The sequence below is a fragment of the Nicotiana sylvestris genome, chromosome 6 (assembly GCF_000393655.2).
Source record: "Nicotiana sylvestris chromosome 6, ASM39365v2, whole genome shotgun sequence".
Lineage (NCBI taxonomy): Eukaryota > Viridiplantae > Streptophyta > Magnoliopsida > Solanales > Solanaceae > Nicotiana > Nicotiana sylvestris.
Genome location: NC_091062.1, coordinates 198,582,019 through 198,645,798, shown reverse-complemented (window position 1 = coordinate 198,645,798; position 63,780 = coordinate 198,582,019). Strand labels below are relative to the sequence as shown.

At 38.3% G+C, this 63,780-nt stretch overlaps 1 pseudogene; it reads left to right on the top strand.

Annotated features, from left to right (window-relative positions):
* Window positions 1-37,606: 37,606 nt before the first annotated feature.
* On the top strand, window positions 37,607-49,489 carry LOC104223167 (WAT1-related protein At3g18200-like; annotated as a pseudogene).
* Window positions 49,490-63,780: the final 14,291 nt, after the last annotated feature.

Sequence of the window (63,780 nt, the reverse complement as noted above, 5' to 3'; positions counted from 1 at the left end):
TGGCATTGATGCCAGAACTGCATGCCACAAGGGATATTATCAAACTGGGGCAGAAAATTTTCCTTCCATTTAGAAAATTTTCTGGAAGTCAGGTACCCCCAGCTGATAACATTTTACCCCCCAACAGGTAAGTAAATCAAGGGAGATAGTCTTTGAAGGAAGAAGCTATGCAAAAACAAAATAAAAACAAAAAAAGGGGAATAATAATAATAAAAAAAAAAAAAGAATAATAATAAAAAATGGGGAAGGTAGAAAATGAAAATTCATCCCAATCCCCAGCAAGTATTCGAGGTAAGACATTTTCAAGTCTTAAAGATATTTTGGGTTCATCCGCCCTCAAATAGGATATGTCGGGTTCATCCGCCCTCAAATAGGATCTGTTGGGTTAATCCGCCCTCAAATAGGATCTGTCGGGTTCATCCGCCCTCAAATAGGATCTGTCGGGTTCATCCGCCCTCAAATAGGATATGTTGGGTTCATCCGCCCTCAAATAGGATCTGTCGGGTTCATCCGCCCTCAAATAGGATATGTCGGGTTCATCCGCCCTCAAATTAGGATCTGTCGGGTTCATCCGCCCTCAAATAGGATCTGTTGGGTTCATCCGCCCTCAAATAGGATCTGTCGGGTTCATCCGCCCTCAAATAGGATCTGTCGGGTTCATCCGCCCTCAAATAGGATATGTCGGGTTCATCCGCCCTCAAATAGGATATGTTGGGTTCATCCGCCCTCAAATAGGATCTGTCGGGTTCATCCGCCCTCAAATAGGATCTGTCGGGTTAATCCGCCCTCAAATAGGATCTGTCGGGTTCATCCGCCCTCAAATAGGATCAGTCGGGTTCATCCGCCCTCAAATAGGATCTGTTGGGTTCATCCGCCCTCAAATAGGATCTGTTGGGTTCATCCGCCCTCAAATAGGATCTGTCGGGTTCATCCGCCCTCAAATAGGATCTGTCGGGTTCATCCGCCCTCAAATAGGATCTGTTGGGTTCATCCGCCCTCAAATAGGATCTGTTGGGTTCATCCGCCCTCAAATAGGATATGTTGGGTTCATCCGCCCTCAAATAGGATATGTTGGTTTCAGTCTTTACTTTTAAGTGTTGAAATTGGGAGCCCGCCCAGATAACAGAGGCATAAATTCAGTCTTTTTATTTTTAAGTGTTGAAATTGGGAGCCCGCCCAGATAATAGAGGCATACATTCAGTCTTTTATTTTAAGTGTTGAAATTGGGAGCCCGCCCAGATAACAGAGGCATACATTCAGTCTTTTTATTTCAAGTGTTGAAATTGGGAGCCCGCCCAGATAATAGAGGCATACATTCCACGTCTTACCCATAGGAGATGCATTTCCTCCTAAGTTTTAGTTTTACCCATAGGAGATGCATTTCCTCCTAGGTTTGTTTCAGTTTCACCCATAGGAGATGCATTTCCTCCTAAGTTCAGTTTTACCATAGGAGACGCACTTCCTAAGTTCAGTTCTACCCATAGGAGACGCACTTCCTAAAGTTTATATGTTTCACCATAGGAGACGCACTTCCTAAGTTTCAGTTTTACCAATAGGAGACGCACTTCCTAAGATATGTTTCACCATAGGAGACGCACTTCCTAAAGTTCAGTTTCACCATAGGAGACGCACTTCCTAAAGCAAGTTTCACCAATAGGAGACGCACTTCCTAAGCAAGTTTCATCAATAGGAGACGCACTTCCTAAGTCAGTTTCACCATAGGAGACGCACTTCCTAAAGTTCAGTTTCACCATAGGAGACGCACTTCCTAAAGCAAGTTTCACCAATAGGAGACGCACTTCCTAAGCGAGTTTCACCATAGGAGACGCACTTCCTAAGTTCATTTCACCCATAGGAGACGCACTTCCTAAGTTCAGTTCTACCAATAGGAGACGCACTTCCTAAGTTTATTGCACCCAATAGGAGACGCACGTCCTAAAGCAAGTTTCACCAATAGGAGACGCACTTCCTAAGCGAGTTTCACCAATAGGAGACGCACTTCCTAAAGTTTAGTTTCACCCAGTAGGAGACGCACTTCCTAAGAACAGTTATCCCCAATAGGAGACGCACTTCCTAAGTTTATTGTACCCACAGGAGACGCACTTCCTCAAAGTTAAGTTTACCCATAGGAGATGCATTTCCTCCTAAGTTGTTTTTGAAGGAAAAAAAAAAAGAATGACCTAGTCTGATGAACCTTCTCCTAGGATCAAAATCTTAGTCCGATGAATTTTTCTCCTAAGATAGAGACCTAGTCTGACGAACCTTCTCCTAGGATCAAAATCTTAGTCTGATGAATCTTTCTCCTAAGATAACCAAAAACAAAAAATGACCTAGTCTGACGAACCTTCTCCTAGGATCAAAATCTTAGTCTGATGAATCTTTCTCCTAAGATAACCAAAAACAAAAAATGACCTAGTCTGACGAACCTTCTCCTAGGATCAAAATCTTAGTCTGATGAATCTTTCTCCTAAGATAACAAAAAAAAATGACCTAGTCTGATGAACCTTCTCCTAGGATCAAAATCTTAGTCCGATGAATTTTTCTCCTAAGATAGAGACCTAGTCTGACGAACCTTCTCCTAGGATCAAAATCTTAGTCTGATGAATCTTTCTCCTAAGATAACCAAAAAACAAAAATGACCTAGTCTGATGAACCTTCTCCTAGGATCAAAATCTTAGTCTGACGAATTTTTCTCCTAAGATAGAGACCTAGTCTGACGAACCTTCTCCTAGGATCAAAATCTTAGTCCGATGAATCTTTCTCCTAAGATGCTAAAAAAAACATTTTGAAAAAAGAGTCAAGTGTTGAAGTTGGGAGCCCGCCCATAGAACAGAGGAATACATTTCAGTCCTTACATTTCAAGCATTGAAGTTAGGCGCCCACCTGTATAACAAGGGAATACATCCTAATCTAGTGTTTAGTTCACTCTCAGCACTGCATCAGTAGTATCAGTGGGCTACGATTTTGCTAACGACTCACAAACCTTCCCAGTACAAACTGGGTTAGGAAATTTTGTTTGTTTTGTTTGTCAGGGGCCTGCCTGTAGAGCAGAAGATTGTTATATGTCAAAGATTGAAGAAGTTAGGGGTCCGCCTGTAGAACAGCGGGATCGTTCAAAGTCAAGCCGTAACCCATTGGAAGGCAGAAGGCTACAACAAAAATCCCCAGCACTCAATCCAAGATAGAAGCAACAAGAAGCTCGCCCCAAGAATGCGAGTCAACAGTCTGAGAGGGTCAACAAAAGCTAGTCACAAAAACAAAAAAAAAAAAAAGAAAGAGAAAAAGAGAAAAATGAATGAATCCGAAGCACGGATGTGGAGAACAAGTGTGATCTGCTCAAGAACTAGCGCCTACAACTAGCAAGTATCAAGGTTCAAATCCAAAGTCTGTATGAAGCACCATTCAAGACTCAAGACCAAGTTTCAGAAGACTTAAAGATAGGAATCCTTGTAACTAGTAGCTGATAGGCTTAGTTAGTCTTTTTCAGTTTTCATTTTTGTTGTAATGACAGGACCGCGGACCGGAACCTCAACGGAACGGCACCTCGATCGGCTCTTCACCTCGGTACACTTCACTATCTCTCTCATCCCGAACTACACGTGGCCTGATTCCTGTATAACCAAGGATATGTAGGCAGCTCAGATACCAGGGCTCGGTCACATTCCCTCCCTTTCCTTAAGTGTAGTCCGTCCAAGTAATGGTCGGGTCAAAAACACGTCTAGTCGTTCTTTGTCGGAAAACTCTTCGTGTTTCCAGTCAAAGAGGGGCAGCTGTAAGCACGTGATTTTTGACCCTCCCCGAGAATTTTCACATTTTTAGCGTGAATATGTGAAATTGGGTCTAGTATAGCTATTTTAACTATTTTACCTTATTTTGTTGCAAAAAGAAAAAATCACAAAATATATATATAAATTTTAGTTTATGTATCCCTCATAAACTTGAAAAAAAATTCAAAAATTGCACTTTATTTTGGTACTTTATATAAATTCCAAAATTAACAAAAAATATATATATAATTCTATTAATGTTTTGAAGTCATTTTAATACAAAAAATATTATTTCATATTTTTTTCTTTATTAAAAAAAACGAAAATTACAAAAATAGTTTTATTAATATGTTATAGTTATTTTAACTTTGAAAAATACAAAAAATATTACTTCATATTTTATCTTAATATTTACGAAAATTACAAAAAAATAGTTTTATTAATATTTTTGTAGCTATTTTAAAATCTTGAAAAATATTTAAAAATATATAGTTTTGTTTAAATACTAGTCTTATTTTTGGTAGTTATTTTGCTTACATAGGACTAGTTAAGCAACGTGTTCCTATTTCTCGGGTCCGGGCAAAAGAATAATATTCGGGTTCAAACTACCCGGTTTTAGGCCTAATTTTCGGACCTAGCCCATAATAAACCGTGTCCAGGACACGTGGGGAACCCACCACGCGTGGGGGACATATGCCTCGAACCCCACCACGCGTGGGGCTCATTTTTTATGGGCATTGTATTACAAATACACGGACAAAACATGAAAGGAAGGACGGACTTTTGGAAATTTGGAGATATACTACTGTTCATGCTTCTTCTTCAAGAAGAAGAAGAAGCAAATACCCAGCTGAGTCCCCGTCAACCTGCTGCCCCTTGCATTGGCGGACTCCCCCATCGTCAAAAACCCACGAGACCCTCCTCCTCGCAGCGTCCAAACACACAGACCTCCCCGTCAAAAATACTACTGTCCCCTCCAACGCCATCGCCACCATCTCTTCCGCCACCACCACGTCCCCTCCAATGCCATCAGCGTCCAAACACCATCTCCCTACTGTCCAAACCACCATAATCCAGCCATCGCCACCACCATTGTCGCCGCTAACAGCCCCCTCCACCTCCAGCTCCACCTCCGTCACCTCCACCCATAACCACCATAACCAACGACCAAACACCACCCCGTCACCTCCACCCATAACCACCATAACCAACGACCAAACACCACCCCGTCGCAACCCAGCAACACGACCAACGACAACAACCCCTCCAGTCGAACCCCAGGCCTCCTCCTCACCCCAGTCACGAACCAGCAGTAACGCCATTAGCGTTAGTATGCTCAGTTGCCGCCGTTTCTTCGTTATCGTCGCGCACACCGTCTGAGGTCGTCGTCGGGTTGTGCTCGTGGCTTCCGGTCTGATATCGTTGAGTTCGACATCGAGGTTCCGTCATTGGAGAGGTTTCCGATAGCTGTCGAGACAGTTTGGTTGTTGTTCTTGCTTCAAACAGGTGCATATACATTTCCAAACTTGTTATATTTGCTTAAATGGAATGAAATGATATGGATTTCCTATGCACTGTTTGTGTATCGGATTTGCTGAATGTCTCTTCCTTTGTTTCGTTATTTTAAGTAGCTATTCCGCAATTTGCTTCTTCATATTAAGATTATTGTTATCTACATGCTTGTCTTAAGAGTTGTTTCTACGTATAGTAGTAATGTTAAAATCATAAGAGTAATTTTAATCCCACTGAAAAATATTCGTTTCATCAAATAAGTTGTGTCTCTAGTCACGGGCGCATTGATTGTGGCGTGGCCCGAGATGCATTTCCATGACGTTGCAAATTCCTTTAAAAAATAAGAATGAGATGAGCCTCGCCGAATAAAAATACAAATTGCGGGGCCCTCAGTAAATACTTGTTTTAAATTACTTAGAATTCAGGAGGGCCGCTTAGTGAATTTCGTGGCCTTCCCAAAATAATAACGCGATAGTCTCTTTAGGCGCGTGTTTAATAATTTACTTTCTTAAGCTCGGGTGCGCATTTCATGCGACCCAAATCCAAATCTCAAAACATCAAATAAAATGCGTTCCGGATTGTGGGTGCATTTCATGTGACGCAGTCCAAAGACGTGTTTTAAGCGATGTTCACATTCTTGTAAATACAATAATAATAAAGCGGTTAAAAGTTAAAATTGGCACATTGGTTCATAATTGTATTTTAAAATCAGATAAATAAGCCGAATATAACAGTTGAGCGACCGTGCTAGAACCACGGAACTCGGGAATGCCTAACACCTTCTCCCGGGTTAACAGAATTCCTTATCTAGATTTCTGGTACGCAGACTGTAATATAGAGTCATTCTTTTCCTCGATTCGGGATTAAAATTGGTGACTTGGGACACCCTAAATCTCCCAAGTGGCGACTCTGAAATAATTAAACCAATCCCGTTTCGATTGTCCTTTAATTGGAAAAACTCCCCTGCCCCCCGGGCGCGGAAAAAGGAGGTGCGACACTCACAGATCATCCCAATCAACGACCCATTATTGTGAGCGGGCAATGGATTGTTGGTCACATTTGGGACCTCCTCGTCCCTTAATACTATCTTTCCTTGTTCTATTAAGTTCTCTACCGCCCTTCTTAAAGTCCAACAATCATTGGTATCATGCCCTTCTGCTCCCGAATGATAAGCACACCTGACACTAGCTTTGTAAGCAGGTGATGCTGGATTGTGCCTTGTCTGAGGGACTGGTTGCAGGAAACCCATCTGGACTAGTTTTGGGAATAGGGTAGAATACTATTCACCAATGGGTGTGAAAGTTTGTCTTCTAGGTGGTTCTTGAGGACGGAAGTTATTTTGGGGTAGTTGTGGATTATAGTGGTTTCGGTAAGGAGGCTAATTTCTGGGAGGTGGAGCTTGGCTCCAATTGGTTTGTTGTGGTGGACGGACATAAGGCTGAGTATTCATGACTGAGTATGGCTTAGGAGTATAGGACAAATCTTGGTGAGGGTAATAGTGTTGCGGGGTCCTATCTGAGAAAAGGGGTCCGGGAGTATAGTTTCTCCTTGTACCCGACGCTGTTATGAACGTTTCTTCCCTTTTCTTTCCCTTTGCTATTCCTCTAGACCCACCCTGAATGGCTTGGGATGTAGCTCTGATAGCAGATTGGCTTAGAATTCGACCCGTTTTTAGCCCATTTTCTACCATTTCTCCGATCTTAATTGCTTCTGCGAAAGGTTTCCCCATGGCCGACATCATGTTTTGGAAGTAATCTGATTCTTGAGCTTGGAGGAAAGTAGTGACCATTTCTATTTCATCCATGGGAGGTTTTACTCTTGATGCTTGCTCGCGCCATTTAATAGCGTATTCTCTGAAGCTTGCTGAGGGTTTCTTTTTCAAGTTTAACAAAGAATTCCTGTCTGGCGCGATGTCAATATTATACTGAAACTGCCTTACAAAATCTCTGGCAAGATCGTCCCAAATGTGCCATCGAGATATGTCCTGATCCATATACCATTCTGAGGCTATGCCCATCAAGCTTTCTCCGAAGTATGTCATCAACAATTCTTCTTTGCCGCCATCCCCGCGCAATTGGTTGCAATACTTTTTGAGGTGAGCAATGGGATCGCCATGCCCATCATATTTCTCAAACTTTGGTGTTTTGAACCCTACGGGCAGGTGTACGTGAGGGAACATACACAGATCAGTATAGGAGACACTCTTCTGCCCGCTTAAACCTTGCATATTTTTTAAACTCTGCTCGGGGCTCCTCATTCTTCTTGCCATTTCATCTTGTTCAAGAGCTTTGGGATTTCGGTCTTGCCCAGGCGTAAACTCGTATTGAGGCTGCTGAGGGTGAGTGCTGGTGGTAAACCGAGTTGGTTCCAGCGAGAAGGATAGTGCTTGAAATGTGAATAAGGAAGAGTCAAAATTAGGCCTGTGTATAGCGGGTTGTGCCGCGATTGGACAAGGCGGTGCAGTGAATATGTTTGTAGCCACATCTGTCGTTGACATCCGGGGATAAGAATCAGAGGGTGATCTAGCGGAGTGGGCTGAAATGGTAGGGTACTCGAATGGGGTAGTTGGATAACTTATGGGGACGTTGGAAGTCCCACTTGTCCTAGAGAATAGCTCGGGGAATCCAGGGATTAAACTCGGCGGCTCTTTTCTATTGTTCCAGTCATCCAACATTTCCAACATGCGAAGCCGTAAGATTCTTTTTTCTTCAGCAGTTGCTGATTCGGAAGTTGGGATGGCCGAGATTGAACTCTCTTCGGAGACAGGAATTGTTGGCAAAGGAATTTCTGAAGACATCTCTACACTTCCCTTTGATCTCGTGAAGTAAGTGTGAATACTTCCTCTCGACTTAGTGACGGGCAGTTGAACACTTCCTTTCGACCTCGTAAAGTATGAATGTGAGGCCAGACCTCCACGAAACCAAACCACCTTTCTAAAAACCTAGACTTAGCAGCAAGCAAACAGTTAGTTTGAAACAAATAATAGACAGGTAATCTCACGTTGGGGTGTGATGCACCTATATAGTTAAGTGAGTTTCTACATGTTTGCATCGATGACATGCGTCATTCCGGCTTCTCTTTATGCTCCCCTTTATTTATTTATTTTTTTATTATATTTTTTTTCTTTTTTTTTAATTTGAAGTTAAAAACGTTACCGGATCCGATGAGGATTGCCTACGTATCACGACGCCGCGTGAATCAGATCATTACGTAGTTCAAGACAAACAAGTGTAAAAATAAAGAAACATTTTTTTTTATTATTACTAAAACAATTTATTACAAACCAACATTTTTTGAAAAAGGGAGAATAACAGACTTGAAATAAATACAAACTCAACAACTACTGATACACCCTGATGCGAAAAGACAGACAAAAGACGCCAAGACGGAAAATACAGACTCGACCTATAAATACATTAAAGTTTTAAGAATTGGTGCCTGCGGGGCATCGTTTGGCCTCGCCGCGGGCTTAGGTGCGAGGTCCCTTTCAAGTTGTTCCAGCTCATACATGGTTTGCTTGACATAAATCATCACTGCCGAGAAAAAGGTAATGCGGGTCATATCTTCACATCGTAGACACCTCCTAATGATGGCATGGGCAATGGTCTTAATCCTATCCCTGGTTTGCCTCTTTTCTATGAGTAGGCGCTTTATTTGATCATTACGGGCCTTCAAAACCCGAGAATCTTGGAGATGTTGATTCTGCCACTGTTTAATTTCTACTTCCATTTGGGTCAGTAAATCATAGCAATGTCTATTTTCAACTTCAAAGATTCGGGCTTGCTCAACCGCTCTGTCCTCAAGAGTGGCCACCTTTCTCTTCAAATTGACAATGCTTTGCTTGTGATCCCTTTTCAACTGCTGCAGGTACCGGTTGCGCTCTTCTGTTCTTTTTGCCCAGTGTGTCTCGAGTCCTGCTATGGTATTCTCAAGATTCTCCGACTCACTCCGGCACTCACCAATTTCCATTTTTAAACATTTTATCAGTCGCTCATCCGACCAGCTCCTTTGTTGGTTATCAGCAGCTATCCTTATCTGCTGGATTTGGGCCCTAAGCGTCTCGTTTTCCTGGGTCAACCTGTTCTTTTCTCCCAGATCAGTAGCAACTTGCACGTTGTGCTCAAATTTTAGACCTTCAATTTGTTGTTTCAGCTTTCTGATTTCAAACCGATAGTCTTTTCTTTTGCTAACCAATCCCATTGCTCCTGTGATGACTCGGCAAAATTCAGGATATGGGGTCTTTTAGCCGGCCTTTTGTGCTCAAGTTCTCTTCTGTACCACACAAGGTACCCTAGTGCTACTTCACATTTGGCCCGATCCTGCACGCATGTATCTGCTTTTAAACATTGGCATTCATTCCAGATCTGGCGGACTTTTGCTTCAGGAAATTGTCCGTCAAGGCTAATCTCAATTGCTTGAGCACTAAGATCTTCCTCGTGTGGCACTATTTGGCATCTCCCGAGTTGTCTCAAAACTCGATAGGGCGCGTAAGGCTGAATGCTCTTAAGTCCCATCAATAGAAAGTGGGTCCCAGCGGTCGGCATATATATGACCTCATCAACAGGCAACCATCCCAGTGTCCATTGTATTTGGCTGGCGGTGAGGATTCGAAAGAATGACAGCCATGCCGTAACTCCTTCGGGTAGACTGACCTCCTTGATTCTCATGTAAAACTCTTCTATGCAAGTCTTCTTCGAGGAACCATAACTCAAAAGCTTGGAACGGCGGCAGAGATGTTCAGTCATCCATATTTGTAGCAGCAAATTACACCCCTCGAAAAAATTCCCTCTGGCCTTGCAGGCTGTGAGAGCTCGAAAGATATCAGATACTACCATAGGCGCGAGAGTGCTTTCATTCTGAGTGAGCAAAGTACTGACGACCCCGGATATTTTCAGATCAATGTTTCCGTCTTTCTTCGGAAACACCAAAAGGCCCAAAAATGTTATCATGAAAGCCACTCGTCTATGCTCATCCCACTTCTGACGGTTACCATTGCTGCATAGCTTGTTAGCCGGATTGTTGAATCCTCCTACATGACCATATATGTCGTATATGAAGCGCGGACTACAGAAACCTGCGGCCAAATCTGGGTTATGGACCGTCCTGGGTATCTTTAATGAATCTAGAAACCGATGCACAGTGACAGCTCTTGGGGCAACCAGGTATTTTTGCCTTAATGGAACTTCAGCATTTCCGATGTACCCGGCTATTTCCTCCAGAGTCGGGGAGTTCAAAATCGGAGAAGTGGAAGACATTATGTGTCGGGTCCCAGTAGGTGACCAAAGCTCTTATGATATCTCCCCGAGGCTGGATTTCCAATAAACCCGTGAGACCTTTCAGATATTTCTTGACCTCATCTTGTTCTTCAACACCTAGATCATCCCACCATAGCCGCAACTTGACAGGGACTTTAGTCATTATCGAAAAGTGTTCAATTTGCATTGTGCTCATCCTGCACATTTATTAAAGTGATTTAAGCAAAAATTATTTGACTCAAAAATGATTTGACTATATTTTAGAAAGAAAGATCCGATTTTTCGAACACGGCCTTTCAGCACTTCGGGGATTAAGATTTTAAGGCTGTGATGGTCAACCGATCCAAACTCTAAAGGATGATCGAAAGTGGCCGTTTACACAAAGTCAGCCTCCCATCGTCCCTTTCGAGAACATTCGGCTACATTTGACAAAAGTGACATCACCCGACTCATTTATGATGAAATTAAAATTCTGACATTTTGGCTATTTCTGAAAAAGGGGAGGTTGGACCCGATGAGGGTTGCCTACGTATCTCACACCCTGTGAGAATCAAACCGGCGTAGTTCGGGCAAATGTGAATAGAGTAAGTAAACTAACTCCCTTTTTTTTCTTTTTGGAAAAAGAATAAAAGGGTTTTTTTTGGATTTTTGTTTCTTTTGGGGTTTTCTAAAAAAATGCTTTAAAAGAAGAAAAGGATATATTTTTTAGATTTTTGAATTTGACTCTATTTTTATTTTTGAAAGAAAAACTTCTAAAAATTCCCTTTCTTTTGATTGGAACTTTGAGAATTTTAGAAGTAAAAAAAAAGAAAATATTTTTGTTTGAATTTTCATTTGTTTTCTCTTTTCTAAATAAGAAAGAAAATATTTTCTTTGGATTTTGGTTGTCGCCTCTTAATTTTCGAAAGAGGCATTTTTAAGAAAATATTTTGGATTTTCGAGTTTTTTTTTCTTTGTTTTTAAATTTACAAAAGTACTTCTAAAGAAAAATAAAAATATTTTTTGATTTTAATTTTTTAATTCTATGACATTTACGAAAGAAAGACTTTTAAAGAAGGAAAGTCTTTAAAAGAATGAATATATATATATATATATATATATATATATATTGATTCTCTTTTTTTTCTGTTTTTTTTTTGATTTTTTGGGAAAAATACTTCAAAATAAAGGAAACCCGTATTTTAGATTTTTGATTTTTATTAATTTTTTCTTTTTTTTTTGTATGAAAGATATTAGAAAGGAGGAAACCATTTTTTTTTTGAGTTTTAAAACTACTTTTTTTTTCAATAAGTATTTTCAGAAACCGGTCAACATGCAAGTCTGCAGCAAATAAATGTGCAAAACAAACAGGATGCAGCAGGATGGTCTTTTTTTTCATTTCAGGTTGCTTGTCCTAGACAAACTCAACCCCTGTGTTGAGTCCCCTATGTCAAATGCAACATGATGCAAATAAGCGTTCCTACTAGGGATCCGGCATGAGGTTTTGTTATACTAGGTTTATCCTGGGTATTTGTTCTAGACTATGTACCCGAGCGGACAACTCGAGTCGAGGAGGGGGCTACGTACCGGGGACCCGCGAGATCGTCCGGCTTTGTAACTTGTCCGACCTCTTTCTTATTTCAAGGTATGACACTAACAGAATAGGGAGTCTCGACCAGCAAGCACATCCCCGAAGATGAGAAGAAGAGAGTTTCGGCACAGTTTATATACAGTTCAGTTAATATCAAAGCGGTAAAAGGCAACATTTAGCACGTTATGCCCAAACATGTAATAAAGATCAGATAATAAAGCCGAATATAACAAATATTCTAAGCTCGAATTCTTGAACCCTGAACCAGAGATTTTGGGTTCGTATCCCCAGCAGAGTCGCCAGAGCTGTCACACCTCCTTTTTGCGCGCCTACCCCGAAGGATGCGTGAGGGATTTTTTCCATTTTAAGTGACAATATTCGAAATGAGATTATTTATTTAATTCAGAGTCGTCACTTGGGAAAAGTTTGGCTTTTGGTGTCCCAAGTCACCGGTTTATCTTGAATCCCAATTCGAGGAAAATATTCGACTTTCCAAATGAAGTCTGCGAACCAGAAATTCTAAGTAAGGAATTTTGTTGATCCGACGGAAGGTGTTAGGCACCCCCGAATCCGGTGGTTCTAGCACAGTCGCTTAAATTGTTATAATGGCTAAATATCTGATTTTAATACATGTTATAACTTGTGTGCTTTTATTAGGTTTAAACCGCTTTTATTATTTATTTATTATGGAATTGCAACGTCGTGAAAATGTATTTCGAACCGCGTCGCAATCAATGCGCCCGTGGTTGTTAATATATTCCGACTCCGTTGAGATTTGGATTTGGGTCACATAAATGCGCACCCGAATTTAAGCATGTAATTTAATTAAAAGCGCGTCTAAAGAGTCTAACGCGTTATTATCTTTGGGGAAAGCCGTGAAGTTCGCTAAATGGACACTCCCGAAATCTAAGTAATTATTAACATCTATTGAGGGCCCCGTAGTTTGTGCGTCTTTGTTTGGCGAGGCTCGCCTCATTTATTTTAAAAAAACAAAGGGCAAGCCTAAAAGCAGCTATGATTTTTTTTTGTGTGTGTTTTGTCTCTAAGAAAAAAAAAAGAAAATATCCTAATTAAAATGTTTCCGGTCTAATACGGGCCAAGCAATAGTTTTGAAATAACCGTGCCATTGGGCTCAAAAGTAAGCCCAAAGAATATGAATTGAAACAACGATCCATTAATGAAAACCGTTCGAGCGCGGGCCTTAAAATTTGCCCAAAACGAGAAAGGTATTTAATAGGCCCACTTCAAAGCTTTTAATTAGCTACTGATCCTTGATTCTTACTAAATAGATTTCAAAAATAAAAGGAATGACGACATGCTCAGTTATTTCAATGTTATTTCAATATGCACTTGATAATTGAACGCAGGGAATAATGATGTGTATTTATTTATTCCTACTGGAGATTGATTACTCAGCACAGGCTAAACTAGTTTGATACTAGCTCGAACTAAACTTACTAGTCTAATACTTAACTTGGGCTTGACGTATGATAACATAATCAATTGCTTCACGCTGTTCTGACTGCCTGCTAATTTATTACGAACCATACAATCGTTTAACGACAAATTACAAAAGAGGATCTAATACTTAACAATCCAATAATTCACATGATCTAACTAAACTCGAAATCCATTTTTTAGTTCAAATACAATCTCATGCAGTTCATTCGAATACACCCAGGAACCTGCTAAGATCATGCATTACACTATCAATGTGAAAACTAAACCCAAGTTAATTGTTAACTTAACCCAAAATTAGCCAAAACAAACAAAATCGGTCTAGCAGTTCAATATAGTTCTTGACAACATAAGTAATCTAAATGGGGTATTAAACTACAATAATTCCTAATAGGTTCAGATTAACAAAAATTCCTTGTCATTGACTTTCTGGATCATTTATACACTTGAACCAAGATGCCACATTAAAATGGAGATAAGAGTGTACCTGGATGTTGTAACACAACGAACAAGAAAGAAAAAGAAAATCAGCTGGCAGCAACAGCAGTAAACAACAATCAGCAACAACAGCAGTAACAACCAAACAGAATACACCCCAGTGAATAAACCAGAAATAACTCAATGAAACAATACTCAATATCCAAACAAAATAGACTCAGGAGGCTCAGTTGAGACCCGAAAATACCAATGTTAATCACAGGCAGAAATAGGTGAATCTGAAACAACAGTTTCTGATTTTTGGACACTCAAAGAAAGAAGCCTAAGTTTCAATAGAACAATAGCAGTTAATGCTGATTTCAAACAGAAAAAAAAAGTGAAGAAAAGTAGAATTTTTCAGCTTCAATGGAGCAACAGAGGTTTTTCTTTTTGTTTATTGTCTACCTAGGATTGAAGTCCAGAAATGAGCTCTCTCTTTTAGTTTCAAGATAGGCTCCCTTAGGTTCTAAAAAACTCTCCCTCTTGTCCGAAATCAGTCCCCTTTAAAGACTAGAGCTGGCCCTCCTTTATTCAAACATTTCAGCCTGTTTTTATTCCATCCTCATGTGCATTTCTACCTTTTTATTATTGAACCCATGTTGTTCCTGATTTCCCACCAGTAAAGTCACTAAGCCAACTCAAGTAGTACCCTTTTTCACTAGTTAATTCAAAAAGAATCTGTCAGTCTTTAATTAGTCATTTCTATTTAAAATTAAGCCCCATGCTCTTTCTGATTTTCAGCCACTAAAGGCACTTAATCATATCATCAATTCCACTATTGATCCCTATTTTATTCATTAGTTTATATTAGTATTAAACTGACAGACCATTAAAACTGGACAATTTGCGGGTTTCTAACAACCCGACCTGTTAAAACTAATTGACGACATTTATCCAATCGACTATACAAATTACAACATATAAGTCAACAGCTAACAATCAGAATCGAACAGTACACATAGGTGATTCAAGTTGTACTGACAAAATAACGAATTACCCTGGAAACTAATTAATCGATCAAACTTATTCCAATCGATTATATAGTTTAAACACACACACCTATCAATGAACAGACGACAATTCCGACCAAATAAAAGGTCTGATTTGGAGAAGAAAAAGAAGTTGGAAATAAAATCATTCTAAACAACAAACGAACAACAAAATAAACAAAAAAAAAACAGATCAAACGGAAAAGGGAAAAAGAATACCTCGAGTAATCTAGATGACCCAGGTCTGAACTCAGACTCGACCTTTTTGAGGTCGAATGGACCTTAATCAAGTGTTCTCAACGGAGAACAATTCGACTAAGGTCTATTAGAACCTCAAACCTCTGCCAATTTGGACAAATTCCTGGTTTTTGAATTTCTAGGGTTCTTGGGGCTCAGATTAGGGGTTCGAGCTGTTCTGGTTCGATTCGAACCAAACAAGGTTTGGTTTGGTCACGAGGGAGGTCAGGGGAGTAACTGGTGTGCATTTGGGATCGGTTGGTATAAGTTTAGGTTTGGCTCGAATCTTCAAATGAAAATTCGAGACGATGGGGGAAGATTTGAGACAATGGAGTAACATATTTGGAACGGGGGTGGTCAGATGGTTTAGGGGTGTTAATCTGGTGACCGGCGGTGTCGATGCCGCCGGGTTTCAGGCGATGGAGTAAGGTGGCGGCGCTAGGGTTCCGAGGTTGTTTGGTTTGCCTCTTTCAGAGACGAAGGGGGGGTGTTTGGGAATGAAATGGGTAAAAGGGGTTTGGGGATTTTTGGGTATATTAAACGCGACAATTAATTTGAGTCATCAGATCGAATGATCTTAACGGCTCGGATTAATTGGTGAAGGACGAGACGGGGTTGTTTGGTGCAGAAACGGGGTCGTTTGGTTTTAATGAGGGGCTGGGTCGACCCGGGTAAGCAAGTCGGGTTATAGGGTGAGATCGTGGACCGTTGGATGAGGATGGATGCACGGTCGAGATTCGCCGATCTCGAAACGACGTCGTCTGAGGCGTCTTTTGAGAGCTGATGGTTTGGACCGGGTATAGGTCATGTTTGGGCCTGATTTTGGCCCAAAAGTGAATGGCCCAGTTCAAATTCCTTTTTCTATTTTTTGTTCTTTTCCTTTTTAATTCCTAGTTTAAATTCCGAATTTACAAAAAATTATAAAATTAAAATTATATCACACAGACATTAATTGATTCTTAGCAATAATTAATACACAATATCATATATTAATTAAACAAAATCAACCATTAAACGATAAAAATGACAAAATTACCAAAAAAATAATAATATTTTTTGTGATTTTCATTCATTTAAAAACCAAATACAATTTAATTAATTCCTAATAGTAGAATAAGATCCTAAATTTACACGCAACATATTTTTGTATTTTTAATTAATAAAATAAACAATCAAAGACAAAAACTACAAATAACTATAAAAAAATGTCACGCAAATTCTCAAAATTATACACAAAGACAATTTGTTTTATTTTTTTCTATTTCTTTTGGAGTAATTGTCGTGGAAACAAAAATCTCGTGCTCACAGGTATAGTACCGCATTTTATATAGAAAAGCACGGTATAATACCGTGCTTTACCTATTAAAATAAAAGGTCATCCTTCTTCCCCACGACAGAAACAGAACGAGACCTCCATTTTTAAAAACAAAAAACAGCGGTCCCCCCTTTTTTTCTCCAAAAAATATTCAAGCGGACCCCACCCGTCACACAAAAAGTTAAGATTGTAGGTCCCGCATACAACCCAAGCCTTCTATTGTTGTGGTTTCCTCATTTCGGGATCAAAATTTCAATTTTGCGACTTTTCTAAAAACATAAATCGAGGTATTCTGATTTAGTTTATGTCGAAACTCGTATAATAATGCATATTAGTTTTCTTGAATGTGTTTCCATGTTGTTTTGTATTTTGTTTGCTATTAAATTAATATGTTATTTTTATCCGGATTAAATTATTAATGTTTAAAAAAATAGTTAAAAGTTGAGAAATAATTTTTCATGTTAATAAAAATGTTCATAAATTTCTTTTACTGTTTTATATGTAATTTGGTGAATGTTATATTATTAAAATATGTTTGTTATTTTTATTTAGTTTAGATTATTTATTTGCTTAAAGACTAGTGCTCTTATAGCGTAGTAAAATATAGAGCCTTATAGCGTAGTAAATATAGAGCCTTTTAGCGTAGTAAAATATAGAGCCTTTTAGCGTAATAAAGTTAAGCCTTTTAGCGTAGAATCTCTGTAGTTTAAGTATCTACTAACTACAAATTCTATACAAAAGTTAATTTTTTAAACAAACACAAAGAATTATGAAAAATATTGAAATTGACATACATAAGAATTCAGGTATATACTCTGTCCAATTAAAAATTAATTATTTAATTTATAAAACAAACAAAATTAAAAAAATATTGAAATTGACACACATAAGAATTCAGGATAGTTTGATGCTACTGGGCCTCAAATATCGAGCCTGAAACCCATAGATATATACGCTGTCCAATTAAAAATTAATTATTTAATTTATAAAACAAACAAAATTCTAAAAATATTGAAATTGACACACATAATAATTTAGGATAACTTAGTGCTACTGGGCCTCAAATATCGAGCCTAGAACTCATAGATATATACGCTGTCCAATTAAAAATTAATTATTTAATTTATAAAACAAACAAAATTTTAAAAATATTGAAATTAACACACACAAGAATTCAGGATAGCTTGGTGCTATTGGGCCTCAAATGTCGAGTCTGGAACCAATACATATATACGATGTCCAATTAAAAATTAATTATTTAATTTATAAAACAAACAAAATTTTAAAAATATTAAAATTGACACACATAAGAATTCAGGATAGCTTGGTGCTACTAAGCCTCAAATATCGAGCCTGGAACCCATAGATATATACGATGTCCAATTAAAAACTAATTATTTAATTTATAAAACAAACAAAATTCTAAAAATATTGAGATTGACACACATAAGAATTCAAGATAGTTTGGTGCTACAAAGCCTCAAGTATCGAGCCTGAAACCCATAGATATATACGATGTCCCATTAAAAATTAATTATTTAATTATAAAACAAACAAAATTCTAAAAATATTGAAATTGACACACATAAGAATTTAGGATAGCTTGGTGTTACTAGGACTCAAATATCGAGCTCAGCTCATAGATATATAGTTTATCCAATTAAAAATTTAAATAATAATTATTATAACACAAACACACAATTAATATTGTTTAATTTACAGTAGACGACAGGACGTGTCGTATGTGCATCCTGGACCTTTCTCGGATGAGATATTAGTGTTACAGGGCGATCATAGGTCCGCCTACGTAGGGAGGGAGAGCTAGTGGAGCAGACTGTCCGCGCCAGAAGAGTGGACGACGTGTGGGACATTATGAGGGGCAGAGATTTCCATCCTCGTGTAGTCCAGCTCCTGCGTGATAGGGGCTTCCATAGGATTTTTCAGATTGGGTGGTTGCAGCTCGATTGGTCTCTGATCACGACCTTGATAGAGCGATGGCGACCGGAGACGCACACTTTCCATCTGCCTATTGGCGAGGCCACCATCACGCTTCAGGATATTCAGGTTTTCCATGAGATGTCTGCTGATGGACTGGCCGTTGCACTACCTTAGTATATGAGATCTATGTCGAGTGTCCAGTATTTGTACTTGCTGCAGCAGTTCACTGGTTTAAAGATTGCGGTCGCTCTTGTTTGTTGTGATTTTGTTTGATAGTGTTTGTATTGATTAAAATAACTTGTATAAATCAACAATATTGACCAGTATGATAAGACACCATAGTCTTCTGAAAATCCCAAAATTAAGGCGATATTGATTATAATTAATCCGTAACGTACGATTTGATTAATTAGCTAACTTTTAACTTATGATAGTTTGCGATGCTAGAGAAAAAAAGATTTTATTGGCTTAATGACAAATTAAACTCATTAACTTTATTACAATCTTTAATCTCATGATAGTATATAGCAATGACTATATCTTTTCCCTTTTTATTTTTCAGGTAGATTAGTAACTTCTTTGTCGTGAAACATATTATTTTGATGTGAATTTTAATTTCTAGTTAAATTTAACGATTGCTGCAGCAGTTAACTGGTTCACGGACGGCAATGCACAAAATCATCAATTGTTGGTTTAAATGGCCGGAACACATAGTTGAAAATATATTCCGGTCTTCCCGGACTCAGCTCATGCCTCCATTCAACAACAGTCCCTAGGTTAAACTGTTTCAGTGCGGCCATGTAGCTGGGTAAAGATGAAAATGACTTATCCCAGTCACCATAAATAATTTCAAAAGTACGTTTGCGCCCGAGATATGCCTTTTTTTTGTTATAGTACACCCATATTCCTGATGGACGGTTGTAATACACACTTTGATGTTGAACCTAATGGACACTTCCAAGTATGGAATCAAGACAAGAGAATCAAGTCTACATCCAAGTTGAAGTGATTCTCATTGAATGTGTCCATTTCATATATGTGGGTGCTAATATATTTACTCGCTTTTCACAACCCTGATTTTTTCTTGCTCGTACGCAACATTCAGTGACAACCCATAAAGTCTCTACGGCATACAACCTTGTATACTTCTGGAGTTGACTCCCTTACCGTCATCTCACGGCACTCTCTTATGCTGTAGATTTTTACAACCCTGATTAGGCAAGCATTATCAAAAAAATACATGTTATTTGCCATCACCGTTGGTCTAGACTCATCCCACATTGCTTACCGAAATTCGTCAGCATCCCTTGTGAGGGCATCCACATTCGGCATACTTGGAAAATTATCAAGGTAGGAAATTTCCTCGCTGCTCATTCGCCGGTGGTGATAAGTTTAAATCAAGGCAAACTCTTTCATCAGGAATTTGTCCGGCAAAAATTACTCCAGAATAACTACCCGATGGCTGGGGGTTATCCCTGCTTTGCGCAATCTCATTATTGCTAACGTCTTCAGCCTTGGCGTACATTTCCAATAATTTTATTACAATAACTTCCATGTATTCATCCGGAATCCGCAAAAAATCTCTAAGAGTTTCATCATCTTCAATGTTAAACTCATAATAATAAGCAAACCCCTGCGGAGTCACAGAATACAGAAATCTACCGGTTACTTTAACGTTCACCGAACGTTTCCTCACACTCATTTTTTATGTAACAATGATACCAATTTATCGTACTCCATTGTAAGCGGCAATTTAACATGACACTGTGGAGATGAACTATACCTCACAAAGTTATTCTCCATTACAACCTCACCACCACCACCACCACCACCCCCAATATAATGAAACCCTTATTTTTGGCTCTTCAGACATTATAAAAAATGCTTGATAACAAGAAGAAAAGTTTGAACGGAAGTTTGAAGATAAGTTTTGAATGGATTTTCATAAAATTCTAACGCCTTTAAATAAGGCAAGTCTTAGCTGCATGACACTTATTGGTGGACCCAAAAAGAAGTAAAATGTGGTATTATACCGCGTTTTTCAATGTAAAACGTTGGATAATACCGCGCTTTATATATTTGAATTATTGTTAATTGGTGGGCCCAAAAACAAGTAAAACGCGGTATTATACCGTGCTTTTCTATGTATAACGCGGTACTATACCGCGCTTTACTTTAACGGCTAAAGCTCAGTTAAAGTATATATAGAAAAATAACTTTTTTTACACTATAAAAACGTGTTTTGAGTCCAAAATATTGGCATGTTTCGGACTCTTGGTCCTCTAACCTATTTTACTCTCTCTGATATTGTCAGATAGCGGGAACCAATAGTCAAAATGAATTGTGAGGTATAAATTTCCACTCACTCAATCTGGAGCAACCGCATGTTTGTCTCCTTGACCACCATTCATAGGTATTAAATCTCAACAAGGACAAATGCATCCTATTTCCAGTTTTCTTTCTTCTTTTGCCCATATATAAACGTCTGTAATCCTAGAATATCAAGCGGACAGCTAAACGTATCATAATTCGGTACGCAAAGAAACATTCGAGGTAGGACAATGTGTCTTCAATAAATAAATAAAAATTCCAATTAAAAATGTCACCTCAATGGTATTTGGTTGCAGCAGAAGACGGTTGACAGTTGACAGGATATGCATTAGTGTACAGTGATCATTTTAAATTATATAGTACTCCTAGTAAAATTATTGACCCATGTTTAATTAGTACTTAACAAATACTTCGGAATATGGTCGACGAGGCCTTGCTAAAGAGGTATCAATGTCCTAAATATTAAGTTCTAATATCTTTTGAAGTAAGAAACTCTAGTATTTATAATGTCTATAAATCTCTTTAGAGACTTGATTTTTATAGTGAAATATTGTTATATAAGGATGCTGTTATAGAGAGGTCTGACTTTGGTTACTCATAAAATGTGGTACTTTCTCTAAAAATTGTTTCCCAGGGCATCCGGACAAGTCTTAAATTGAATCATTATCAAATAAATAAGGTGGAAAATTAGGTCCTTTTTTTAATAAGGTAAATATAATCATATCATACCCATATTTTCCTCTCCTCTTCATTCAACAAAATAAAAAATAAATAAATGAATATTTGTACACTTTTATCTCCATCATAAATATTTGATCGGATGCAAATTATAAATTTCGATCCCCTGATTGCGACGTTAGATTATAACCACTTTATCTTCAGAAAAATCTTCGGTGAGTAGTTGTCTACGTCGTTGCGGCAACTGTGGAGTATAAATTATTGATAACATTAGTCTTAAAATAAATTAATTTGAAGAAAAATAAGAATAAGGGCGTGTAATAACGCCATGCATGTATTGGTAGAATAATGCATATGACATAAAATGGAAACTTACCTTATTAATCCCAGTGAGAGCAAGACAAACCTGACTCTTACCATGCATGTAAAAAATAAGAATCAGATGTAGATTACAACTTTTATTTGGAGTATTTTTTTTGTTACTTCAGATAAGATTTTGTTCAAGAACTACGTGTTTTTAACTTATACTCCCTCTGGTCCATAATAAGAGACCTTTTAGCCTCTGACATACCACTTAAGAAAATACTAATACCTAAAGAAAAAAAAATGTATTCACTAAATTACTCTTAATTAAAATTTGCATATTGTTACCTTGACATATTTGGATGTGTAAATGAGGACAAGATTTGAAAAAATAAAATTAATTCCTCCATGATAATGTAAAAGGACACTATTTTGAACCAAAATAAAAAGACCAAAATGTAATTATAGACATGAGTGTCATGACCCACCACATCATTATGTCACGTAGGTGCTATTTGGTACATATTAATGTCATGTGGAAGCTTATACATGAAATAGACTAGCACGTGTGGAAGATTCTAAGGAAATATGGAGATTTTTCATGGAAGACCTTAGAACCCTATGGAATTGCTAGGAAAGTCTTTAGAAGATTCTAGCTATGTAGAATATTCTAGAGAAGGGACTTACTTGTAAATAATAAGGGCCTTGTGTAATACTAATCAATATTTTCACACTAGCCCCTAAGAGACTAGTATATAAAGGGGGCCACTCATTTGTAATTCACCAAGTAAAACAATCAAGTTCTCTCTAATACAAAAGCTTCCTTAGGCAATTCTCCTATGTTCTAGCATTCTTTTAGCAATCTTAAGTGTAGTAAGGCTGATTTGGCATAGCAAAAACGTGAGCAAATTATGCAAGATCGTAAGCGAGTTATTAAGTGTCACTCGTGCGCTTAATTGAAAACTAAGAACGTGACACAGAGGGATTATAACATTAACAATGCCTATCATACGGAAAAAAGAAAAAAAGCAACGTGGCCCACCATTAGCAATGAAAGAGCAAACAATAAAATTTGAAGTGTTCGCAAAAGTCATCCAGCCAAAATTATGGAACTGAGCAAGGTGATGGTAGAGGTGGGGCCATCTTTAGTAGGACCCAGGCATGAAGGTCCTGTGTTGAAATTTCTTCCTAAGCTTTTTATTCGTGACTTTCAGGGATATACGCATTCTTTTTTCTTTCTCATATTATTTCTAGTTTATAACGTCTGTCTTGCCTCACTTATTCGCATCATTCTCATGTTTTTCCCGCAATCCACTACACAACGAACACGTGTGAGTGGTGTATTGGGAAAAAATTAAGTTTACATAATTAAGTAATTGGAAGATGACGTGCCATAACACGTAGATTGGTCAAAAAGTTATGATTGACAAAGAGGCACGAGTTGCAACAGATACGAGCAGATACTCAAAAGATTCAACGCTCGTACATGTTTAAGTCCAAAAATCAAAGGAGATGAATTTGACAGTTCACGGGAGTACAGATACAGTATTTAATGAGCCTTAAATACTAAAAACGTTAGAGAATTTGTATTAAATACAATGATTATGTAACGTAGCATTTAATTTCTTTAATTGTCTATAATGACCTTATTATGACAAATGCAAAACGCATATCTCCAAAGTAGCTATAAAAGTGAGAGAATGGATCAATTGTAAGAAAACAAATATTATCTGAATATACCGATTTACTTGTTTTTTCTTCTGATTCTATTGCTAGCCAAATTACTTTCTTTCATATATACTTTTGATTATCAGTAACCCGAGTTCTTCTAAATTAAAGCTTTGACCGAAATCTCATTTTTTGGTTAAACAAATTGGTTCCGTTACCGAAAATCTGATAATTTACCCTCTTTTAGCTTAAATTTCCTTGGTGTATCAACCATGTCGAACAACAATAATAGCATTCAAGGAAACCAAGGAAACCAACAACTTCAGGGAAATCCACAGGATAATCAAACCCCGGTCCCTTCTCCACGAGGCTCTCCTCGGCGGTCTCGTGAAGGCTCTCCTAATGGATCTCATACAAATGGAAACGCTCAATTTGAAACTGTTGAAGCTATCGATGAAGCTTTGCAGAAAATAATTGTTGCATAGGTCAGTAAAGCTCTTGAGGCTTTTGTTAGCCAGTTACCTGCTGCAACACCCACACCCACCCCAAACAACAACACTTTGGAGGACCCTCGTTCCGGGCTTGTCAACTCAGGTAGCGGTGGAACCCCCAGCGAATCACAGGAGGGAGAACCAGGTAACCTAGTCAATTCTGATTTACAAAGTTTAGTACTAACATTGCAGAAACAGCTCAAGGAGCAAAGTGACCGCATAGTGCAAATACCCGGGGTGCCGCCCGTAATCAAAGGGATAGATACGGATAAATACTCGCAACAACCCTGGAAGCCAAGTGCTGCTCCCATCCCGATTCCAAAGAAATTCAAAATGCCTAATATTCCAAAATACGATGGAACAACAGACCCACGAGACCATGTGACTGCATTCACAACAGGCGTAAAAGGCAACGACTTGACCAAGCAGGAGATTGAATCAATATTAATCAAAAAATTCGATGAAACACTCACCAAGGGTGCATTAACATGGTATTACCTTTTACCCGAAAATCATATAAATTCTTTTGCTGAGCTTGCAGATTATTTTATTAAAGCACACTCGAGAGCTCAAAAAGTCGGAAAAAAAATGGAAGATAGTTTCAAGATCAAGCAAGGGGACTCAGAATTGCTTAGGGAGTTTGTGGACAGATTCCAACGTGAAAGAATGGCATTACCACGTGTACCTGATAATTGGGCAGTTATAGCTTTCACAAGTAATTTGAATGAAAAGAGTTCAGAAACTACGAGTCGACTCAAGGAAAGTCTTCATGAATTCCCAGCTACAATATGGAATGATGTTTACAACAAGTATAGCACGAAGCTAAGGATAGAAGAAGATACTGTTCCACGATTCCAAAAATAAGAAAAAGTAAGTTCGAGATGGGCAGAAACCGAAAAAAGGTTCGGTAAAAACAGGTACGAGCCATACATGGGACCTGCGGGAAAAGATTCACGGTCAAAACAGGACAATCAAAGATATGATCACAGATCAAGGAATAGAGAGTCAGGCTCTTCATCAAGATTTAGGAATAACCGAAGTACCCATGAGTCAAGAGATGATGATAGAAATTTGAAGGCGAGATTTGGCAGTTACAATTTCAATGTGAGCACTTCCGAGCTCGTAGTTATTTTGAGAAGCATGGGTGACAAGGTACGGTGGCCAAAAGAGATGATATCGAATCCAAATAGGTGCAACCCTGATCAGTGGTGTGAGTTTCATAATGACCACGGGCATAAAACAGCAGACTGTAGATTTTTACAAAGTGAAGTTGATCATTTATTAAAATAAGGGTATCTCACCGAGTTATTCAGTGATAAAGGTAAGCAAGCTTACCTGAAGAATAGGCAAGAACCCCCTAAACCATCTTCTCCAAAAAGGACCGTCAACGTTATAAGCAGGGGTGAAGACATCAATGGCGTAGCGTACACTGCAGCTAATAAAATTTCCAAAGTCACAAATACCCAAGGGAAACGGGTGTGACATGTATTAGAGGAAGACAACATTACATTTGATGATACTGATGCGGATGGCGTATTATCTCCTCATAACGATGCCCTGGTAATATCTTTAATTGTACATGATACTAATATGAAACGAGTTTTGACTGATCTAGGCAGTTCCCTGAACATTATTTTGCTAAGAGTATTACGTGAGATGCAAGCTAAGGATAAATTAATACCAAAGGCGCATACTTTATCTGGATTTGACAATTCTAGTGTTGTGACGAAAGGAGAGGTAACACTCACCACATTCACAGAAGGAGTTGTCAAAGATACAAAGTTTCAAGTAGTAGATATGGAGATGGCTTACAATATGATCCCTGGGAGACCTTGGATCCATGAAATGGATAATTCCTTCAAGTTTGCATCAAGTCATTAAATTTCCATCACCATGGGGAATATGTCAAATCCGTGGGGATCAACTTACATCCCGGAGCATCAATTCTGTAGTAGATTCAAGCGCGGAAAAAGAAGAAAAATAGCAATCACAGAAGACAGTTAAAGGCACCTCAGCACAAACCTCAACTGAACAAGGGCGGATAGATGTGGATTCAAGGCCTAATACAATTCAAGAACCAGAAGAAAACGAAAATATCAAAACAACAATTGAAGAACTGGAGGCTGTGATGTTATTTGAACAATGGCCTGATAAGAACTACGTAGGGGCTAATCTAAGCCAAGGCATGAGAAGTAAGTTAATTGAATTTTTAAAAACTAACGTGGACTGTTTTGCTTGGTCCCACTCTGACATGACAGTAATACCACCGGAGGTAATGACTCACAAATTGAATGAAGACCCAACGTACTCTCCTGTCAAACAAAAGAAAAGAAAGCAAGGAGCTTTCAAAAATCAGGTGATTCAAGAAGAGGTTCAAAAATTGCTAAAGATTGGATCCATCCGTGAGGTAAAGTATCCTAATTGGTTAGCCAATACTGTTGTAGTTCCAAAGAAGAATGGTAAGTGGCGAGTTTGTGTGGATTACACATACCTTAATAAAGATTGTCCTAAAGATTCTTTTCCACCACCACATATAGATCAGCTAATTGATGCTACTGCAGGGCATGAACTATTAAGTTTTTAAGATGCATATTCAGGGTACAATCAGATCAAAATGGATCCGGTAGATAAGGAAAAAACTTCATTCATAACAGACAGGGGGACTTACTGTTATAAAGCAATGCATTTTGGTCTAAAAAATGTTGGTGCAACATATCAAAGGCTGGTTACTAAAATATTTCAAGAACATCTAGGAAAACCATGGAGGTTTATATAGACGATATGATCGTTAAAACTCAGCATTCGAAAGAACATATATCACACTTGTCTGATACATTTCAGATTTTACGCAAATTTAATATGAAATTAAATCCGGAGAAATGTGAATTTGGTGTCATGTCAGGTAAGTTTTGGGTTTTCTTATTTCTAATTGTGGTATTGAAGTGAATCCCGCACAGATTAAGGCCATTGAAGAAATTCCTGATATGCTTTCAAGCAAAAAAGAAGTGTAGAGGTTGACAGGAAGAATTGCAGCCTTGGGACGATTCATTTCTAAATCATCAGAAAAGTGCTTTAAATTCTTTTCAGCTCTTAAAAAGCAAGATCACTTCGAATGGAACGAGGAATGTAAGCAGGCACTCAAAAATTTGAAGACATACTTATCAAATCCACCATTGCTCGCAAAACCAAAGGCTGGGGAAAGACTGCTCATCTACCTTGCTGTCTCAGAAGTAGCAGTAAGTGTTGTTTTAGTTCGTGAGGACCAAGGTAAACAATCTATGATCTATTATGTTAGCAAATCTTTGTTAGATGTGGAGACACGGTACCTTCAATTGGAAAAGCTTGCACTTGCATTAATCATGGCATCTAGAAAATTAAGGCCTTATTTTCAATGTCATCCTATTGTTGTAGTAACTGCTTATCCATTACGCAATATATTACATAAGCATGAATTGTCAGGTAGGTTAGCTAAATGGGCTATAGAATTAAGTGAATATGATATCACCTACCAACCTAGAACTGCTATAAAATCTCAAGTGTTAGCTGATTTCGTGGCTGATTTTAGACAAGGGATGCAATTAGATACAGAAAAAGAGTTGTAGGTGTTCAACGGAGCTAACCCAGGAACTTGGACCTTGTTTACTGATGGTTCATCTAACGTAAAGGGTGCTGGTTTAGGGATTGTTTTGGTACCATCTACAGGTGAAGCCATTCGACAAGCCATAAAATGTCATTCTATAACTAACAATGAGACAGAGTATGAAGTTGTGATTGCAGGTTTAGAACTGGCACATGAACTTGGCATAAATCAGATTATAATCAAAAGCGATTCGCAGCTCGTAGTTAATCAAATGTTGGGGACTTATACGGCTAGGGAAGCAAGGATGAAGCAATACTTAGAGAAGGTACGGGATTTGATAAAGCAATTTCAAACCTGGAAAGTAACACAAATACCAAGGGATGAAAATGTTGAAGCCGACGCTCTAGCTAATCTTGCGTCTGCGGCAGACGTGGCAAGCAATGAAAATGCTTCAGTTATTCATTTGTTTCATTCAGGCGACATCGATAAGAATGAAGTAAATTTCAATAACTTAACTTGGGATTGGAGGAACAAAATTGTTGCTTTTTTGCAGTATGGTACCGTCCCTGAAGATAAGAAAAAAGCTCATGCGCTTCGAAAAAAGGTTGCTCGGTATTGCTTAAAGCAAGGAAATCTTTACCAAAAATTGTTCGGTGGTCCCTTAGCAAGATGCCTCAGACCTTCTCAGACGGAATACGTAATGAGAGAAATACACTAGGGACATTGTGGGAATCACGCAGGAGGAAGGTCATTGGTAAGAACCTTAATCAGGGCAGGTTATTATTGGCCCAAAATGGAAGAAGAAGCGGAAAGTTTCGTGGCTAAATGTGATAAATGCCAAAGGTACGGTAGTAATATGCATAGGCCCACAGAGTTATTACATCCGGTCATAGCACCGTGGCCATTTATGAAATGGGGGATGGATATCGTGGGTCCACTATCGTAAGCAAAAGGACAGGTAAAATTTTTGCTCGTACTCACTGATTATTTTACTAAATAGGTAGAGGCAGGAGCATTTAAACAGGTGCGAGAAAAGGAAGTTAGAGATTTCATTTGGTGGAATATCATATGCCGATTTGGTGTGCCAAAGGAAGTCGTGTGTGATAATGGTCCTCAGTTTATAGGCAATCAAATCACAGAATTCTTTCAAAGTTGGCAGATTAAAAGGATTACATCTACACCTTATCATCTGGTGGGTAATGGGCAAGATGAGTCAACAAACAAAGTCATTATCAATAATTTAAAGAAGCATTTAGAGGAGTCCAAAGGTAATTGGCCAGAAGTGTTACCTGGTGTTTTATGGGCATATCGGACAACAACAAAAACAAGTACAGGAGAAATACCATTTTTATTGGTTTATGGAGCTGAAGCTTTAATTCCAGTTTAGATAGGAAAGCCAAGTACACGATTCACACAGGCGACAAAAGAATTTAATGACAAGGAAATGCGTGTAAATCTTGATTTACTTGAAGTAAGAAGAGAATATGCACTAATAAGAATGGAAGCATAGAAGCAGGTCATAGAACGATACTACAATCGAAAAGCACGCCTCAAATTCTTCAAAATTGGAGACTTCGTGCTCAAAAAGGTTTTTCAATCTACGAAGGCAGCTAACTCCGGAAATTAAGTCCAACATGGGAAGGACCCTATAGAATTCATGATATTGCAGGTAAAGGAGCATACGAGTTGGAAACAATGGATGACAAGATACTTTCGTCACATTGAAATGTTGTTCATCTAAAGAGATATTATTTCTGAGGAATACCCACGGTCGGGTATCCATATTTTAAAATTTAATATTTCAATTGTTAAAATTTTACTAACGATTTTAGATGATAGGCAAAACGCTAACCCGTACTAAATGATGAGACACGACCTGCAAGGCACGTGAAATAAATTAAACTTCCTGGCCTAGGGTTACAATTATTCTGATAGAAATTCAAACGAGTTACACAGTCTTCATCTATAATCATACCTCCGAGTCCTGTATGTTTTTCCTTTACAGGTAAAGGACCAAGTGAGAAGAACAATTAAGTGCTCGAGGCTTTATACTTCAACGCTCAAACACTTGGGGGTCTACATAATATACACGGGCATGTGTATAAGGAAGGCAAAGAGGATCAAGCCCTGAAAAGTTCACTCATTGAATGAAGTACAAGAGCAAAGTCACGAGCTAAGGCCAAAGAAAAACCTTACCATAGTTAGGGTAAAGGCTATGTACTGAAACGGGTTATAGATAAAAACCTCGTGTTTATTTTTTCTTTTTTAAATCTGTTACAAGAAAAACAGTTACGAGAAAGTTATAGATGTAATTCAAATACGTGTAAAGTGTTATTCAAAACTAGACAAAGTTCAAATAAAGACTTGTCAAGGTTATTTCAAAGAAACATGTGTATTCATATTTCTTTTATCGTATGTTAACACCATTATGAAGTTGAGACGTCTTCTTCATTAAGTGTCGAATATAAAAGGGCTCTCTTTTATAAAATTCATGATCAATGTAAATACTCATGAAGTTAATAGAAGCATTTTTAAAGAATAAAAATGCAAATTATTCTATAAGTCCTTAGAAATAAAGGCAAGAATAAACTAAATGGAAGTTCAAGATAGTAACGAGAAAACTTCTTAATATTAAAAAGCTTAAGACTAAGCACGAACTTAGTCATAAACTGCGAATTGTTTATACAAATTGCCCAATGAAAGGACCGGGGACTTGAATTTCCAAAACAGACCCTCAAATGAGACCAAGGGTTTTTACCACAATTTTCCCAAAAAACAAAACATCACAAAGATATTCAAATAACTTAAACATATTACGAAGAAGATGTTGGAACTGAAGTAGGTGCATCAACAACAGTGTGCTCGACTTGGTTTATAGAGGCGGGCTCAACTGGGCTTGAAGGAGTTGGAATACCCGTATCAACTTCAACATTCACGGAATTTTCGACCACAGGAGAAGGAAAATCTTGCGTTTGCTGAGCCTTCTCAATAGTTTCATTGATTTTAGCTAACTCAGATTCCAAGTTAAAAGTCTCTTGGCTAGCTTCAACTAGGGTATCACGGCGAGAATTCAAAAATGCTAAACTCGCTTCAATGGCAGATTTATCCTCAAGGATTTCGTAATCCCTTTCCCAGTCAGCAATTTCATTCTTTATTTTCTCATTTTTAGCCAAGGCAGAAGTGTAAGAAGTTTGAAGAGAGGCATGGGAACTTTCCAAGGCACAAACCTTATCAAAGGAAGCTCAGAGGTCTTCTTGTGCTTGAGTCAAATTCTGCATGAGCTCTCCAGCATAAGCCTCTTTCTCACCCAAGAGAGCCCTTAACTCTCTAATCTCTTCATTTGCCTTGGACAGCTGCTCGGAGAAAGAGTTTTCAAGATGAGCCTTTTCTTTATCCGCTTGACTTGAGGAAGCCTTTTCAACTGCCAATTCTGAAGTCAAGGCCCGTACATGCTGCTCCAAGATACTCTTACTTTCTTCTAAGTACTCCACATCAATCTGAAGGCTTTTATATTGTTCCTTCTAATTGCATGCCTCTAATTGAGAATCACTCACCAATTGCTCTGAGAGGGCAACCTTTTTCATCATCTCCGTGCCAATAAGATTGGCCTATAAAAAAAGAAGGAAAATGAGAATCTCAAAGATAGAAAAAAATTTAAAGCACAGCAAAGGGAAAAAGAGAAGGGGAATACCTTTAAAGAAGCATGCACAATATCATTCATCAAAGTCAAGGAGCTATGGCTCTCTAGCTTGGCTCTTTCAATTGGTCCAATTAAGGGCTTTAGCCATACATCTGCTTGGCCCGATTTTCTTAAAAGATTTCTCTCAGTGGGGACTTCAATGATCACTTGCCTCATAGCACCACTCCTACTTGAGGAGCCAACTTCAGCACGATGAATGATTGGGGGAGGAATTGTTGAAGGAGGAATAATGAAAGTAGTAAAGACAGTCTAGGGAGGAACGGAAACAGCCGATATTGGAAAAGAATGAGTCATAGATACATGTGTAGAAAAAGAAGCTAGAGGTGCTTCATCCAAAACTGGGCTTAAGCCTTCACCACCAAATTCGCTGATAAAAAGCTACTCAACAGAGTCATGAGCAGCAGTGGGAGCAACATCATTGTCAAGATCACTACTGGGGCTTCAATAGACTCGGTAAGGGAAATAGAACGGCGGGGGGATGCTTCTTCTTCATCATTAGAAATGATGCATCTTCGAGCCCGTGGCCTTGTTATCAAAGAGCCCCGTCTTCCTCTTCTTCAGATACTTGGTCATTAACGACTTTTCTTTTCGATGAAGAACCCAAGATTATTTCTTGGGCCTTTTCCAAAGAGATATGAGAAGTCATGACCGCCTTAGTAGTAATTCCTCGAATAGCAAATCCTGATAGAAAGAAAGGATTGAAATTAGTTCAGAGAAATAAAAAAATATATGTAAGATAAAAGCTCTTACCATGGGTTTTTACTTTCCAACCAAATCGTTGGGAAATGGTCTTCCAAGATCTACCATCCATTGACGCAATCTTCAATAGCTTTTCTACCCAATCACAGAAATTAAGAACATCTTTTACAACTCCCATGGTTGCTGAAAAAGAAAGGCAAATTTAGAAAAATCAACAAAATTGAAGAAAAAGGTACGAGAAAGTTATAAGACTCACGTGCAAAATTTCACTTCTCAGGGAAGGGAATGTTCTCATCGCCCACTAAACCAACAGTGGGGGCAGCAACAAACCTGGCATACCAGCCACGGTCTTTGTCATCTTCAGGGCTAACTAGAACTCTTTTGCTCCTGGCTACTAGTGTAAAAACACCATTGCGAAAGAGTCTAGGGGAGTAAAGGTGAATCAGATGCGGGAAAGTAAAAGGCACACTGGATGTGTTGGTCAAATGCCTCAAATAGGCGACAACCCTCCATATTATTGGACCAATTTGACCTAAGCAAACATCAAAGAAACGGCAGAACTCAAGAATAACAGGATCAATAACAGGTTTGAATCCTAAAGTGAACGGGTACATATAGACAAATGAAAATCCGGTTAAGTAGGAGGTAATTCTTTGATTCGAATTGGGAATAATGATAGGATAGTCATGATCCCAATGGCAGTCTCTACGAACTAAAGAAATCAAACCTTCAGTAATTTGAGTGGGATAGATATCAGCACGGTCTAAAGAAGATACTTGATTTCTAAGAGATTCTCTGTCATTGAAAAAAGATAATTCGGCAGGAACTATTTCTTCTACTAAAGGTTCACGAAGAGGTTCAGAAGGTTCTTTACCCCTAGAAGAAGATCTTTGTGAAAGAGAACCCCTAGTTCTAGAAGAGAGGCCAGAACTAGGCGAAGGAAAAGAAGAACCATGCAAGGATGAAGATCCCAAATTACGAAGCCTACCTCCTCTTCTGCTCCTACTGGGGACATCAGGGAAGTTATCAACTATGGGGATCCTTCTAGGGTTAGGGTGTGATGAAGACATGACAGTACGAGGAAGAAACGAACAAAGATTCAAGAACTGAATATTTTGAAAACTTTATGTGATAAAGACAAAGAAGAAAATTATATTTATACTACGAAGCAACCGTCAAAGGAAAAAGAGCACTGATGGAAAAGTCATTATGAGAACTGACTCTTCGTGATTAGTGAAGCTGTGAAAAAGCCTTAAAAAGTGATGTAACATCGTAGATCCAGTAGAAGGGTGCCACGTGTGAAGAGCATTAAATGGAAGTAACAAATGAGGTGTTGATTTTATTATAGCATTAATGGTGACAAAAATTTCCGTTTTAATGAATTCCACTTCTCAAATATTCAATTGATGAATAAATGGCAAGTGGGGGGACTATCTGTATTGGGAAAAAATTGAGTTTACATAATTAAGTGATTGGAAGATGACGTGTCATGACACGTAGATTGGTCAAAAAGTTATGATTGGCAAAGGGGCACGAGTTGCAACAGATATGAGCAGATACTCAAAAGATTCAATGCATGTACATGTTTAAGTCCAAAAATCAAAGAGGATGAATCTGACAGTTCGCGGGAGTATAGAAACAGTATTTAATGAGCCTTAAATACTAAAAACGTTAGAGAATTTGTATTAAATACAATGATTATGTAACGTAGCATTTAATGTCTTTAATTGCCTATAAGGCCTTATTATGACAAATGCAAAACACATATCTCCAAAGTAGTTATAAAAGGGAGAGAATTGATCAATTGTAAGAAAAAAAATATTATCTGAATCTACCGATTTACTTGCTTTTTCTTCTGATTCTATTGCTAGCCAAATTACTTTCTTTCATATATACTTTTGATTATCAGTAACCCGAGTTCTTCTAAATTAAAGCTTTGACCGAAATCTCATTTTTGGTTAAACAAGTGGTACTAGCTTAACATAGATTAAGCACACTAATGTACATTTGCATTAGCTTTGCACCAAGGCACAAAACTATTTCCATGTATTCTCCTCAAAACTTCAGAATAGTTACATACCTTTTTTTTTCCTCAAATAAATGAGGATATACATCCTAAACCAATTTGACGAACAAATCTGAGGAACTATCCTGTCTTTAATTATCTCCTAAACTTTGATATTTTATAAATTATTTCATGTCCAGAAAATACCTAATGAAAATATAGTAAGGAGTAGTAGTTATATCAACCTGTACCCTAGGTCTGGGAAGAAAATCATGTGTGCTGATGGTGTGACAAAAAGAAGCTAAGCTTTATTTTGAAGGAAAATAACCTTTGAAGCGCGCGGGGGGGGGGGGGGGGGATGTTCAACTGATGTTATTGTGTAGTTGAAATTGTTTCTGTATGTATACATATATATATGTATGTATACATATATATATGTATGTATACATATATATATGTATGTATGTATACATATATATATGTATGTATATATATGTATGTATGTATATATATGTATGCGTTGCACGTGTATCACATATAATGCAGACGATATAAATCATTCTACAACTGAAGTGTAACGAGTAACAAAAAGTTTGAAGTGAAAAAATCAAAAGCAACAATTAAACTCAAATATATAAGCAGTTCAGATAAGATAAAAACACTCAAGTAGACCAAATTAAAAGAGGGATGGTCCTTAATGGAAAAGGAAAATTTGCCAAATTCACAATGCTTGACAAATATCACGGAACCAAAAATAGAAGTCAAATAAAAAGTGATAAACTAAATTGAAGTGCTTACTCAACAATCAACATTGTGCACTTTTCTAGTTAACTTTGGAATATATATATACTAGTCTTATGTTACGCGTTGTCTCAATGAGTAAAAGATTTTTAAAAAGCGTACATATTATATTAAATATTGTGTTGGAGTTATAAAATAAAGTATTTATTCCAAGGGCGGAGCTAGCTGTGAGCTACGGGTTCGGCGGAACCTAGTAGCTTTGGTCCAAACCCTCTATTTGTCTTATGAAATTCATTGAACATGTACTAATTATTAATTTACAATCCAATAACTTAAAGGATTAGAACTACAAACCCATAACCTTCAAATTCTGGATCCGCCTCTGATTTATTCCTGAAAATGATGAATATTGATCCTATATTTATCATTCAATAAAAAAATAAACTAATCCAATAGAAGATCTCAATCTTCAGTCCTAATATTTAACTGAAACTGGTATAATTTTATTTGATATAAAATAGATATAGATTAATGCTTCGCACATATCGTGTTAGTCATTATAAAATTTATAGAAATATCTCTCTTTCTCATCTTTTAAATTTTGAAATTCATTAGGTAATTAAAGTACTTTTAGATACAATTTGTTTTGCCTTACTTTAATAAATAGTAATGGTTAAATATATTTGTAATTTTTAATTTGTCACTACATGTAAAATATTTTTATATAATCTAGTCGTTCAAACATGAGAAAACTCATTTTAAATCATAATAAATAAACAAATAAATAAAACTTGAATATATAAACCTTTTTTTAATGATTCTTGACTTACATAAAAGAATAGACAAAACACTGAATCTAGAAATCCTCTTAAAATTTGCAATAAAAACTTGGAAAGAACTTAAATTTACCGTGGAGATGAATCCTTGACAAAGTAATACGAAATATAATATAGTTATATTAAATAATTCAAATAAGGAAACTTTTTATATAAGGTAAAATTTAATTGATTTTGAAGTCTGATATATTACAATTTAATACTTAATTCAAGTAAGAAATAACTTTAAAAGAAAACTTTTAATTAATTTTAAAGTTCTAAATATTATGAAAGAAAACAAATTAAGTTTGTCACGGTGAAATATATTTTTAATAGGTGCCATTTAGTCCACAAGTAGATTTCTTCTAAAATAAAAGTAAAAAAAAAATATCCTTTAAAAACGAAGCAAAGTGGCAATCCCTAATTATCAAACAAAACAATCTAAAATAATGAAATAAGAATTTCCAACTTGAATACTATGTCAAATAGAAAAGAAATATGATCTTTTAGCTAATGATCTCCATCGATGCCACTATTTTAGTTTACATGTGCGTCTATAATCGATTCCTATTTAGATTAGGGCTTTTAAAATAATAACAACCGGAAGGGTTTTAGTTAATTTAGGCAAGGAATCTATATGAATAGAATTCTTAAATATTATTTTAAATTCACTCGATTTAAATTCCTAAATATTAGGAGTTTTACCTAATTTTAATAAGGAAATGATTTAATTCATAGGCCTAAATATTAGAGAAAATAATTAACAAATGATTATTTTGTCTAGTATAAAATTATTTTTTAAAGAATAAAAAAGATGAACAATATTTTACTAAGGAGTTTCGTGCTTTTAATATAGTATAGATAGATAGATATAGATAGATATATAAAAATTCCAAATTGAATTCGAATAACATGGGCTGTGTTCGAATATGTGATAAAACTGAACTTTTCTTTTGCTTGACTAGGAAAAGTTCTATCAAATCCAATGTCCTTGCCATTCCAAGCAATTTTATTTTAATTGTTGCTAGGCTTACTTTAAATTTGTCAAATCGATTGGTGCATGATTCTGCATAATATATAGTACTACTTTCTATGACCAACCATTGAAAGGACAATATGAATTAAAATAAATTTTCTTCCAGACAGGGGAGTGCCAAAACCTGAGGGGCTACAATTATTTGTTCTAACGACCAAGTTCCATATCATCTTTAACGCGTTACTAGATTCACTAAAATCAATCAAGCTTATCAAACTTTCCACATTACAAAATATTCCGTGTAAATTTAATGTAGCCTTTTCAAGTATTCCCTTCGTTCACTTTTATAATTTCATGTTATTCCCGCAATATTTATTACTCATTTCAAATTATTTCTCAAATCCAATAAAATATGCATTAATTAATATGGGCATTATGATAAATTATGCACTTCATTTATTATTTCTCAAGGAGCGTGAAAAGTCAAAACGTGTCACGTAAAGGTAAACGGAAGGAATAAACATTTTTAAGAGCCTTGTTCAAAGGAAATTTACAAATTTTACATTTTTATTTTTTGCTTTTATTTAAAAGATTAAAAAGATAAGACAAACATTGACATTTTGTGTTGGTGGGAGCTAGCGGATACCCATTGTGGCTAGACACCACCATTATAAGAAAAAATATCTATTCAAGTTGTGTTGACTTTGAGGGGGGAGGAGGAAGCACCCCAGAATTGGCTCCCAAACGAGACTAAACAACAATTTTCTTGTAGTGAAAGTCCAAATTCGATATCTATCAACAAATCAGACAGATTAGATAAAAGCAGTCTCACTAGAGAGATTACATGGAGAGCATATGCCAATTATAAAAATGTATGCACATTACACATGGATGATATTATATTATACACAGCTCTCAATTAATAAGTCTAATTAAATTCTTTTAATTGCAAATCTCGTTGATCGAAGCTGTTCCCACGACATACATTTTCTTCTTCCAATGCCATATTTCACTATACTATTATATAAATATGTAAAGCAACTAATACCTGCATTACGTTATTAGGATCTAAAGCTAGAGGAATTTACGAGAATCAAAGATATGGAACCAAAAACTGAGAAACTGAAGCTTCTTGCGGTATTGTTTGTTGTGGTGTTTCATATTTCCTCAAGAATTGCTCTCAATATTGGTGTCAGCAAAATTGTCTATTTAGTTTATAGAAATATCACTGCTTTACCTTTTTTTAGGACCTTTTGCTTATTTTCTTGAAAAGTGAGTACTAATTTCCGTTCCACACCTTGTGTTTTCCTTTTTGTCTTTTTAGTGTTTTCCTTTTTGTTTGGGATTTGACTTTCTGCTCTTGTGTTCTTGTTTATACAGGAAGGAAAGACCATCCCTCACATTTTCCCTATTGCTTCAGTTTTTCCTCCTTGGTTTTTTGGGGTAAGCAAGTAGCATCATAGTTTAACCACGCGCAAAGTCTCTCTATCTCTTTAAAGGGCAGTCTATACTAGTGTACAAGGCATATCCCTGCGTTCACGCCCAGAAAAGAGCCGTATTCCAAAGGTGTGATATAGACAACCTATTCTAATGCAAGTAATATATATATATAGCGGGTACTTCTATGGCTCGAACCGTATACCCTATAGGTCTTGTTCCGGAAAAAAAATTTGACGTCGATTTGTGCATGTCATCCTTGTCCAAGAGTCACGCTAATCTTCTTTCGAATTTTATCTAATGCTTGTCCCGAGGGACCACATAACTTCTTTTCTACTTACAAAAGTTTTTACTTTGATCCGTACGTGTTATTGTGACTTTCGCTTGGCTGTAATGACAATGTTCCGTTTCGTGCTTCACACAGCATCACAGCAAACCAAGGACTCTATGTCTAAGTCCAAAACTTAAATAATGGTATTTTGGACTCAAAATACCATTATATAGTTAAAAAAAAAAGTTATATTTCTAACTAAAACGCAGTATTATACTGTGTTTTACTTCAATTTGGGCCTACCAATATTCCCTATTCTTAGGATAACTGAAAATATTCATTTTTTTAATGTAAAGCGTAGTATTATACTACGTTTTACAATAATTTTTGGGTCCACCAATAAGTGTTCTGCGGATAGCTGACATAACAATAATTCAAATACATAAAGCGTGGTATTATACTGCGTTTTACATAAAAAATTCTGCACCTCAAGCTAGGACTTGCCTTATTTAAATGCGTTAGAATTTTATAAAAATCCATTCAAAATTTTCCTTCAAACTTCCGTTCATACTTCTCTTCTTGTTATCAAGCATTTTTTTTATAATGTCTGAAGAGCCAAAAATAAGGGTTTCATTATATTGGGGAGGGGGGTGGGTGTGAGGTTGTAATAGAGAATAACTCTGTGAGGTATAGTTCACCTCCACGGTGTCATGTTAAATTGTCGTTTACAATGGAGTACGATAAATTGGTATCGTTGTTACGTAAAAAAATGAGTGTGAGGAAATATTCGGTGAACTTTAAAGTAACCGGTAGATTTCCATATTCTGTGACTCCGCAGGGGTTTGCTTATTATTCTGAGTTTAACATCGAAGATGATGAAACTCTTAGAGATTTTTGCGGATTCCGGATGATTACAGGGAATTTATTATAATAAAATTGTTGGAAATGTACGTCAAGGTTGAAGACATTCCCAATAATGAGGGTGTGCATAGTAGGGATAACCCCCAGTCATCGGGTGGTTATTCTGGAGCAGTTTTTGCCGGACAGATTCCTGATGAAAGAGCTTGCATTGATTTAAACTTGTCACCATTGGCGAATGAGCAGCCATAAAATAATTTTTCGACTTTATATAATCCACAAGACGAATGGTAAACTTCAAGTTTTCTACGCTTTAGCGATTTTTATTTTAAGTCTTTTGAATTGGATTTGTATTAACACTCATATTTTTCATAGGGGTACCGTCTGGATATGAATTTTACAAGTTATGACCCCGCTCCTAGTTGGAATATGCGTAGTTCTGGCATGTTGGACCATGGTGGTCCATCCGGGAGTCATCACCAACAAGAAAATGTCCATCATAGAACGTCAACGCAGTACGACTTGTAAGTAAAGTGATATAGCTATATGTAAATTATTTATCTAGTTGAGTAGCTTATCATTTTGTTCTTTTTTATGTAGTGAAAACGAGCAACTTGATGTTCCTGAACTCATAGAGTTGCCCATAGACAACGTATTGACTCGTGATTTGGTAGATGCGCAGAGTCAGGAAGATGATAGTGATTATGACAACAATGCCGATGAGTCTGGAGATGACACACCCTTCCTTGATGAGGATGATGACGAGGAGGAAGTGGATGTTGTACCTGAGCTGACGAGGGAGCATGCTCCTCCACCTCCCGTTAGACCAAGAGTGTACGAGTCTCACGTGTCGTTTCATGAGCGGAATATTCCCTACCTTGATAATTTTCCAAGTATGCCGGACGTGGATGCCCTCACAAGGGATGATGATGAAATTCGGTCAGCAATTTAGGATGAGTCTAGACTAGAAGTGTTGGCAAAGGGTATGTATTTCCCTGATAAAGCTCACCTAATCAAGGCTGTAAAAATCTAAAACGTAAGAGAGTGCCATGAAATGATGGTAAGGGAGTCAACTACGGAGGTGTACAAGGCTGTATGTCGTAGAGACTTTATGGGTTGTCACTGGATGTTGCGTGCCAGCAAGAAGAAATCAAGGTTGTGGAAAGTGGGTAAATATATTAGCACCCACAGATGTGAAATGGACACATTCAATGAGAATCACTCCAACCTGGATGTAGACTTGATTTCTCTTGTCTTGATTCCATATTTGGAGGTGTCCATTAGGTTCAAGATTAAAGAGTGTATTGTAGCCATCCACCAGGAGTATGGTTGTACTATAACCAAAAGAAAGGCATATCTTGGGCGCAAATGTGCCTTTGAACTTATTTATGGTGACTGGGATAAGTCTTTTTCATATCTGCCCAAGTACATGGTTGTACTGTAACACTTTAACCCTGGGATTGTTGTTGAATGGAGGTGTGAGCGGAGTCCGGACAGACCGGAATATATTTTCAACTATGTGTTCTGGTCATTTAAACCCAGCAATTGATGGTTTTGTGCGTTGTTGTCCTGTAATTTCCATAGATGGTACTCATGTCTATGGAAAGTATGATATTAAGCTTTTCATTGCAGTTGCAGTAGATGCCAATGGACAAATATTTCCACTAGCTTTTGCCATTTGTGCCAACAAAAGCGAAGAGACGTGGATGCTTTTTTGCACCACTTGAAGCAGCACGTTGTCAAATAGCGTTCAGGTATTTGTCTAATATCTGATCGGCATAGTAGTATTTTAAGTTTTGTACTGCATTTGCCTGAATGGCAGGAACCCTATGCATACCACCGTTACTGTGTGAGGCACCTGAAGGCCAATTTCCAGAAGAAATATCACAAGGCCTAGCATGATTTAATGTGGATGGCTGCAACTGAGCACCAGGAGTGCAAATTTACGAGGCGCATGGAAGCGATCTGGCAGTTAGATCCACGAGCCTATACTTGGCTGATGGGACATGAGCTTTACATGTGGACATTCCATGCTGATGGTGGCATACGATGGGGAGCCCTGACTACAAATGTGTTGGAGTCATTCAACGGCATGTTGAAGACTTCCCGTGGATTGCCTGTCACTGCCATGGTCCGGATGACATTCAAACAGATTGAGGAGGGTTTGTTGAAAGGCATCGATCTGCATCGGTATTGATGGACAGGACATTCAATTTATGCCAATACCGATGAGAAGATTTGAGAAGTATAGGAGGCGAGCACATTAGCATTCATTTTTACAGTACGATCACGATCGGGGTATTTTTGAAGTTAAGACCGCTATCCGCAGACACCGCGGGAATAATTTACAGACGGTGAATGAAGCTAGCAGGTTGTGTTCATGTGGTAAATGGACCATCTACCACGTGCCCTACGCACATGCCTTGAATTGCTTTCAACAAGTTGGTTTAGGGGTAACCAACTATATTGATAGGCAATACAGTGTTGCTGCATATGTAGACACGTATAGTGGGAAGTTGTAGCCATTGGGTGCTAAGCATTATTGGCCGCCGGAACCTTTTAAAATGGTGTGTAACAAGGACTATTTGCGCAAGCTGCAAGTGCAAAAGAGAACATGTATACGGAACCAAATGGATGTTGGTGACACCGTTTATGCGCGTAAATGTGGCATATGCTCGCAAACAGGACACGGTCGTCGTAAATGTCCTTCAGGTGGTGTGCGTGGCAGTGGTAATCCAGCTCCTGGTGTAAGTTCATTGAATGTTCCCAACTATCAAGGACACACCTAGTCTTTTGTTTTCGTATTGTTTTTTGTAATACGTGTTTGTACTTGTATATGTTGCAATATCTATCAAATAAAATTATGTTCCATAATCTTGTTACATCTTATTTTTTAACATGATCTTTTGAATTGGGAGGCTGATATAGTAGTTCAAATATTCAACTTATTGGTGTTAGTAAAGAAGACCAATCTTAAAATTTAAAAAATACCTATAAAATCAAGACATCCTTTATTATCCTTCTTAAAATTTAATATGTAAAGCGTGGTATAATACTACGTTTTGTGTGTTGTCTTATCGGTCTGAAAAGGCTGAACTGACTGCGCAAAAGCTGTTTCGTTTCAGAAAAATTTAATATGTAAATCGTGGTATAATACTACGTTTTGTGTGTTGTTTTGTCGGTATGAAAAAGCTGAACCGACTGCGCAAAAGCTATTTCATTTCAGAAAAATTTATTATGTAAATCGTGGTATAATACTACGTTTTGTATGTTGTCTTGTCGGTCTGAAAAAGTTGAACCGACTGCGCAAAAGCTGTTTCATTTCAGAAAAAATTAATATGTAAAGCGTGGTATAATACTAAGTTTTGTGTGTTGTCTTGTTAGTCTGAAAAAACTAAACCGACTGCGCAAAAGCTGTTCGTTTCAGAAAATTTTAATATGTAAAGCGTGGTATAATACTACGTTTTGTGTGTAGTCTTGTTGGTCTGAAAAAAGCTGAACCGACTGCGCAAAAGCTGTTTTGTTTCAGAAAAATTTAATATGTAAAGCGTGGTATAATACTACGTTTTGTGTGAAATCTTGCCCATAAATAACGTGCGCATTCTAGTTATTTTCAGCGCTTAACAATAACCAATAGCAAATATTTCCATAAAACCAAGGTTTCTCTTTACGCTTTAACAAATGTCTCAACAACCCCTTTATATCCCAAGGTGCGAGTGCGGCAAAAAATGCATGATGCACGATTGTTGGGAAGAAGCTGGACGCCGCTACTGGGCATGTATGAATAAGTTTTATAGGCAACCTGACGAACCTACATGCAATTTTGAGGTATGGATTGATGAACCCTGTGAGCAGGAATACTACAAAGACAAGTTGTATTTTCTTCATAATTTGTGTACGAAGCAGTGGAAAAGAGAGTGTCAATCCAAGCAAGAAGTTGCGGAGTTGAAGGCAAAACTCAAGGAGGTGGAAGAAGAAAAAAACTGGAAGACCAACGCAAGTGGTTGGAGCAGAGAATACTAGGCGGTGGTGACAAAACAATGACATGTACGTGTTGAGCGTAGTAGTGTATCTTTATGTTTCCCTTGTCGTGTGTTTTCATTACTTGTACTGAATTTATGTTTTGTTAGGTTTGCTATTTTTGTGTTTGTGTCGTACTTTTAAAATAAAATTGTTGTTCAAATTCTGTTAAAATAAAATTGTTGTTAAAATACAATTCTTGTCATTATTTACATAATGTAGTATTTACACAAAATACAAACAAAAATAAATCAATGAGTCCCGCAGCCTGTGTGCTTCAGTGCAGCCTCTTACCTGAGTCGCATCCCTTGTCGCCTGGGTACACTATCAGTATCATCATCATTAAGTCGCATCTTTATGTGAGGATGTGTAGCAACATCGACAGTACAGCTGGCAGGATCGGTAGAAGGGGTTGTCGGGCCGTCAGCAACCTACCAAACAATTACTAAACTTAGCATATGAAAATGTATATTAGTAATGTACGTGTTAAGTCAAAAACATTTTCTCACCATGGTCTCGTTGGCCTCTTGAGTATAAGCATCTGTGGTGTCCTCATCATCGCATACAGTGGCCTTCGTGATGGGCTCGGATGAAGCCTTAATAAGAAAATTAAAAATTAATTTATGGTAAATCATTAAGGAAAAGAAAATAAATTGAAATTTTACAGTAATACAAGCATACCTGCGCCTGTGATAGATCCACATCAACCGTCGAGGATAAGCCAAAACTCAACCTATGCCGCCATCCACGTTTCGGGTCAGCCGATCCTCAGCTGCGGTAGATGGGCCTAAAAAGAACTGGTCTACATCTCCGTCGAATGTACCCGTGATCAACAATAGATATGATGGGATGACCTGCGATGCTAGCAGAGACAGCTGAAGGTTGTACAATGACATGCTGCTGGAAGGCTCGTCTAGCTAAGGGAAATAACCCGGCTGATCATCTCCAAGATCCTCATCAGGTGACTCAACAGGTGGGTCGACAGGTGCCTCAACTCCCCCTTGCTGGGGACCACTTCCTCGCCGTCCCCCGCGACCCTGTGGGGCACCCCTGCCTCGGGGACAGTCCTGCCTCGTGGAGTAGCCCTGGCTCGTGCCCGACCCCTGCCTCGTGGGATAGGCCTACCCTGATGGTGATGCTCTAGCCCCGCATACTCGGCCTCGTGATCCAACCTCCCGTCCTCTATGGCTCGCTACAAGGTCCGGAGAGCCAGCTCTTCCACCCGCTGGCCATACTCAACGACCACAGCATTGTCGGCATGTTGCTTCATCTCCTGTACTAATTGGTAGAACATGTGATGCCCAATAGCCTGCACAAGATTTAAAATATTAATTACATAGCGCTATATCACAGTTATAAGTGGGTTCCAACAATAACATACCAGTGCCTCGTGCCTCCCAGCGTATGGTCTGAACCGACCACTAGGTACATGAACGTGGTTCCCGATCATCAGTCGGGTGTGACGGCGGTACCATGACGTATAGAGCTCAATAGTCGCCACCTAGATCTGTGAAGGTGGTGGCGGAATCAGGTCCTCTCACTGCTCCTAAATAAGGAACTGCGCCTCTAGCCATCCTACAAATGTGTCGTCCACCCTCGAACGATCATCCCGCTGATAATGAGTAGCCACCCATCCAGGCTCCCTCGGTATAGTCTGGGGATGGTCAAACTGGCGAAGTACCCGCTCTGTGGCATGATGCTCCACAACATCGAGGCACATCAGCGGGACGAAAGTGCTCTAAGGCTGTCGGTCGACCGAGCAATAATCGGGCAGATCAGCTAGCAACTCGTTGTTGTATGGCGTCCGGATGAACTATAAAATAATAATATAAAAGTAAGTATGTGCAACACAAGTGAATTTATAATAAGTAAGTTTAGGTACATATTTACATGTGCGGCCTCTAGCAAATCTAAGACATCCCTGACAAGGGGGAGATTATGATAAGCATCACTGCCTCGGTAGTTCCCACACCGGAGAACCCACCTCCTAGTTAGAGGGAGAAACAGAGGTGCTACACCTAGATCTAATGGTGGTAGAAGTGGCTGCAATGGCGAGACTCGCTGCCAGGCCCAAACCTAAGATAAAAGGTTGACGTAAAATTTTAGAGTCATTTTGACTATATATAATTCAAAGTAATGAACAGAGTATTCGAATATGTTGTCACCTGTAGAAGCGGCAAAAAATCACATATGTCCACCTGGGTGCCCATGGTAGCCCAGCACATACTCTTGTACAGGTAGGCGAGAACAGCAGCACCCCAGCTGTACTGGGGTAACTCATCTAGCTACTGGAGATAATGTAGAAAGCGTATACTCACTAGATTTTCCGAAGTGTTCGGGAACAAGACACACCCAAAAAGCGTATACTCACCCTGTGGCCTAAAACTAGTATACTGCCCCAGCAAATCCAAATACTGGGCACGCATCATAGCTCGCATATACTGGAGCAGTGCAATGGCTAGTCCATCAACACGCAACCTATATAAAACCTGAACATCCTGAAGCGTGATGGTGGCCTCTCTAGTGGGTAGGTGAAAAGTGTGTGTCTCCGGTTGCCACCGCTCTATCAACGTCGTGATAAGAGACCAGTCGAGCTGCAGCGCCCAATCTCAAAATCCTAAGGAAGCTCGTAGCACACAGGCGATGGACTATGCGGGGATGGAAATCTCTTTGCCTCAAAAAGTCCCACAAGTCGTCCGGTCTCGTGGCACAGAGACTCTAATCCAATAAATGTCCCTCCCATACGTAGCCGGACCTATGGTCGTCCTGTAACACTAACATCTTACCTGAGGCTGGTCCAGGATGCACATGCGGCAAGTCCATGTCGTCTACTGTAATTTAAACAATATTAATTGTGTGTTTGTGTTATAATAATTAATATTTAATTATTTAATAGGACAGAGTATATAACTATGTGTTCCAGGCTTGATAATTGGGGCCTAGTAGCACCAAGCTATCCTGAATTCTTATGTGTGTCAATTTTAATATTTTTAGGATTTTGTTTGTGTTTAATAAATTAAATAATTAATTATTTAATTGGACAGAGTAAATATCTATGGATTCTATGCTCGATATTTGAGGCCCAGTAGTACCAAGCTATCCTTAATTCTTATGTGTGTCAATTTCAATATTTTTAAAATTTTGTTAGTTTAATAAATTAAATAATTAATTATTTAGTTGGACAGAGTATATCACTATGGGTTCCAGGCTCGATATTTGAGGCTCAGTAGCACCAAGCTATCCTGAATTCTTATGTGTGTCAATTTCAATATTTTTAGAATTTTGTTAGTTTAATAAATTTAATTGGACAGAATAAATTTCTATGGGTTCCAGGCTTGATATTTGAGACCCAGTAGAACCAAGCTATCCTGAATTCTTATGTGTGTCAATTTCAATATTTTTAGAATTTTGTTTGTTTAATAAATTAAATAATTAATTATTTAATTGGACAAAGTAAATATTTATGGGTTCCAGTCTCGATATTTGAGGTCCAGTAGCACCAAGTTATCCTGAATTCTTATGTGTGTCAATTTTAATATTTTTAAAATTTTGTTAGTTTTATAAATTAAATAATTAATTTTTAATTGGACATGGTATATAACTATGAGTTCCACGCTCGATATTTAATTTGACAACATATACTAATTTGTTAGTTCTGTAAGTTTATTTTATAAATTAAATAATTAATTTTGTAAAGTGTAATTGGATAGAGTTTGTAGTTAGTAGATACTTAAACTACAGAGACTCTACGCTAAAAGGCTCTATATTTTACTGCGCTAAAAGGCTCTATATTTTACTACGCTATAAGGCTCTATATTTTACTACGCTATAAGGCTCTATATTTTACTTCGCTAAAATGCTCTATATTTTACTACGCTAAAAGGACATTATTCTTTAAACAAATAAATAATCTAAACTAAATAAAAACAACAAACATATGAACGTAACATTCACGAAATTACATATAAAACATTAAAAAATATTTGTGAACGATTTTATTAGCAATAAAAATTATTTCTCAACTTTTAACTATTTTTTAAAACACTAATAATTTAATCCGGGTAAAAATAACATACAAATTTAATCGCAAACATAACACAAATCTACGTGGAAACGCATTCAAGAAAACAAATATGCATATGCTCTACGAGTTTCGATATAAACTAAATCGGAATACCTTGATTTATGTTTTTTGAAATATCGGAAATTTAAAATTTTGAGCCCGAAAGAAGGAATTCACAACAATCGAAGGCTTGGGTTGTATTCGGGACCTACGCTCTTCACTTTTTGTGTGATGGGTGGGCCCAAGGATTTTATTTTTTTTTAATCGGAGGGGGGGACCAGCAGAAAGGGGGGTTTAAAATAGAACCAGTGGTTCTGTCGTGGGGAAGAAGACGGACTTATATTTTTTTATAGGAAAACGCAGTATAGTACTATGTTTTCCTAAAACGTAGTACTATACTGCGTTTTCCTCTAAAAAAAATAAATTATTAAATAAAATGTAATATTATACTGCGTTTTACTTTAACGGCTAACTTTCCATTAAACTAAAATGCAGTATAATACTGCGTTTTAGTTGGAAATGTAACTTCTTCTTTTTTTACTGTATAATGGTATTTTGAGTCCAAAATACTATTATTTAAGTTTCGGACTCCTCTATATCTTAGGGATGTATTATACATCACCTACATTTGGATCAGCTATACATAACTCAATTCCTGCATTTACTTTTGTCATGGCTTCTGTTCTGACGTATGATATACTAGCTGTTCATAAAATATCATGTAGATCACTAGCTGTAACTGTTGATTCTTGTATTATTTCATACTAAAAAGGCAGTCAGTGCACTAAGCTTCTGCTATGCGCGGGTCCGGGGAAGGGTCCGACCACAAAAGTCTATTGTACGCAGCCTTACCCTGTCTTTCTACGAGAGGTTGTTTCCACGGCTCGAACCCGTGACCTTCTGGTCACATGACAACAACTTTATCGGGTATTATTTCATACTAATTCATCAATATAAAGTGTATGCCTGTTGTATATCTCAGGCTAGAAGAAGTGCACTTTAAGAGGAGGGATGGCATGGCAAAAATTCTGGGAACCATAGCAAGTATTGGAGGTGCAACTATAATCACTCTATACAAAGGCTCTCCCCTTTTAAAATGAAGCAATTTTTTTGCAGATATAATTACTTCTCCAGAGAAAATGCTGAATAGGATATGGGGTTGTGTTTACTTCATTGGTCAGTGCTTATCATATGCTGGTTGGATGGTGGTTCAGGTAGCCCTCGAGATCATTAACATTGTTAAAATACTATGACAAGGAAATTTATTAGAAGTTACCACGTAGCTGCCTGATTGTGGAATTACATTGTATTTGTTGTTGTTATTACCACATAGCTGCTTGACATAACTTTACTAGAGTAAATGACCATTTGTATACCATCATTAGTTCTTATGAGTTTTAGTCATGTCACAACATTTACTTTGGGTTCAATGTAGAATTTTTTATCTTGCCGAGATTTATATTCCAGTAGAAGATCAAGAGAATTTCTAGTGTTAGAGAAGTTTTGTTTCCTTTTATCAGGTTTTATTTTATCCTAATATTGGACGAAGATGAGCCTAAATGGAGTGACCATTTGAAATTATGGTATAATTGTTTTTGTTTTTGTATTGTGTCTCATGAGACTTGATAAAATATGCAGGTTCCTCTGATGAAAAATTACCCAGCAAAACTGTCACTTTCCTCATTTACATGCTTCTTTGGATTAATACAGCTCCTAGTTATAGCAGTTTTTATAGAAATGGGCATGAAACATTGGCATATTCAGTCTGTTGAGGTGGTTTTTATGATTCTATATGTTGTAAGAACCCTAAAACTGAAATCATCCACTATATTTCTACTTGACTTAAGATGGCACCAATGAGCTAATATTTTGAGTGCTCAAACTGTGACATTGTATTAGGGTATTGCCAATTCCGGAATTGTATATTTTCTAATGACTTGGTGCATTCAGAAAGGAGGGCCAGTTTTTGCAGCCACTTGCCTGCCTGTGCAAACAATTTTAGTTGTTGTCATGGCATTTATGTTTCTTGGTGATCAGTTGTACTCAGGCGTGTAAGTCAGATATAAATGGGAAAAGAATAATCAACATATGTTATGATTCTTGATCAATTTCAAGGGGCACTCATGTTTATTGACAATTAATTGTATGCAGGGTATTTGGGGGAATTCTGATTGCGGCTGGGCTTTACCTAGTCTTATGGGGTAAAACTGTAGAGGAAAAATTTGCTAACCAAGATGACGAAGCGACGACATTGAGAACACAGCTTCTTGATCATAAACAGGGAAGAATACCATGTTACAGCTCACACCCCAAAACAATTCTTCTGCATACCTGATCTGGGAGAAGACTGCTGTTATTATTATGCCTGTATTTGTAAATAATGATTCTGGAAATTAGAACGTTAGCTTATAAACGTAAATATAAATAAAATAGAAATTAATTCGAGCCCACTAAATTCACAGTGTTTCCTTAAGGAATTTAATCCCCTCCTAGTACCCAAGGTTATGGATTATTTCCTCCCAGCATAGAACGAACTACACACTGGTGTAGCGGTACTTCAAACCCCAGTGTTTCAGCGAATACAAAGTTCGACAGCAAATTACACTTACAGATGCTTTGTTTGTAGTTTAAAACAATGCATTACAAGGGAGGAAAACTCAGAAGTCGAATGGAAATTCTGAGAGGAAGGAATACAAATTATAGCCAACGTTGAGTTTTCGGTGAAGAGAAGATCAATAGCTCTCAATTCTGTTTCGGTGTGTCTTCAACAAGTTGCTTGCACCATCTATTTATAGTGCAGTTAGCTGCTGAACACGGACCCGCTGCCACTCATTTAATGGAGCACTTGGCCATGGTGGACGGAGCACCAGGCTGCTAACTAATGGAGCAATCACTTGCTATTATGGAGCAAGCATTTGGAAATGGTGGGAGATTGGAACATATCCGTTACAAACACGGATATTATTACGTTAATATTTACTATTAACAAATAAATTTGGTCCAAAAAATTAATCAATCAATCGTTTGACCAAATCCGAAGCCGAAGCCGAAGCCGAACTGAGCGAGCGAGCGACGATGGCGCGAGGCTTGCCTTCTTCCTAACTCTTTAAGAGCTACATGAAGTGCATTTGTATATAAACCTACCAAACTCCTTTTCCTCTACCAATGAGGGACAATGTCTCATTAAAAGGAGAGGGAAACTTAAAATTTTACTCAAAATTTTCATTTCCCTCCATTTCCCATTCACCCTCTTTTTAATACCTTTCTATATTAAAAAGAAACTCAACAATCCCCCACATGAATGGGGAATGGCTATATCACGAAAGTATGCATGAAAAACTTGTGTAATTTGCAAGCAAAGATTAATTACATCTGGATAAGTAGGTTTCCCTTTGAACTTTCCGTAGTGAACTTATGTCGGATATACTCGGTCAATCGGTAGATTTGATATCTTTGAACCGTCGAACTTTAGTGTATACCTAGAAAACCATAAGTCACACAATCAATCCATTAACCGTCTTTGGTTCTCATTGTTGCGTTTTTTTCAGCCATGAACACTGCTTGGTTTCATAGGTGCGTAGAGAATTGGCCTTGCAAAATTCTCCTTGAAGCGGCTAACACTCCGTAGATACACTATTTGATATACCCTGTATCAAATTTAGAAATCATTAAAAAGGCTTAATGTTTTATTCTTGGTACTGAACATTGTGTCATCACGAGAATGGACTAAAAAGTTTTGTTGACAATGTTGAACCGTCATTAATGACTTTGTTTGATCTCCTTGAACCTAGATCTTGGGATCTTCAGTCTTCAAGGTAGAGTTATAGCCACAATGACTTGTTCTCGGTCATAGTCTCATTCCCCTCAATGATTTCTCAACTACCTCTCTAGTTAGGCCTTTTGTAAGTGGATCCGACACATTATCACTTGACCTTACATAGTCAATCGTGATAATTCCTCTAGAGAGTAGTTGCCTAACGGTTTTATGTCTTCGTCGTATATGACGAGATTTACCGTTATACATAACACTCCCAGCTTGCTGCTTGGATATCACAATGTATGCATATTGGTGCCAACGGTTTAGGCCAAAATGGAATGTCTTCCAAGAAATTCCGGAGCCATTCAGCTTCTTCACCGGCTTTATCTAAGGCTATGAACTCAGCCTCTATTGTAGAGCGGGCAATACATGTTTGTTTGGACGACTTCCAAGATACCGCTCCTCCACCAATAGTGAATACATATCCACTTGTGGACTTTGAATCAGTTGAACCGGTGATCCAATTTGCATCATAATATCCTTCAATCACCGCAGGATATTTACTGTAGTGCAAATCAAAGTTTTGGGTATGTTCTAAACATCCCAAAACACGTTTCATTGCCATCCAGTGAGATTGACCTGGATTGCTCGTGTATCGACTCAGTTTACTTATAGCACAAGCTATATCTAGTCGTGTACAATTCATGATGTACATTAAGCATCCCAACACACGAGCATAATCCAATTGTGATATGTTTTGGCCTTTGTTCTTTGCTAATGCAAGATTCACGTCAATTGGAGTCTTTGCAACTTTAAAGCCTAAGTGCTTGAATTTTTCAAGTACTGTCTTAATATAATGAGATTGTGACAATGCCAGACCTTGAGGAGTCTTTTGGATCTTAATCCCCAGAATTAAATCTGCAACTCCCAAGTCCTTCATATCAAACTTGCTAGTTAGTATACGCTTAGTCGCATTTATGTTGGCAATGTCATTACTCATTATCAGCATATCATCCACATATAGGTGTAAGCACGTGATTTTTTCCCTATATGAGAATTACTCCCAAAAAATTCAAAATAAAACAATTTTCCTTTTGTGTGCAATTTTGAGAATTTCGTGGCATTTTTGGATAATTATTTGTATTTGTCTGTGCATGTTTATTTGTTAAATTAATAAAAAAAATACAAAAAATATGTCGCATTTGCATTTAGGATTTAATTCTACAATTATGAGCAATTAAGTTTGTTTTACAAGAACAAAGAATCATAAAAATAATGTACGTTGCATTTTTAGCATTTAATGTCCAAATTGTGTGATTTTATCATAATTGCTATTTAATTGTGTGTTAATTGTTATTGAGAATTAATTTGCACTTTTATAAATTAATTAAGTTCTATAGGATAATTTAGGATTTTTAGAATTTAATTTTAGCTTAAGAAAAAATAAAAGAAAAAAAAAGAAGCATGGGAAATAAGAAGAAAATCGGATTGGGCCACCTTTTAATTTATCAACCAAGCCCAAACCAAATAAACTCCTACCGGGTCGACCTGACCCGGTCCGCCCCATAACCCCAAACAAACACCCCCCCCTTCTTTCATTTTTCATTTTTTTTGAAAAAAAAAACAACCTAAAAACCCCTAAAAGCCATCCGCCCCCCCCCCCCTTCTTCTCCTTCTCAAAACCACCCCCTACTCCTACTCCCTCCCATGGCTGCCCCTTCTTCCACCTCTCCAACTCCAGCTCCAAACGACCTCACCATCCATGGCTGCCCCTCCCTCCTCCGCTCACCACTGTCCAAACCCCCCGTCCGCCATTGACGAGCAGCAGCAGCTTCATCTCACGCTGCTGCGTCGACCAACCCCCCCTCCCCGTCCGCCATTGACGAGCAGCAGCAGCTTCATCTCACGCTGCCTCGTCGTCCACCCAAACCACCCGTCAATGACGCTGCCTCGTCGTCCACCCTCGACCAGTTCACGACGCAGCCATGAACGACCACGTCGAGCTCAAACCATCGTCGAGCTCCAACAGCTTCACTTGCTGCTTCTTCTTCTTCATTGCTTCTGCTCCATCTCCTCGTCCCAAACGACCAGCAGCTCGACCAGCCTCACGCAGCAGTGAATGACCACGTAGAGCTCAAACCATCGTCGAGCTCCATGAGCTTCACCTGCTGCTTCTTCTTCTTCATTGCTGCTGCTCCATCTCCTCATCCCAAACGACCAGCAGCTCGACCAGTCTCACACTGCTTCATCGTCGTCTTCGTGGTCGAGTTCTTGTTCGTCTTCGTCGTCCAACTTCATCGCCTGAAATCAACCGGAAAACATACAAAAAATTTCGGGCAGATTTGTTTCCGTTCGAGTTCGTAGTTGGTCATTTCCGGTTAGTTGGTTTAAGTTTCATTTCTGTCCATATTTTGTTTGATATTCTCGGATCTGAAATCAGTATATGTTTGATTCTTTTCTTGTTCTTTATTTTTCATTTTTTTGATTATTTCTTCAGTTTGTTTTTATTCATTCGTTCTTGTTTAATTTTAATATAGAAGTGTGTTAGTTTAATTACTTAAATCCTTTATCTTGGTTGTAATGTTGTTAGATTTAATTTGAAGTTCAATTGATTATTGAGTTTGGTGATTTGAATTTACTTGTTTGTTATGTTCAATTTGTTACTGTTATTAAATATGAAAGTATGTTTGTTGTTAAAAATGTTGTTCAGTCAAAATGATTTCAGTTGTTTCTTTATTGTTCATCATATGGTTTGGTTTCGTGAATCCTTAGTCTTTGTTTTGATGATATTTGACATAATCTGAGTTTCTAGCTTAAATTTGTTGATAAAATTTGATTAGGAATTGGTTATAGCTGTTGTATTTTGGTTAATTGATTAGGTGAATTGGTTATAACTGATTAGGGTAGAACGGTAAATTGCAGTATTTTCAGGGGTAGAATGGTAATTTCAGTAGTTTCAGGGGCATTTTCGGGATTTTAAATTTTAGTAATTGATTAATTTGAGTGTTCTGTCCACTAAGCGCTAATATATTAAAATAATGCATAAAATAATACGTAGTGGGGGACAAGACATAATGGTAGGGAATTAATACATTGTTTAATATAGTGGGGGGCAAAGCATGCGGTAGTGGGGCAATAAGGGAATTAAATAAGGAAAAAATATGTGTTAGTGGGAATTAATACATTATTTAATATAGTGGGGGACAAAACATTAGGTAGTGGGATTCAAAAGGGGTATGGGTAGAAGATGGTGGGATTTAATTTAAAGGCTTCTGTTTTTGGACATAAATAAGGGAAGTTTGGACAGAATTAGAGGGGACTTGAAAAAAAAAACTTGGAGAGTTAGAATTAGAGAGTTTAAAAAAAATATAACCAATTAAAGATTTTATCATCAAAAAAATTCAAAGCTTAAGTTGAAAAGATAACCGATTTGTCAACTTAAGAAATTCAGTCTTTGAGAATTAAAAATTGAAAGTGAAGCCTTTCTTTACTACTGAGAATCAGAATATTGTTACTGCTTCTGTGGTTTGTATTTGGGTACTACTGATTTTCAGATTGGTTTTTTCCTGGGTTTTCTTTTGGTTTTGGAGTGTTGTTTCACTGAATGCTTGGGTTTCTGGTATTGGTGTTGCTGTCGGGTTATTTTTGAATCTATTATTGGATGTGGAATCAGCTCTGTTGGTTTTAAAATCCATCCCTGGGTGTTCAATTTGCTACTGTTGTTGCTGATTGTTCTTGTTGCTTTGCTACTGCTGATCTTCCTTTTCTTTTACTTCCAATACCAGGTACATGGTTGTAACCTTGTCGATATAGTAAGCTGAAATGTGAAAGCATGAATACATATGAAGAATGGAATTTTGAAGTTTTAATTTAGTTTTTTCTTTGTTTCTTTTACTGATTTTATTTAGGCTATTTCATGTATTAATATTCTGTAAATTTCTGTCGCTTTGCATAACTAGGCATCTTGTAGTGATGTATTAAATAATACTCTGCTTTAGTTTGGATATTAGGTAGTATATGTTTAAGCATGTACTGTTAAACTGTTTAATAATTGGAATAAGAGGAAAAAACAAAAGTTGGTCTTTAGTGAATCGGCTCGGCAAAACTGGTTAGTTCACTAGCTATGAAGGTTTTAATATTGTCAATAGTAGGTTAATCGTGAATATGTAGCTAAATTTAGTTAAAACATGAATTTAAATTAATTTTGTGAATTAGGCATTATGGCATGATTTGAGTTCAAACAAGACGAATTAACGTTTAAATTTAATAAACTTTCGAATATGCATAAGTAATTAAGATTGATTCTAATTTCAAATAGTTGTAAATAATTAATTTCAACGTTCAAGTCATCTAACAATGCGAGTTTAATCTAGTTATAGGATAATTAGTTTCTTTTGAATATATTATTTGTCGATTTCGTATTTTATTTATAATTTCAATTTTAGTAATATTCCTTTCCGATTAACATTTGTCTTAACCTATCATTTAATATGTTACGCCTTTTTTTAAGCATGTAATTAATTAGGATTTTCTCTTTTATTTTAGAGACGAATTTAATAGAAATGTAGTCACTTTAGGATATCCTTAAAATAAATGAGGCGTGCTTCGCCAAAATAAATCACAAGTTGTGGGGCCCTCTATACGTGTTTGTAAAGTTACATAGATTCTGGGACGGGCCGTTTAGCAAATTTCACGGCCCTACCCAAAATAATGATACGCTAGTCGCTTTAGGCACGTATTTAATAAGGTTATCTTCTTAAACTCGGGTGCACATTTATGTGACCCAAATCCAAATCTCAACAGAGTTGAAATGTGCCAACAACTACGGGTGCATTGATGTGACGTGGTTCGAGATGTATTTTCACGATGTTGCAATTTTCGATAAAAACAATAATAATAATAATAATAATAATAAAAGCGGTAAAGAGTTTAAAATTCGCACATATGTTCATAATTGTATAAAATCAGACAATCAAGCCGAATATGACAGTTAAGCGACCGTGCTAGAACCACGAAACTCGGGAATGCTTAACACCTTCTCCCGGGTTAATAGAATTCCTTATCCGGGTTTCTGGTGTGTAGATTGTTAAACAGAGTCATTCTTTTCCTCGATTCGGGATTCAACCGGTGACTTGGGACACCATAAATCTCCCAAGTGGCGACTCTGAATTAAATAATAAGTCCCGTTTCGATTGTCCTTTAATTGGAAAAACTCCCTTTACGTCCCTTTGCGGGGGCGTAGGTGAAAAAGGAGGTGTGACAGCTCTGGCGACTCCGCTGGGGAGTTTAAACCCAGAATCTCTGGTTCAGGGTTCAGAATTCGAGCTTAGATGAATTTTTATATTTGGCTTTATTTATTATTTGATCTTATTACATGTTTTGGCCTAAATGTGCAAAATGATGCTTTTTACCGCTTTGATATTATTTGAACTGTACATATAAACTGTGCCGAAACCTTCTCTTCTCACCTCCGGGGATGTGCTTACTGGTTGAGACTCCCTATTCTGTTAGTGTCATACCCTGAAATAAAAGAGGCTCGGAAAGTTTCTAAGCCGGCTGGCCTTTTGGTTCCCGGAAAGGAGCTCCTTCCTCAACTCGAGTTATACGCTCGGGTACACTGTCTAGAACATATACCCAGGTTAAACCTAGAATAACTTGACTTCATGTCGGATCCCTAGTAGGAACGTTTATTTGCATCATGTTGCATTTGACTTAGGGGACTCAACATAGGGGTTGGGTCCGTCTAGGACAAGCAACCTGAAATGAAAAAGACCATCTTGATGCATCTTGTTTGTTTTGCACATTTATTTGCTTCAGATCTGCATGCTGACCGACTTCTGAAATCGGGATTTTTTTTAAAAAAAATTAATAATAATAATAATAATAATAATAATAATAAATTGTGAAAAAAAAGAAAAAAAATATAGCAGTGTAGGGAGATAACTACTTATTTTTAGAAAAAAAATAAAACCAATGTCCAAGTAGTGTCAAAACCCTGCCGAAATTTTGAAAAATGAAAAAAATAAATTTTTTTTAGTTTGATTTATTTGAAAAGAAAGGAGTCTTGTTTACAAGTTTAGTTTATGTTGGGCGAACTACGCCGGTTTGATTTTCACAGGGCGTGAGATACGTAGGCAACCCTCGTCGGGTCCAACCTCCCATTTTTGCAAAAATAGCCGGGAAAAAAAATGTCAAAAATTTTAATTTTTCGTCATAGAGTTGGGTGATGCTGTTTTTGTCAAAAATAGTCGAATGTTCCCAAAAGGGACGCCGGAAGGCTGACTTTGCATAAACGGCCACTTCTGTCATTTTTTGGATTATTGATCGGTTGACTCACACAACCTTAAAATCTTCGTCCCTGAAGTGCTGAAAGGTCGTGTTCGGAAAATCGGGTCTTTCTTTTATGAAAAATAATCAAATCGTTTTGAGTCAAATAAATTTTCTTTTGTTTAATCACATTAATAAATGTGCAGAATAAGCACGACTCAAAATGAACCTTTTTCAATCATGAATAAAATCCCCCTCTAGTTGCGGCTATGGTGGAATGATTTAGACCAATAAGGGCGAGACAAAGTCAAGAAACATCTGAAAGGTCTCACAAGTTTGTTGGGTATCAGGCCTCGAGAGGATATTATAAGGGCACTAGTCACTTACTGGGACCCGGCGCACAATGTCTTCCACTTCTCAGACTTTGAACTCACCCCGACTTTAGAGGAAATAGCAGGGTACATCGGCAGTGCTGAGGTTCCGTTGAGGCGTAAATACCTGGTTGCTCCAAGAGCCGTAGCGGTGCACCGGTTTTTGGACTCATTAAAGATAGTCAGAATGATCCATAACCCAGACTTGGCAAAAGGTTTTTGCACTCTGAGCTTCATATACCAAAGATACGGCCACATAGGAGGATTCGACAAGCCAGGAAACAAGTTGTGCAGCAAAAGTAACCGTCGAAAGTGGGATGAACATAGACGGGTTGCTTTCATGATAACCTTCTTAGGGCTTTTAGTGTTCCCAAGAAAAGACGGGAATATTGACATAAAGATAGTTGGGGTCGTCAGTACTTTGCTCACTCAAGATGACAGCACACTTGCGCCCATGATTGTATCTGATATCTTTCGAGCTCTCACGACCTGCAAAGCCGGAGGGAACTTTTTCGAAGGGTGTAACTTGTTATTGCAAATGTGGATGACTGAACACCTATGTCACCGAGCCCAGTTCCTGAGCTATGGATCTTCTGAGAAAACCTGCATAGAGGAGTTCTACACCAGAATTAATGAGGTCCGCTTACCTGAAGGATTCTCGGCATGGACCTCATACTTTCGGACCCTCAATGCCAGTCAAATACAGTGGACACTGGGATGGTTACCGATCGACGAAGTCATATATATGCCAGCAGCTAGGCCTCATTTCCTCTTGATGGGGCTTAAGAGCATTCAACCTTATGCGCCTTATCGGGTTTTGAGGCAACTTGGGAGGTGTCAGATAGTGCCGAAAGATGAGGACCTGAGCACCCAAGTGATTGAGATCAGTTCCGATGGTCAGTTTCCTAAAGCAAGGGTCCGCCAGATTTGGAGCCAATGTCAATACTTGGAGGCAAATACTTGTGTATTGAATCGGGCAAGAGGGGAAGTATCACCCGGATATCAGGCTTGGTACAAAGGGGAAGTGTCATCTAGAAGGCCGGTTAAAAGACCTCACCTTCAAGAGTTTGCCAAGTACTCACAAAAGCATTGGGACTGGTTGGCTAAAGAATAAGAATACAAGGCCACAATAGGCAAGTTGAAGCAGCAGGTCACAGATCTTCAGTTTGAAAGAGAAATTCAGACCGCAGCCGATGAAGGGGACAAAAAGAAATCAGCCCAAGAAAATGACTCTCTTAGAGCTCAAAATCGACAAGTCATAATGGATGCTGACAACCAACGGAGAAGCCGGTCCGATAAAAGGCTGATAGCAGGGTTAAGGAATCAGGTCATTGAAAGCCGAAAAGACTTGGAAAGATCCGAGGCTAGCATAGAAAGAATGCGGGCCAGATGGGCAAAAGGTGCAGCAGCATGGAAAAAGCACCTATGGCAAGTGAGAAGGGATTATGAAGGGAACATTGAAATATTAAGAGAAACAAATTCCACTCTTAGAGATCAGGTCCTTAAACAAGCCCGAGATGCTAGAACGGACAGGGAGCGCTGCTATGATTTAATAGCCCGAATGGAAAAACAAATGGAGAGATTACAAGATCATCTCGTTGACAAAACTCGAGTATTGGGATTAAAAAATCAACTAATAGAACAGCTGTGTATGGAAAAGGATAGAATCAGGGGTAGGATCAATGAGATTGGTCACTACATCACCACGAGGTGCCTAACCTGCGAGGAAATGCCCCGTGATACCCTTTTTGCCTCAATCATGGGTTGTGTCCACCGGATCATGGAGGAATTAAAAAGCTTGCAAAGAGGCCTTGCACCAAAGCCTGCAAAAAGGCCGAACGATGCCTCGCGGGCACCAAATTCAAGGCCCTAATGTATCCCTAATTCAAGTCTGCATTGTTGTTTTCAAAATTTTGTTGTCTGCCCTTCTGTTCTCTTTTCATATCAAACAATGTTAATAGTGTGGAGTCTTTATTTTGTTTGTCCTTTTTCAAATAGGTAGCTTGTAATAGCATATTTTGGTAATAAAATAAAATAAAAATTGTGTCTTTATTTTACTTGTGGCAGAACTACGCCCGGTCTAATTCATGCGGGGACATGATACGTAGGCAATCCACATAAGATTCGACCGCCACTAAAAAAAGGGAAAAGGCAAAGTGAATACATAAGCAGGAATGACGCATGCAATCGAAGCAAAAACATGTTATAAATGGTTAAACTGCCTAGGAACATTGCATTCCCCAAATGTGAAATTGCAATATGTGTTAAAATCTAACGGTAACAAGTTTGTTGTTTATATCAGAGAAAGAGATTTCAAAATAGTTAGCTCGTTAGAACGTTCTGGCAGATTACCATTACCACACAAGATCAAAATGGCTCATTCCTGAAAGTATGTCTGGTTCGGACAAAAGTGTTGAGGAGGAAAAGACGGAGATGCAAATGATGAAGGAGGAAGTAGACAGGTTGAGACAAGAGATAGCTGGGATGCACCTAGCCTGGGCTAAGGGACAAACACCACCAATACTTCCCCTACTCCTACCCTTTCACCAACTCGGACTCCGGAACACCCTCCCACTGGTCCATCAACGAGCTTTCCCATTGACCAATACTATCAGGGGAAACTTCCTATAATCCCCAAGCTTCACCACCTAAACAAAACCCTCCTCCACCAACTGTTCTTGTTTTCGTGGCACCTCCACCGGCCACGTTGCAAAAATCATCCGATGAACCAGTGTTTCAGGCTCACGACAATCAATACTATCCTCCTGAACTCACCTTCAAAGCACCCGAGCCATACACTTACACTTCTCACCTTCAGCTCCCGACAGAAACTGAGAGGCCAACTAAGAATCCGGAGCAAGACGAAGTGCTCCGTAAAGTGAAAAGCCTGGAGCAATCCTTAAGGAATATGCATGGATTGGGCAGCCAAGTTAGTGTGGCCTACAAAGATTTGTGTCCCTTCCTCGATGTTCAATTGCCGCAGGTTTTAAGATGCCAAAGTTTGACCTATATGAGGGACATGGTGATCCCATGGCACATCTACGAGGTTTCTGCAGTAAGATGAGAGGGGCAGGTGGAAAAGATGAGTTGCTGATAGCTTATTTTGGTCAAAGTTTAAGCGGGTCCGCATTAGAATAGTATACGAGGCAGGATCCTAGTAGGTGGTATACCTAGGAAGACCTAGCACAGGCATTTGCAGGTCATTTCCAGTATAACCTTGAGATCGTCCGCGACCATCTCACGCTGTTAAAACTGGAGAAAAAGCCTAGAGAGAGCTTCAGGGAATTCAGATTCCGTTGGAGAGAACAAGCAGCAAGAGTCGATCCACCAATGAGGGAAGGTGAAATGGTGGACTACTTCTTACAAACGTTGGAGCCAACTTACTTTGGTCACCTGGTGACGTCAGTTGGTAAATCTTTCAATGAAGTAGTAAAAATGGGCGGCATGGTTGAAGAGGGACTCAGGTCCAACAAGATAATGAGTTATTCGGCGATCAAGGCCACAACTCAGGCTATCCAAAGCGGCACGGGAGGTGCGCTCGGGAAAAAGAAGAGAGAGGAGGTCGCAACAGTCGAAGCAGGTACTTGGTCCAAATCCAGAGGTCCTTCCCCTCGCTACCAACCCAGACCCCATTACCCAAATTATCCACACACTCCAAACAACCCTCCACAACCCTATTATCCACCACAAGAGCCACATTTCTCCGTCCATCACGCCCAAACTTACACCCAGCCTCCGGCTCGCCCGCAATGGCATGCGCCGGCTCCCCAACCTACATATCCACCTCCCCAACATACATATCCACCTCCACAAAACACATACCCACCACCGTAAAGTATATACTCACCACCAAGGGCCTATAGGAACCCTTCAGGGCCAAGCTTCCGCGGAAATCAGGCTTTCAGGAACAAGAGGGTGCAGAGGTCGAGAACATTTACTCCGCTGAGAGAAACCTATACTACTCTATTCCACAAGTTGAGGCAGTTAGGCCTATTAAGTCCTGTTGAACCGAAATTGCCAAATCCTCTTCCCAAAAATCTGGACCACTCAGTAAGCTATGAATATTGTTCGGGGGCTCTCGGGCATGATACTGAGAAGTGTTGGAAGTTGAAGACTGCCGTACAATATCTTATTGACACAAATAGGATCGAGGTTCAGGCACTAGAGGCACCCAACATCAATGAAAGCCTGTTACTAATGCACCATGAGGCCCACATGATCGAACTAGTGCACAAAGGAAGGAAACCTAAAACACCCTCACAAACGGTAATGATGATTCGTGCTAGTCCAAACAAAAAGTCGACCAGTGGAAAGGCAGTGGTACAGTTGGGAAAGGTAGATGACAAGCCATTTGTGGTAGTGGGGAAAGGTTCGTCTGTTGCTGCGAAGAAGCCAGAGTCAGTCAAGGCAGTGTTGCAGGGAGTATCAAGCACACCGGTGTTGGTGGTGAAGGGGGCCCACATAGAACCAGTTGTTATCAGGCCAGTAATGCAGTTGCCGATAACAAATGAGAAAGTTGTACCATGGAGCTACAGTCAAGTGACAGTGATGCATAAGGGGAAGGAGGTTGTGGAAGAAGTATGCAAGACTCAGGGGCTAACTCGTTTGGGAAGGTGTTTTGTTCCCGCGGAATTGAGAAGGGTCAATCTTGTAACAATAAAGAAGCCAGTGACGGAGGAGGAAGCAGAGGAGTTTTTGAAGAAGATGAAGGCACAGGACTACTCCATTGTAGAGCAGTTAAGGAAGACCCTGGCCCAGATTTCGTTGCTATCTTTGTTGATCCATTCAAGCGATCATTGTCAGGCATTAATGAAGATTCTGAACGAAGCCCATGTCCCGGACAAGCTCTCAGTGAACCATTTGGAGAAAATAGCGCACAAAATCTTCGAAGTAAACCGAGTGACATTCTCTGACGATGAGTTACCGGTAGAGGGTACTGAACACAACAGAGCACTCTACCTGATAGTGAAATGCGAAGAATCGATGGTCACTCGAGTACTAATTGATAATGGGTCAAATGCCAATATCTGTCCTTTGGCCACTCTGAATAAACTGAAGGTTGCTGATGATAGGATCCACAAGAACAGCGTCTGCGTCCGAGGTTTTGATGGGGGCGGTACTGACACAGTAGGTGATATCATACTGGAATTGACAATTGGTCCGGTCGAGTTCACCATGGAATTTCAAGTGATAGATGTGGCGGTGTCGTATAATCTTCTGTTGGGACGACCCTGGATCCACGCAACCAAAGTAGTGCCTTCTACACTGCATCAGATGGTCAAATTTGAATGGGATAGACAAGAGATTGTGGTACACGGGGATGACGGTACACATACCGTCAGTGATGCCATTGTGCCCTTCATAGAAACCGACAATGACAAGGGCCCATGGGTTTATCAGGTTTTTGACGTAGTTTCAGTAGACAAAATTCCGAAGGGTAGAGGCCTTCCACTTCCCAGAATCGCGGTTGCGACCTTCATGATAGACTCAGAGATATTGAACAGCAGGTTTGTACCAGGAAAAGGTCTGGGGATTGATCTGCAAGGAATGGTCCAGCCAGTTTCTTTGCCCAAGAACCTGGATACTATTGGGTTAGGATTCAAGCCTACCGCAGTGGATGTAAAGCGGGCCCGTAAGTTGAAGAAAAGAGTCTGGGTCCTTCCTAAGTCAATCCCGCGCCTATCCAGATCATTTGTCAGAGCAGGGTTCAGAAAGTTGCCGGTCCCGAAAATTCTCGGACCCCTGATCGGGCCAGATGAAGATTTGAATGAGAGCTTTGAAAGGATGTTCGCTGATGTCAATATGGTAGAAGCTGGAGAAGGTTCTAGTAAGGCATACATACAGTTTGTGGGTCCTAGGGCCAATGTCAACAATTGGACGGCTACTCCTCTTCCTACTCGGATGGAGTCGTGGTAGTTGGATCTAATTTTCCTTCTTGTTTTCTGGATTATTCCAAGGTTGTAATCCAGATTCCTTTTTATTGTGTTCAACAAAGTGTGAAACCTTGTTATCCCATAATTCATAAAATGAAAAAGTTTCTTCTTTATTCCTTATTTTATATGTTATTTTTAATTTTGTTTCCTTCTTTTCTTTTTCTGAACAATTCTTTTCATACTGCTTCTAACGACATGGCATGCACAACGGATATTCAACCTAGTCTAAAAGATCAATCTGATTCTGAACTAACTATACAAGAGGTTAATTATGATAATGAATCGGAATACGATGAGG